The sequence below is a fragment of the Dryas octopetala genome, chromosome 2, assembly GCF_963921425.1.
Source record: "Dryas octopetala chromosome 2, drDryOcto1.1, whole genome shotgun sequence".
In the NCBI taxonomy this organism is placed as follows: domain Eukaryota; kingdom Viridiplantae; phylum Streptophyta; class Magnoliopsida; order Rosales; family Rosaceae; genus Dryas; species Dryas octopetala.
In genome coordinates this window covers 14,629,227-14,699,932 of record NC_141367.1, presented here as the reverse complement: position 1 = coordinate 14,699,932, position 70,706 = coordinate 14,629,227, and the positions used below count along the sequence as shown (strand labels likewise).

General features: G+C 36.9%; 6 protein-coding genes and 2 long non-coding RNA genes across 10 annotated transcripts in view; 6 read left to right on the top strand and 2 right to left on the bottom strand.

Moving 5' to 3' along the window:
* LOC147293340 (protein SRG1-like) overlaps window positions 1-1,102 on the top strand; it is a 3,045-nt gene extending 1,943 nt beyond the window's left edge. Inside the window, exon 4 of the mRNA XM_086232125.1 lies at window positions 730-1,102. Within this exon, the coding sequence (XP_086088251.1) occupies window positions 730-966 (237 nt within the window). The 3' untranslated portion in view covers window positions 967-1,102. The remainder of the gene's footprint in view (window positions 1-729) is intronic.
* Window positions 1,103-2,443: 1,341 nt separating this feature from the next.
* On the top strand, window positions 2,444-4,211 carry LOC147293339 (protein LATERAL BRANCHING OXIDOREDUCTASE 1-like). The gene is made up of 4 exons (XM_086232025.1): window positions 2,444-2,914; window positions 2,996-3,243; window positions 3,335-3,662; window positions 3,815-4,211. Exons 1-4 carry the CDS (start codon window positions 2,663-2,665, stop codon window positions 4,049-4,051), a joined length of 1,065 nt encoding a protein of 354 aa, XP_086088151.1. The 5' UTR covers window positions 2,444-2,662; the 3' UTR covers window positions 4,052-4,211.
* A 153-nt stretch (window positions 4,212-4,364) lies between these two features.
* Window positions 4,365-7,222, bottom strand: LOC147293338 (arogenate dehydrogenase 1, chloroplastic-like). The gene is made up of 2 exons (XM_086232024.1): window positions 6,144-7,222; window positions 4,365-5,956 (listed from the first exon to the last, which is right to left on the bottom strand). The coding sequence occupies exons 1-2, from the start codon at window positions 7,220-7,222 to the stop codon at window positions 4,987-4,989; spliced, it is 2,049 nt and encodes a 682-aa protein (XP_086088150.1). The 3' UTR covers window positions 4,365-4,986.
* A 10,872-nt stretch (window positions 7,223-18,094) lies between these two features.
* LOC147293337 (cysteine synthase-like) lies at window positions 18,095-28,782 on the bottom strand. The gene is made up of 10 exons (XM_086232453.1): window positions 28,441-28,782; window positions 22,832-22,941; window positions 22,333-22,390; window positions 21,670-21,933; window positions 20,779-20,916; window positions 20,582-20,633; window positions 20,386-20,465; window positions 20,030-20,089; window positions 18,791-18,871; window positions 18,095-18,321 (listed from the first exon to the last, which is right to left on the bottom strand). Exons 1-10 carry the CDS (start codon window positions 28,660-28,662, stop codon window positions 18,229-18,231), a joined length of 1,158 nt encoding a protein of 385 aa, XP_086088579.1. The 5' UTR covers window positions 28,663-28,782; the 3' UTR covers window positions 18,095-18,228.
* A 4,755-nt stretch (window positions 28,783-33,537) lies between these two features.
* LOC147293336 (uncharacterized) lies at window positions 33,538-35,321 on the top strand. The gene is made up of 4 exons (XR_015120815.1): window positions 33,538-33,738; window positions 33,826-33,871; window positions 34,325-34,396; window positions 35,036-35,321. It is a non-coding gene; the product is annotated as an uncharacterized LOC147293336 (long non-coding RNA).
* A 5,620-nt stretch (window positions 35,322-40,941) lies between these two features.
* Window positions 40,942-42,589, top strand: LOC147293335 (uncharacterized). Of its 3 annotated transcripts, none has more exons than XR_015120892.1 (4): window positions 40,942-41,141; window positions 41,229-41,274; window positions 41,739-41,799; window positions 42,439-42,589. It is a non-coding gene; the product is annotated as an uncharacterized LOC147293335 (long non-coding RNA). The 3 variants fall into 3 exon arrangements; XR_015120894.1 differs by having other exon boundaries at window positions 41,728-41,799; XR_015120893.1 differs by lacking the exon at window positions 42,439-42,589 and having other exon boundaries at window positions 41,728-42,016.
* A 3,181-nt stretch (window positions 42,590-45,770) lies between these two features.
* Window positions 45,771-48,398, top strand: LOC147293334 (sm-like protein LSM3A). The gene is made up of 3 exons (XM_086232330.1): window positions 45,771-46,007; window positions 46,679-46,774; window positions 47,985-48,398. Exons 1-3 carry the CDS (start codon window positions 45,882-45,884, stop codon window positions 48,063-48,065), a joined length of 303 nt encoding a protein of 100 aa, XP_086088456.1. The 5' UTR covers window positions 45,771-45,881; the 3' UTR covers window positions 48,066-48,398.
* A 2,235-nt stretch (window positions 48,399-50,633) lies between these two features.
* Window positions 50,634-63,749, top strand: LOC147293333 (cysteine synthase-like). Its single transcript, XM_086232329.1, has 10 exons — window positions 50,634-50,948; window positions 53,388-53,497; window positions 54,036-54,093; window positions 54,848-55,111; window positions 55,805-55,942; window positions 56,226-56,277; window positions 56,394-56,473; window positions 56,851-56,910; window positions 61,714-61,794; window positions 63,245-63,749. The coding sequence occupies exons 1-10, from the start codon at window positions 50,700-50,702 to the stop codon at window positions 63,335-63,337; spliced, it is 1,185 nt and encodes a 394-aa protein (XP_086088455.1). The 5' UTR covers window positions 50,634-50,699; the 3' UTR covers window positions 63,338-63,749.
* Window positions 63,750-70,706: the final 6,957 nt, after the last annotated feature.

The window sequence follows — 70,706 nt, the reverse complement described above, 5'->3', positions numbered from 1 at the left end:
AACAATACCTTTCTCGTGAACACTTGCTACCCAAAAGACCTCTCGGTCTTAGAGAAAAATAAAATTCCCTATAAAATAAATTCTAGAAAAATTCTATAATTTCTGTAAAGTCTCGAAATAATTCTCTAAAACAGGCTTTTGGTAATTTTTCAAAATATTTTTGAGAATTTGTCCAAGAGTTTATGAAAATTCTAGAATTTTTTCTAGAATTTATTTAATAGAGGAAAATTTATTTTAATTTGTTTAGAAATGAATTTGGACTTTCTAATTTTTTTGGAAATTTTTAGAGGGAAAATTGGTAATTTAACCTTATAGTAAATTAGTGCTAGTCAAGACGAGTCCGTAGGAATTTTTCGTGTATTTTTCTGAGTTCAGAGCTATTTTTAATTAATTTTCAAAGTTTATAAAAATAAAAAAAAAATAAAAAAATGCGAAAAAAAAGGATGTGACACGTGGCGCACATCTAGCGCGCCACGTCAGTATTAACGGCCAGATCGTCAGCATTAACGGAATTGTTAACGGAATAAGGTAAAATGGGACACGGATGTAAGTTACAGGTGGTAATCTGGGACAAAAAAACTTTCAGGTGGTAAAGTGGGAATGAGTTACAGTTTTGGGTGGTAAATCGATAATTAAGCCTAATTTTAATGGTCCATTAATTTTGCATGTTACAAGATTTTAACAATCAACAGTTGGCTTACAAAACCTGTTCTCTGTGATGCAACACAGATATTGACTAATGGAATGTTCAAGAGCCCAGTACACAAGGTAGTGACTAATCCAGAAAGGGAGAGGATTTCTTTGGCTGCATTCTGCATCCCAGAATCAGATAAAGAGATTGGACCCTTTGAAAGCCTGATCAGTGAGTCAAGGCCAAGATTTTACAAAAAGGTGAAAAATTATGTTGCCATCTATTTCGAGTACTACCAGCAGGGGAAGAGACCAATTGAAGCAGTAAAAATATAAACTTGATATTTATGGAGAGAAGAAAGAAGGATTTAGGTGTGTTATTTCTATATCATACAAATTTTCTCTCTTTAATATATCCTCATAGAAGCTGAACTGTTGAAGTTTTTCAAGTGCGCATATTTGCTTGTTTATGTACATTAATCTCTTTTTCTAAGTAATTGGGAACAACTCAAGATTTGAGTGGTCAGTAATCAGTATGAAGCATGATTCAAGAGAAAATTACATTTGTTACAATTTCGTCCTGGTCGTTTCAATTATTTCAATCAAGTCTTCGTAGTTTAGATTTTATTACAATCAAATCCAAATTTTAGACATAATCTTCAAATGAAAACCACGTCATCGATCAAGAACAAATTAAAAAGATGATGATGAGGTAACTGGAAGCAACCCCATGAGCTGAGAGCTGCTCTTAGTATCTCTAGTTCATCTTCTGAGGAGAGGATCAGACTGATATCAATTATGGGAATCTGAACTAATGGAGGAGAAGCCTCCACAGAACCAAAACTAGTTTCTTTCACAATGAATTGTGGTGGTGACTGGTCTTCAATGGGCAGGAAGAACAAACCCACCCATGTTGCCCCCCTACCTGTGAAAAATGGGTATATGATAAATTGATAATCCCAAGCTACACCAATCAAATATATATGATTGTGTTCTTAAAGCTTAATAAATGATGAGGATTTGGTAGGAGCTTTAGTTGTTCTGTGACAAGATCTCATTACTTGAAAAGTTTGTTTTATTAGTTAAGGGCTTTTTTATATTTTACCGACCTGAATTTTGGGTTCAATCTCACTTTAATGCTTAAAAAAAAAAATTGTGTCAATTTATCACCTGAATTAAAAATGTGTTGCTATGTATCACCTCTGGCTAATTTGTCTAAACTTTTGTTAAAAATAATAGTATTTTGGTATTTTCAAGTTCATATTGTTAAAAAAAAATAGTTTTTTTATATTTTACATGTTTTGATATAATAAAAAATTGATTTAAAAAGATCAAAACACCCTTATTTTTAACAAAAGTTTAGATAAAATGAGTCAGAGGTGGTACATTATAATAAATTTTTAATTCATGTGGTAAATTGACATAATTTTTTTTTTTAAGTTTTAAAATAAGATTGAATTTAAAATTCAGGTTGGTAAAGTGTAATAAAGGCTTATAAGTAATTACTAGGCAATTTGGACTGTAGTTGTGAATGAGTCTTTAGACGTCAAAATCCTGATTTCAGTGTCTCATTACCTGTGTGGTGGGTTCAAGCGTGGCTTCCGCGTTACTCAAAAACCCAGGTGATGATCTCACTTTTTTGGAATCATATTAAAAAGACAAATCTTGATCTTTTTGGAATCATATTAAAAAGACAGTGTGCTTAGTTTAATATTATGCATACATTGACTATTAGCAAAAAGAAATATATGCATACATTGGACACACACCATGAAAACATATTTAAATAGTATAGATTTTTTTTTCTTTTGGCTTGGGATTTACCCCTCTTCCTCGGAATTGTAGGAAAAGTTAAATTTCCTTCCATTATGTGCTTTCCTTGTAGTTTAGCACTGAGCAAAGATCACTTGCAGCTAAAATTACAAAAACCCCTCACCAAAAAAAATTACAAAAACCATTTGGGGTACATAGTATCTACAGCAACTCAACCTACCTGAATAGTGATAAATCCACTTGGCCACAAAGAAAAGACATGGCTGAATTCTCCACCCCTGCTAAGATGGAGTTAATAGGATCCAAAACTGTCCAAGAAATTGTCACCGAAGGGGAAAAAGTGCTAGACAGATATATTCAAAAAGATGGATATGTTTGGCCCCCAAGTGCTTCTTCTGTTCAGTTGATGGATGTTCCAGTCATTGATCTTGGTCTCCTCACACCTTCCTCAATGATTGGAGAAGAACTTTACAAATTTAGATCAGCTCTTAGCACATGGGGTTGCTTTCAGGTCTGATTTCAAAGAACTTGTACATTTAGATTTATGCATATATATATTTTGGCATGTCTGAGGCTGCTTTTGGTGTTCCAGGTGATAAACCATGGCATGACATCTGAATTCCTAGACAAAGTCCGTGAGATTACAAAGCAATTTTTTGCACTTCCAGTGGAAGAGAAGCAGAAATACTTGAGGCAAGTCAACGATATTGAAGGGTATGGGAATGACATCATTTTTTCAGAGCAACAAACACTTTCTTGGTCTGACCGACTATACCTTACCATACATCCAGAAGACCATCGTAAGCTCAAATTTTGGCCAGAAAATCCCAAATCTTTTAGGTAACTTATCTTTGCTATATATATAGTAAACCATAATCTATCTAAATTTAGAATTACTTTCCATTAATTGAAGGGTTCATTCATGTTGCAGAGGAACTTTAAACCAATATACCATGGAGTTGCAAGTGATAACCAAAACTATCCTTAAGGCCATGGCAAGGTCATTGAATTTGGAGGATAATTGCTTTTTGGACAAGTATGGAGAACAAGGAAAGATGCAGACAAGATTTAACTTTTATCCTCCATGTCCAAGGCCAGATCTTGTCCTCGGTCTCAAACCACATGCAGATGGATCGATAATCACCATTCTCTTGCAAGATAAAGAAGTGGAAGGCCTTCAGTTTCTTAAAGATGATCAGTGGGTTAGAGCTCCCATTGTTCCTGAGGCGCTTCTCATTAATGTTGGTGATCAAACGGAGGTAATCAGCACTATGTTGCTCTATTTTCTCACATATAACATTCAATATTTGGTTACCAAGTTTGCTTAATTTTAATGGCCTATTGTGCATGTTACAAGATTTTAACAAGCAACAGTTGGCTTACAAAACCTGTTCTCTGTGATGCAACACAGATATTGACTAATGGAATATTCAAGAGCCCAGTACACAAGGTAGTGACTAATCCAGAAAGGGAGAGGATTTCTTTGGCTACGTTCTGCATCCCTGAATCAGATAAAGAGATTGGACCCTTTGAAAGCCTGGTCAATGAGTCAAGGCCAAGATTGTACAAAACGGTGACAAATTATGGTGGCAGCTATTTCGAGTACTTCCAGCAGGGGAGGAGACCAATTGAAGCAGCAAAATTATAAACTTGATATTTATAGCCTTTATGGTTTGGTTTGTACTTTGAACACAAAAAAATGATCAACTTGAAGATGTATCATTTGGATTGTTGCATAATTCGTTAGCAGAACTTTTTGTATCAATTTAGACATCTTTAATTCTGCTCATTGTTCTTTAGTCAAGCACCCCCAGACATGTACTAAGCATAAAAAGCAAGAGATCATATTTCAAAATCTAATAGATAATTGGCAAAACATTCTTTTTTGTGTTGATGTTCACAAGACAGGGAAAGAATACATACTCGGGAGCTCCTGTTGACCCAAAATGGAGCTCCATGTTTACTACTCCTAACAAACGATACATCTTTAACAAGTCAACACCATAGATGGAGGGACAGCAAAAAACGTCCAAAGATTTAAACTCATCCCAACAATCAAGGGGTATATCATCCCTAGCATCATATGCCATCACGTCTTCCCAAAATGCATCGACCCACACTCTCTTTGAGCTTAATGTTGTCCATGCAGACTGTAGTGCACTCAACTTTGATAACTTTCACAAATCCATTGTTGTACAAGAGCCAACCCCAAAAAGATTTCATATCTTTAACTCAATCAGTATCATCAACAAGCTCACTAAGGGAGCGCTAAAGCAGCTACAAGGAGTATAGACTTGCAGCAACTACGGAACCAACCTCCAGCAGCTCGATCCCAGACCAGAAACAATGTCTTCACTGATTCCCATTGGATGCAGTACGTGATCAAGTTACAACACCACCACAAAGCCCCAAGTGGAACCATTCAAACAAAATAGATAAACAGACAGACAGGTCCGGAATTTTGGATTTTGCTAATTTCCAGTAAACAAACAGAACAGAAATTTACTCCAAATTCATAACTTTGAAGAACAAAATATTAATCATGTGGATAAATTTTACTTATCGATAAGGTAGGAAGATGATTTAGTTCTTCTGAATGTTAAGGGCCTCCAAAGAAGGTGTCAGTGCAGAATCATTATGGGATGGTTTTGGCAACAAGGGTTTTTCCTGCACATCTTCGGACTTATCTGCATTCTCAAAAAGTTGCTTCCGAAGCACACCATGCAAACGCCCAAAAAGCTGCTTCTTTAATGATTCGAAAGCGAGGTCCAACCTCTTTAGCTGCTCCATTGCATTTATATTGTACATGAACAAGCCATAGTAAAGATCAAAGCTATCTCCTGCTGTATTCTCCACTAAATTCAACAAAGTCTTGTAACCCTTTGTGTTGATTGGTGTCGATTCCAAACCTAACTTCTCCAAAACCCTTCCCATAGTGTGTGTAATGAATTGTGACCCTGCTGCATGCCTATCATGTTCTGCACAAGACATTTCCACCATTCGGCACCCTTCTCGGGCAAAGATATTAAGAAATTGGTCACACCGTGATACTCTTGATTCATCACTTCCAACCCTGACCTTATCATAAACAAAAGAAAGACCGTTCCATCCATTTTTACCACTCTCTGGTCCAAACATAGGATGTGTACAGAGAATATCAAAATCCAGCGGCAAATCCTGAAGAAACAGATTTCTGGGAAATTCTTTTACTGATAGAACATCAACAAATAAAGTGTTTCTCTTCAACCTCTGAACGGGCAGTGACCTCAGAACTTTCTCAGTTGAAAGAATGGATGTACAAAGAAGAATCACTTCTGGATGCTCTTCGCAGAGATCATCTGCATCTGAGAAGTAAGAAATCCCTAATTTTTGAGCCACATCAGAGTAGTCTGATCGAGAATATGCCAGGACTTTATGGCCTTGGCGTACTATGGTTTTAGCAAGGAACTGACCGAAGTTGCCAAAACCAACAATTGCAATCTTGAGCCTTGAGTTGTTATCAAAGCGATCCAAAATCTGTGTTTTGTGGTCACGTGGCTGAGCAATATTCAACCTGAAGGTTTCCATTAAAGCTATTTGTTAACAAATCACTAACACGCAGTGAATACCCAACAAATTTCACAATGTGTATATCAAACAGGCAAGCAAAAGATAAAATGTCCATCAAACTACGAAAACCAACAAATTCATTTCTTCAAGAAAAATAGAAAAGAAAAAAATTCAATGCACTGAAAGTTTACCTCATATCTTTTGAAGAAGATACCAATGCAGCTCCATTCTGAGCCTGGTTAGAGTAATCCTCCTGCAAAGTTCTCACCTTTTCGGCATTGCCAAACAGTTGCTTTCTCACAACATCATGCAAATGCCCAAAAAGCTGTTTCTTCAAATCCTCAAAAGCCAAGTCCAACCTCTCCAACATCTCCAACGCATTCTTATTATACATAAACAACCCGTAATATAAATCAAAGCTATCCCCAGCTGTGTTCTCCACCAAATCCAACAGTGTCTCATACCCTTTGGTGTTTATGGGCGTCGACTCCAATTTCAACATCTCCAACACTCTCCCAACTGTGTGGGTAATAAACTGTGAACCCGCGGCGTACTTATCGTGCTCGGCGCAGCTCATCTCCACCATTCTACACCCTTCCTTCTCAAAAATGTTCAAGAACTTTTCGCACCGCGAAACCCTCGATCCCTCGGACCCAATTCGGACCTTTTCGTACACGAAGAAAAGCCCATTCCAGCCATGCTTGGCGCTCTCGGGTCCGAACATGGGGTGGGTGCAAACGACATCGAAATAGTCCGGCAACGACTTGAGCAACAATGCCTTGGAGAACTCCTTGACGGAGAGCACGTCGACGAACAAGGTGTTGCGGCGGAGGCGCTGGAGAGGCAGCGATTTGAGGACGGGTTCGGTGGAGATTATGGAGGTGCAGAGCAGAATGAGTTGTGGGTGTTGCTCGCAGAGGTCGTGGGGGTCGGAGAAGAATGAAACGCCGAGATTCTGCGCCGTTTTGGAGTGGTCAGATCGGGAGTGGGCGAGGATGGTGTGGCCTTGGCTGACGAGGGTCTTGGCGAGGAATTGGCCGAAGTTGCCGAAGCCGACGATGGCGATCTTCAGAGAGTGGGACTCGTAGTGGTAGACTCGGGCGGCGTCGAGGGATTGGATTTTCAGGGACTTGTGGCGGAGACAGCAGCGAGTTGTTGAGGTTGGTATTGGTAATGAATTTGAGAAACAGCTCAGGCTTTGGGGGTTGCCGAGTGAAGACAGAGGAGGGAGAGAGGGTCTGAGAGATTGGAGAGGAGAGAGAGACAGCATTTTGAGGCAAACGGCGGCGTTTTAACTTAAGTTCCTTCATAACGCATATATATTTGTTTTGTTTGAAAATTTCAATTATCAGAACTTCATTATATTGTAATTCAGAGCTTGCTCTTTCCAATGTAGAAGACTCCTTGTCGTTGAATGTCTCAGTACTTTCTAGTTGTCTCCATTCTTCACGTTGCACTAAGGAATAAAATTTTGGGTTTCGAGGAAATTGCCATGAAAATTTCGACGGAAATTTTGAAGATTTTAAAATTTCGACAAAAATTCGACGAAAACGACGGAAATTACTATTAAAATACGAAAATTTTGAATGAAACTTTACTATATGTTTATTTAACATATTATCTACTACATTGATAAAAAATATTGAAAAAACTAAATTATATGGTATATTTCATGTGATATATGATGAATATAATGCACGCTGGAGGCAAATACTGTTAAAAAAATGCTTCACTAATTAATAATTACTTCAATAATACCTCAATTTTATTTTTACTACAATATTGTCACGTGAATTACAAAAGTAATCAATACCATATAAAGTTTCTAGGAGTGTTGATGCTCAAAAATGGTAAAGCAGTCAACGTCGAGCCGAATCACGTAGGCCCGTTGACCCACCACTGAGTGGACGACACGTCGAAGTGGGGCAGGAACGGGTAGCTGGGTCCGACTAGTGAGTAATGAGAGAGAATGATATCCAAAGCACCCTGCGCAAGTACACAAAAGTGAGCGGGAAGGGCACCGGTGTGGTACCGGCCAAAGCTCCTCCGACGCTCAAGTCAGTGTTCAGAAAGATCTGAGAGCAGAGTGAGTGAATAGTATAATATTGATTGAATTGTTCTTTTGTGACAAGAAGGTACCTCTTTTATAGTATCTTTGGAAGAGTGTCAACCAATCTGGTGATGACACGTGTCCATTGTGATGACTTGCACTGTAGGAGCGCCACGTGTCACCGGTCTCGAGGATCCGAGTGAGTTGACACGGGTCGGGGCTTAGGAGGCCGGAGCCTATGGGGCCGGAGACTAGGAGGCCGGAGCCTAGGGGGCCGGAGCCTATGAGGCCGGAGCCTAAGAGGTCAGGGGCTAGGAGCTCAGGAAGGGTCGAAGCCCAGGAACTTTAGGAGGGGCTTATCCTTTGTGCCCAGGCCCAAACGACATGACGTTAAGCCTTATGTGACTTGTCGTTATGCGCAGATGATTAGTCATATGAACAGAAGTCCCCCAAGTTTCCGAGCAAAAGATACTTCTTGGTTGGGAACTTTGTACACAAAGAAGTCCGAGCAGAACGACAAGTGTCCACATACTTGTTCCTGCTTAAGATACTGTCCAGAAGTCCCCCAAGTTCCTCCACCGGACCGGACAGCTTTTCTTGCTAAGGAACTTGGGGGACTTCTGGACAGTATCTTAAGCAGGAACAAGTATGTGGACACTTGTCGTTCTGCTCGGACTTCTTTGTGTACAAAGTTCCCAACCAAGAAGTATCTTTTGCTCGGAAACTTGGGGGACTTCTGTTCATATAACTAATCATCTGCGCATAATGACCAGTCACATAAGGCTTAACGTCATGTCATTTGGGCCTGGGCACAAAGGATAAGCCCCTCCTAAAGTTCCTGGGCTTCGACCCTTCCTGGGCTCCTAGCCCCTGACCTCTTAGGCTCCGGCCTCCTAGGCTCCGGCCTCATAGGCTCCGGCCCCCTAGGCTCCGGCCTCCTAGTCTCCGGCCCCATAGGCTCCGGCCTCCTAAGCCCCGACCCGTGTCAACTCACTCGGATCCTCGAGACCGGTGACACGTGGCGCTCCTACAGTGCAAGTCATCACAAGGGACACGTGTCATCACCGGATTGGTTGACACTCTTCCAAAGGTACTATAAAAGAGGTACCTTCTTGTCACAAAAGGACGACTCAATCAATATTATATTATTCACTCACTCTGCTCACAGATTCTCTGAACACTGACTTGAGCGTCGGAGGAGCTTCGGCCGGTACCACACCGGTGCCCTTCTCGCTCACTTTTGTGTACTTGCGCAGGGTGCATTGGATATCATTCTCTCTCATTACTCACTAGTCGGACCCAGCTACCCGTTCCTACCCCACTTCGACGTGTCATCCACTCAGTGGTGGGTCAACGGGCCCACGTGGTTCGACTCGACGTTGACTGCTTTACCATTTTTCAGCATCAACAAGGAGGTTCAAAATTTCCGCTGTCTTCAGTATCATCGTGTCCAGAGTAGATGTAATGCGAAGAATAATCATCCCAAGATACTTCTCCAGCATAATTTTGCATGTAATTGCCAACATGCCAACCATATGGATCAGGAATATGTTGTGGTTGAATTTGCCCATAAGCATACTCATTTGAAGAATTTGTCTCTTGTTGTGCCAATGAGTTACTATCAGACTCAACCAAGTAAGGCAGATGTGGTAGGTAGAATATTGGAGGGTTTTGCCCATAATTGTAATTGTCACTTCATATCATATTCATATTACCAATTGGCAATTCCATATTACTAATTTGTAATTTCATTTCCATATTACTAATTTCATATTAATTATTAATTTATTACCAACTCCATATTAATTTCACTAATTCTAAATTACCAATTCGGCAATTTCATACATGATACATATTAGATACTATTAAGTATTAACAAATCATACAAATTTCATATTAATTATTAACAAATCATACCAATTCAAATTTTATATCATATCATCACTTTCAACTTCCATATCAATATTTATATATCATACAAATTACACAAATTATACAAATCAAAATCAACCTAAAATTATACAATCAATTCCAAAATTATACAATTAAAGATTCAAAATTAACCCAACATCATACAAATTATACAAATCAAAATCAACCCAAAATCATACAATTAATTCCAAATCTATATAAATCAACCCAAGATCAATATAATTTATCTTATATAAATCAAGTAATCAACCCAAGATCAATCAGCCAAACTTTATTGTAAATTGTAATAAGTTAATAACACATTAACACATTAACACAAAAAAAAAACTCAACAATCAGCCACAGTCCGAGACTTCGAGGTGAAATCACTGTTGTGTTTGGCACTTTGGCTGTATACTCACAGTGAGAGAGAAAGGCCGGAAACTTCGAGGTGGCCAGAGGCTTCGAGGTGGCCGGATGCTTCGAGGTGGCCAGAGTTGCTGCGAAGATGGCCGGAGTCCGAGAACGGAAACAGAGATCGGCGTTGCTGCAAGCCGAGAAGACGGAGGAGAGAGGTGAGAGAGAGAGAAGAGAGAGAGGCGACTAGCAAGCCGAGAGAGGCGGCGCTGCAGATCGGGTTTCAGTCTTTCAGATCGAGAGAGGTGTGCGATGCTTCAGGTGAGGCGTGAGTGACTGCGTGAGGGTTAGGCTGTTAGCTGGGTAGCCTGGGTGCGTGGGTATTTGAGCGAAATTTTGCTCAAATTCAAAAAAATTTGAGTTTACCCTATTCGAAATTTCGGTCGAAATTTTCGGCGAAATTTCAAATATTTCGCCGAAATTTTCTGAAATTTTGTCGAATTCATGTTAAAATTTCGAACCCCCTGAAAATCGAAATTTTCGGCGAAATTTCGCCGAAAACTTCGAAATTTAAACCCTTGCTTGCACCTCATTAAATAGAGAGAGAGAGAGAGAGAGAGAGAGAGAGAGAGAGAGAGAGAGAGAGAGAGAGAGAGAGAGAGAGAGAGAGTTAAGTAAGATTGTCTATACCAAATTTAAAATTTGCTATCATAGATGTCGTTCTACAAAATTACAATTATTTCGAATGCTTAATTTTTTATAGGACATTCTTCTATATGAGACTGCACACACTTTCGAAAATCTTCTTCTGATATTATAGATATACATTCTTTAAGAACGAGACCAATACATTTAGGATTTATGGAGTGCTTAAGGAAATGCTTATATATATATGTATAACGTCCATCAAATGATGAGTATGGAAGATCATGAGAAGGAAATGAATGAAAAAGAGAGGAATATGGAGAATATTTTTCTTGCATTACAATTTGTATAAGGACCAGCCATCCCAATATTAACACTATAAGGAATCTCAAATGATTTTCCTCCATAACTTTTACAGTTCGTTTATAAAATGTTTTTCGTTTTAAAGGCTAATATATACTATAAGGTTATTAAAGTATGTACCCTCTGACATACTTTATTCATCAAAGAATTCCAATTTTTTTTTTTTAATGTAGTGTATAAAATTTTGCTTAAAATTTGAATAGATTTAAACAAAGAGTTTGGATATCGATTTGAATTAAATTTAAAATTAATTAATCTGAGCTACACTTTACTTATTGTTTGTAACATGTAATACATATATTTATAATATTTAACAGTTATGTCACTTTATTGTAACATCCAAGTCAGCTGGCTTCGCTCCACTCTCTCCCACTCTCCAAAGTTGAAGAACACGCCAAATTCCTCACTATAACAACGTCCAAAGAATTATCGGGGAAGTCAACTCCACCCCCATGCCTTCATTATCACTAGCAGGTTTTTGATTTTTTTTGTTTAGCTCAGTTTCTAAAATTGCAAGTGAGCTGAAAATGCAGTTTCAGTTGTGTAGAACACTTGATATGGTATTTTCTGAAACTCTAATTCCAGTTGCAGTTTCACCTAACCCAACCCAAACCCAAACCCAAATCCAAAATCCCCTTCCTCCTCCGTCGACCACTTCCTCCGCTCTCTCCAGTTGCGACTACCACGTAAGCTTCATTCAACACTTTTCTTGGATCAACGACGGTGATCTGGTTTTGGTAAAGTTGAAGATGGTGATCTAGAGAGGTGTTTTACGAGTGCGTGGGATGTAGCGGATTTGTAGGTTGTGGTCCATTAAGGTAGATTCCGCTGAGGTTTCTGTAGAAGGTGGCCCACAAAGGAATTATAAGGCTTTGGGTGTGTGCATAATAAAAAAATTTGTCAGTACCTAATAATTAACGGACTCTTAAATTTATATATGTTTTGATTAAGTTCATTTTTAAATAAAGTGCACCGTTCAAATTGTATTTTACTAAATATTCAATTTAGTTCATATTTGTTTTTATTTTCTGGTGCTATATTTTTTACTTTGAACAATATCAACTCTTTAATAAAAAAGAAAAGAACAATATCAACTCTTTAATGTTAAATTGTATTAATCTAAATGGAAGCCCTTGCCCCTTGATGAGCTATAATAGTTCACATAAAAAAAAAAATGAATCATAATGGTGAAAACATACTTTACATTTTCTTTTGGTATGAGTGGCCTTAATGTGAAGTAACTTTTGGCCGGTTAGAACAAAATCACATAAAATGAATACAAACTAATATAGTTATATTGTGTCTTTTGATTAAGTATAATAGTTTATTTTGATTAATTTATCTTTTTTTGAAGATAAAAAAAGAAGAGAAAAGGCTGGAGTAATAATGTTATTTTTAAGTCATTACTTTTTAATTGGGTCATTACTTTTTATTTGGTGTTTTTTTTTTTTTTGAGATCTCTTAGTGTTTGCAGAAATTTAAGTGCTTTTATTATTATTATTATTATTATTAGGCTTTTTAACACTTTACCCACTTGAGAGCTTTGACTCTTTCACTTTCCCGCCTAAACTTTTTTTTTTTTTTTGACTCGATGTGGTACTTGAATTTTAAAAAAATTTCAAAGTTAGACCTCAGTTACATTCCTTCAATATTTCCGTAAAAAAATAGTCATGTGCATTACACATGACTTCTTTGCAAGGAACATTTTGGTCTTTTTAATCTCCATTAAATCTGTTGATGAGTTACTTCATTCTTACCCTAAAATATTCTCTCCAAACCCAAAAATTACTAACTTTACCCACAAATCAAATTTTTTTCAAAAATAAAAAATAACACCAATCAACCCCACCGCCCCATGGCAACCATGGCTGGAAGTAAGCCTCTCGATGAAATTTCAAAGACAGTTTCCTATAAGCCTTTTGAACATGTTCAATAGTGCAAATATTTTATAGGGAAATTGAACTAAATGACCCACTTATATCCCACCATTACTTTTAGAGTGCTTCACTGCTTCTATTTGCACACTTTTTTTTTTCTTTTTGCATACCTCCAAAACTTAATTTGTGAATTTACCTAATTAACACAAAGGGAAAATACCTTAAAAGACAACCTTACAAAACCAATCAACTCAGACAAAAAAAAAAAAAAAAAAACACACACACACCTCCCTCCCTCCCTGCACCACCTACCTACCTCTCTCTCTCTCTCTTTCTCTCTCTCTCTCTCTCTCTCTCTCTCTCTCTCTCTCTCCTTCGCTCTCTCCTCTATTCCTTTCTTTGTCTCTTCCAGCTCCGGCAACCACCCCCTCTCTCGCGGCAACCCCTCTCTCTATTTCCCTCTTTCCTCTCTCCCTTTCTCTGTCTCTGTCTCTGTTCTTCAGGTATTTTCTCTCCTTAACAGCGAGAAATTTGTCTCATCGAAATGACAATCCACAAAACATGTGGTAGTCCCATATTGAGCTGCAATTAAGGAAGACTGCAAAGAGGAGAAGACTAGTTGTGCTTATCGATGGCTTCTTGTATGTATTTTCTATTTGTATTGGTTTAGCATTTTCTTGACTGTAGGTTGATTCCTTGATGCTTGTGGTTTATTTCTAACATGCCACATAAAAGCGCTTCATCCAGGGCAACTTCTAGCTACTATGGGGATTGATGGAAATAATGGGATGTATCCTATTGCATGGGCTATTGTTGAGATTGAGAATGTTAACTCATGGAGATGGTTCTTGCAACTTTTAATGGATGACTTAAAGATTGAAACTGGTAGGGGCTGGGTGTTTATTAGTGACAAGCAAAAAAGGTTAATTAATGTTGTGGGAGGGTTAATGCATGGTACAAAATAAAGACACTGTGTTAAACACCTCTACAATAACTTTAAGGGGCAACATCAAGGTTTGGAGTTGAAGAATATATTTTGAGCAGCTGCAAGAGCAACAACAGTGCCTTGGTTTGAGGCTGAGATGAAGAAGATGATGATTTTATATGAGGATGCACACAATTGGTTGAGAAATACATATGTTAAGCACTGGAGTAGAGCATATTTCAATGAGCGTGCACATTAAGTGTGACATGTTGTTGAATAACTTGTGCGAGGCATTCAATTCGGCCATTATAGATGCTAGAGACAAACCAATACTTAGTATGTATATGATGTTGAGAATGGCACAACAAATGGCAGCTGTTGACAAATGGGTTGGTGAGGTTGGGCCAAGAATTAGAAAAATCCTTGATAAGAATAGGGTCGATTGCAGCCTATGTATTTCCCACTTGGCAGGTGACAAACAGTTCCAAGTAGATCATATAAGTGGGATAATATTTGGAGTGGATTTGGGGCATCATTCTTGCTCTTGTAGGAGGTGGAACCTCACTGCAATACCTTGTGGGCATGCCATTGCCTCAATTGGTTGGCGAAATGAAGATCCTGTAAAGTATGTGCACCCATGCTACCAAAAACCAGCTTGGAGATAGGCATATGGACCCTTCATTCACCCTATTCCCAATGAAGATTTTTGGGAAAAATAGATGAACCTAGAAATAATACCCCCAATTTACCATAGACAACCTGGTAGGCCCAAGAGAACAAGGGCAAGAGAGCAAGGAGAACCCCTAACAGCACCAACTGGGACCAAGTTGCTAAAGAGCTTCTATATAAGATCACATGCAAAAAATGTGGACAAGAAGGACACAATATCAGAACTTGTCTTAGAAGGAGAAGGACTGGAAATGAGGTATATCAGATGTTAAGTTTTCATTAATAAAGTGCCTTGTACAATTTGAATGACATGCCTCTTATTTCTTTTAATAATTTTGATTATCACTAAATGGCAGGGACATGAAAATGGGCAATCAAATACATCTTCAAATGGAGCTGAGGCAAGAATAGAGGTTGATACCATTGTGCAACAAGCCACCCCTCATAATCAAGAGCAGCCAAGATATGTAACTGGTCCTAACATAAGGAGTAGCACTCATGTAGAATTATTAAGAGAATGATTGTTTTCATAATAGCAAAATGGTCTTAAAATTTACAATTATTTCGGGCAGATGAAAGCAACTTCAACTAGAGCAACACCAAGAACATCTGCTAGTACTCAGTGCCAGCCTTGAAGGGGTGCACCGAGTGCGATCGCCTAGGATCCACCTTCAAGGGGGCCCACAAATTTTTATATTATATATATTAAAAAAATAGTTGTTGGGTTTATTTATAATGTCTTCGCTGCAATTAGGCCCTTCAACTTATTGTATCAGAGCTGTAGTTATCTAGTTTCTTTCTTTGGACTTAGGCCCCCCCTTGTATAAAAAAAAAAAAAAAAAAAACTAGGCCCTTCTAAGATATAAAGTTTGGGTTCTGCAACCTATTTTTCCTTTGTTATTAGTTGAAAGCCACCTTTTTATTTCTTTTTATTTCCTTAATTTGTGTTTGGCCAACTTGCTTCATTTTTTCTTTGGCTTTTCACGTGAATCACAAGAAAAGCAAGCCAACATTCTCATCTGCGTGGTAGTGGGTCCTTTTTGCCCTTAGGTTTACACCTTTTTTTTTTTTCATCAAAAGTACATGTCTGCTTTCTGGAAAGTTGGATTTAAAGAGCATGCTTGCTTTGAATTGGCAAAGATGGATCTTTGCCTCTCCATATAGTTTTGTGGAAAACTGGTTTTTTTTTTTTTTTTGGTTCTCCACAGGCTCTTTCAATCTGAAAGAAATTAAAGAGGTCTCATTGAGGCAAGAAGGTAATTAATGTTTGAGTGTGTGTTTTTCCCTTTTAATTTTTCTCTTCTATTCCGATAAATTTTTTTTTTTTCAATTATTTTCTTGACTTTTAACTAAAAATTTTCTAATTGATTTCTTGATGTGATCGAAAATTTCTTAATTGATTTCTTGTCAATTGTAAATTGTTTTGCAAAAGATTTTATTAGGAGCTCAATTTAGATTTCGCCCCTGGGCCTTCCAAAAGTCAGGGTCGGCCCTGCTGGTACTAGCTAATAGGGAACAACAGTTATAAGAGACTTTGTCACTCAATGGATGTCCTTTGTTATTTCAATTATATGAACTTGATTTCATTTTTATGGACAAAGAGTTGGGTAGACTAGACCAACTAATAAAGTTCCTGTATGCAGCTTGGTATTTAACATTTTTCATGTTATCAGGATCAAGTGAATGGGTAGTCAAATGTTAGAGCAACATAAGTTGGTATCACTAGCACTTCAAATACAACAGTTCTTGCAATTCCAAGTGTGCAAAGCCAACTTTTATGCATGACAACAAATACACCAAATGAAATGAAGCTTAAGAAAATGAAATGAAGCTTAAGAAAAGGAAAATATGAAAACCATGGGCAGGGTTAGATTTGAACTAGTGGCACCATTTTGGTATATTTTGAAACTTTGATGTAATGGCAGAGAGCATAATTCTCTTTTGAAACTTTGATGTAATGGTAGTGTTAGTTTAGGCATGTCATCTCTTTTGAAACTTTGATGTAATGGTTCTGTTAGTTTAGGCATGCCTCTCTCTTTTCAAACTTCATAATTTGAATTATTTTTTTTTTATTTACATATGATTTTGTGGCCAAAACCTTTGAAATGGGCAAGTTCATTTTATTTTCTTTTAAGTTGCAAAGCAGTCACAAAATAAGTGGATTCTCACACCAATAGTGCTTGAAGACTCTTCTTGGCTGTATCATAGCATCCTTCTTTGGTTTGTGCAGCTTAAGTTTTGGGTGTTCTTGGTATGTAGGATTCTTGGAGGGAATGGGCACCAGAAATAGCTTTTTGGTCAAATGAACAATTTTTTTTGTCAAACTTGATTAAATAAATGGAGGGAAGAACGAGTTTTGGAGGGAAAGAACTAAAACAACCCAATTTGGCGCCAATATACATGAGGTGGCTGATATTAGCGAGGGAAAATAGGGTTGCACTTAAAAAGACGGAAATACCCTTCATTTTAACACTCATTTCACAGAAACTGACAGCAGGTGGTTAATTGTCACATTAGTGAAAATTTGGGTGGTTAATTGTCAAAAAAAAATTTATAAGTAGTATTTGCGCACACCCCTAATAGTATGAGTGGTATTTGCGCACACCTCTAATAGTATAGGTGGTATTAGTGCAAAAAAGCCTTATGGATGATATGAAAAGATTGTTTAGTCACTTAGAGAGTGTGCGGAGCTTGTGAAATAGGAGTGTCAGTGTCAAGTTAATTTCAATTTTTTGACTTTTTGAAAGAAAATAGGTTTGCAATGGAGTGTTATTGTCAATAATTAAATTGACATGAGTGTCGAAAGTCAAGAAGTATGTTAAGAAATTGCATATTGGCCTCACAAATTCCAAGAAACAGCATGCCCCACTTGATCAATCAAACGCATGTAATGAGAGAGAATGGACATGTGGCGGAAACTTATTCGCCCGCTAGATTTAAAATTGGGTGTTAATTTAAAATTATTAAATATAATCAATACTATGGTTTTATGGGTCACATTTTGTAAATATAATCAATATTATGGTTTGTTATAATCACTTAAAATTTTATGGTTTTTATTAGTATATATGTTATTTTATATTTTATAATCTAAAATTAGGAAATTTAAAATTCGGTGTTAATTTAAAATTATTAAATATTAGGCTCATTTGATAGATTTAATTTAGACATTTTCAATGGTATAATTTATAAAATAATTAAATTTTTAATTTTTAATTTGTAAGAGAATATACGAAGATATTAAAAAACGTATATGTATTGACTTATATAATTGACTTGAGTCATTACAAGCAAAACAATTTTATGTTTAGTCAATAATTGACCCAGTTGGAAAATAGTAGTCAATATAATTGGATTGAATTGTCAATTGACACCCATCATTGCACATGCTCTTACATAATGGCCCTTGATTTTGATTTCCAAAACAAATATTGCAGACAATTTGCATCGCAGTCAATAAATTGCTTGAACGAAGGATTTCATGGTTCCGGTTGCATTTTCTCACATTCTTCTCTGATTGACTGGAAAAGAACGGTGGAGAGATACCGTTCACCAAAGCTTGGAAACATTACCTGTAAGCAATCAAATTCTCAATATACACACAAATATGCATGCTCAATAGTCAATACCCAATGACTTAATAGTCTTTTGGATCAAATGGTTTCAACCATGTAACCAACTCAGGACCTAAATCACTTCTTCTTTTTTCTCCCAGTCAAATCAAGCCATCTCACAAGTTCAAAATTTTAACATAAGAGTCTAGATTTCCATAGTCCCACTCCAACCCTCAACCACAAAGTTCATCATATAAAAGGATTTTCCAAATATTTGAACCTCTTCCTCAGATGGTCCATTTAAATTTTAGGGCCCATGCCATCTTCTGTAATCAGTATAATGTTTTCTACTATCAAATGTCCTTCTCCTTCTGACCCCCCCCCACAGAAAACCAAATAATGCTTCAGCTGAACTCACAGTGTGTAAATTCCATCAGTTTTATACAGAAAAATAATCTTGAAGGAAACAAATAGAGAGATGACATACCGTGATAAGCTTCCCTGCATTTTCAGGCCTCTTAGCAACCTTTAACGCAGCAGCAGCTGCTGCTCCAGAAGAAATGCCAACCTGATATAAAATGAAGGTAACCATTAAAAGTTAAAACTAAGAAAAACAAATGATTATATTAATTTTTGAAAAATAAAAGAGCAATACAGCAACAGCCTAGTAGACATATTAGAGAGAGAGAGAGAGAGAGAGAGAGAGAGAGAGAGAGAGTTCCTGTTGGTAGTTTGTTTGGCAGGAGGGAATAGGGGAAAAGTTTTAGCTCTGTCATTTTCTCATCTGTTGGACCTACCCACCCTGTTTGTTCAATGATCAATGCGTCTACTAGAGCAACCCACTTTGATCAATTAGCCAAACTTATTACTAGATATGAAATCGAGAAAATTTTAGCTAAAGGATTCAAACTATACCCTATGTCTCTATTCAAGATATGAATTTCACTTTGTGTCAACTGAGAGCTGAAACTTTTATTTGTGTCAATTAAGGATCCTAGTTTTTTTTTAGTTTTTATCTCAACTTTGGTCCGACATTGGACACATCAAACCTTCACCAAATTTAGAAAAATTATATTGAGTTTAAAATTATGCATCTCTTCTTTACAACCATATAAAGATCACCCAAATCGGACCTCTACAACTTTCTCAGAGGTCCGATTGGACAATTTCGGGTACCTTACTTTGAGGCGGATTATATGGCATTTTAGAGGTCCGATATGAGTGATCTTTATATGGTTGTAAATAGGAGATACATAGTTTTAAACCCAATATAAGTTTGCTGAATTTGGTGAAGGTTTGATGGGTCCAACGTCGGGTCAAAGTTAAGATAACATATTTTATAGCTTTATTGATGTGAACAGTATTTTATATAACATATTTTTTTATTATAATAATTTATGTCCCAAAAGGCTTGCGCCTCAAGTCTTACGCCTCGCCTTGCCGGACATAAAATGCCTCACCTCTACACGTTGCCTTTATGAACATTGAGATTTACCATAACTAAAATGTTTTCAAACTCACATGTCAAGGAAAGGTGTATTAGTTCAAACATTTTATCATGTTCCCAATTCTTCTATAGTTGTAATATAAAACTATGTTTCGCTGTTTTAGTGCTTTCATGTGTATGCGCTGAAGACATGGATATACTCGAGAGAATATAAAGGACTAAGTTTTAATTTTGCCTTCATCTCAATATAAATTTGATTGGAAAGTACAAAGCACAAACCAACAAGCCTTCCTGGAGTGCTAATTGCTTTGCTGTTTCAACAGCTTCATCACTTGAGATCTGCCACATTGACACCCTGTGAGAAATGAACTAGAAACCAACTTCACAAGGACCTGATGTGATTAACTGTAGATAGATGCATGACTAGCAAAATAACATTTTGACAGGATCATTCGAAAGGAACCAAGATTTCTATTGCAAAAGTCAACATAATTGCAATTACTTGTACCTTAATAACTTGGCTAGTTAGCTTTGATATAAGGAGATTTCAAAACTTATTTCAAGAATAAAGAGAGAAAGAAACAGACACATTAATTAAGAAAATAAATAGAATAAATTGGAATAAGATTTCAGACCTCTATAATTTCATCAACAACATCCAGGTTCAAATTTCTGGGTATAAATCCGGCTCCAATCCCTTGAATCTTGTGGAGACCTGTGTTTTCAAAAGTGAAAAGTAAACAAACATGTAAATAACTAAAATATTATAGAAAAATTTGAAAAAATGCAGACACTGAAATGATTAGAAGGATGATCCTTTATCTTAATTACCAGGCTTTCCACCTGAAAGGATGTTGCTTTCTGAGGGTTCTACACCAATAATCTGTTACTTTGCAGGTCAGATGGTGGGATGCAAATGGCAACAAAGAGAAAAGAAAGGAACAAAAAGAAAGTCTATCACATCCTGGCTGATCAGCATCTTTACATAAATTTGTTTGGCAATTATGAATCAGAAAAAAAGAAAATACCTTTATTTTAGGATTATTCTCTTTAAGGAACCGTCCTACCCCAGAAATGGTTCCACCAGTTCCAATTCCTCCAATAAATATATCCACCTTGCCTCTTGTATCTTCCCAGATCTCTGGACCAGTTGTCTCATAGTGTATCTGCATATAGAACATATAATAGATTTATACACATTTGGAAGCCAGAATGTTATTACACTATAACAAGATTGATCTCTATGCCAATTGCTCATGCATGTGACAAAGGTCAAACCCCACATGCTCTAATATAGACTCCTTGTAAAAGCAATCTAATCATTTACAGCTAACTTGTTGCAAGCACATCATCAAAACCATCCCAAGAAGTGAACATATCTATCAACCAAGAAGAAAAACCAATCTACCAAGAGACATATTTTCTTTTCTTTTTTCCAAAAAACAAAAGGGTAAAAATATCGCTTGTAGTTGATTTAACTATACCAGCTAATTTGTACAATTCATTTGCTTTCCAAGATCAAGCTCATGCACAATGTACTCTGATTTTCTAGAATGCATTGATCAATGACTGTACTTTGGGCTGCAGGCTTTTCAGTATACTATAAAGATTTCAGAAAAAGTACAGTAACATAAAATGTAAAGCAGGCATAGCAGAAATATTATTTTGGACCAGATACAAGCACCATTTCTACCATCACTGTGGACACTTGTACAATCTTCCCAGCAAACATGAATTTTCTTGTCTTTTTGGGTGGGCATATGAGATAAAAAAAAATTAAAAAATAAATAAAAGAAAGAAAGAAAGAACATGGAAACACGGTTGTTAAAAAAAAAAAAAAAAAAAAAAAAGCAACTAGTGGCTGCTAGATCCTAAAGAAGCCCCATGTTCAACAAAGTGGGAATAGGAAGCCAAGACACCTTAGGATTAGCAGGATTGTCAGACTGTTGAAGCATATATGCATTAGGTGTACTTTTTAATATTTCTTCAGCTTTCTGAATTGCTCCTTTCATGTCCTTAGCTGAATCTGTCAAAACAAGCTCAGCTCCAAATGCCTTTAAAATAACCCTTCTTTCCAAACTCATTGAAGCTGGCATTATCAAGATGAGTTTATATCCTTTAGTGGCAGCTATAAATGCAAGACCAATGCCTGTGTTTCCACTAGTGGGTTCCACCAGAACAGTCTAAAAAATAAATGACAAAGAACCTGTCAGTATGTTAAGAAAGCATTGAAAAAGAAACAATATGAAGCTTCAAAGGTATGGCTAGTTTTACAAGAACCAAAACCACCCCTCCGCAACATTAACCCTAATTTGAATTGATTCCTGAACCAAAAAGCCAATTCTTAATCATATAGTGAATTGCTTTAGGCATCACATTTGACCAGGTATTCATGCCCATTATAATTGCATACTTCTGTAGAGGATTCATTGAGTTACCCTGTTTTAGAAAAGTGTCAAAATGGAAGGGGGAAAAAACCCAGCAATGCTGCCTAATTCAAGAGCATATTACTCATTTCGCACACATGCTATATTCCTTTTTCCCTTTAGTGCAACATAAGAGTTATATCTACAGTCAGTTACCTGTCCAGGCTTTATAAGTCCTCTTTGCTCAGCATCAGTTATCATACTGTACCCTATCCTGAAGATGAAATCAGAAACATGAACAGGGATATTAACCATAAATATTGACATGCAGTATCTCTCTATAGTGTTGAGGAAAGAAATGAAGATATTAGATTTCATTAAAATGAGTACATTATTATCCTGAACCTAGAACAACCCTATTCCATACAGTTGTCTATGACAGACAACTATAGCGAACAACCCTAGTGAGATAGCCTTTTGAAAAAACCACTAATTAAGGATAATGAAAGATGAGAACTTATTCTCCATATTTTCCATTAGATTAAAAGAATCAAAAGCAGAGCCCACTTTCATGTAATAATATTTCAATTCTCATATCAATCTTGGGTTTTTTTTCCCCCTTATATCAGTCTGATCATAATGTTTCAGACCAAGTAGAAGGATACAAGATGCTCATTGTGTTTAATACCCAGAATGGCAGTCATTGATTCCTCACCTGTCCTTGACACTGCAACATGGCTCCATAATCTCAAGCTTTGCAGCAATGTTTGCAACAGACCCTTTTACAATATTATTCAGGTACACCATTGGTGTTTTCCCAATGAGCTGCATACAAAAGTAACCAGCATATAACATATGAATTAACAAAAAAACCTAGGAACTTCAAGTTTAGAAAAAATCATAATTATTTTAGTCACATGGTTTCTGGTGACTCAATACTGCTATATTTAGGCCCACTTTGGTATAGTTTGGTATTGATGTACTGTCAAAATAATCAACTGAAAAATAAAATAGTTGATCGTTTGGTAAAATGTATTTTTAAAAACGCTGTGAAAGTAAAAAACAATTTCTGAGTGCTTGGTAGATTTTAACGTTAGAGTTCTGTAGTTATATAGAATGACAAAAATAAACACGATGCTCAAAAGTGATTTTTACTCATTTATTTGATTAAAAAAAAAACTTTTACTTGTATTTGTGCAATTTTTTCTAAATATGTTTTTACCTTTAATTAAACCTAAAAAAATAACCTTTAATATTCTTAACAAAATTTTTTTTTTACAAAAAAAATAGTTTAACAACTAATAAGAAGGGATTTGGCTATGCAGATGCCTAGTGGCAGATAGGATATACCAATAACAACAATTTAATGCCCTAGTGAAAAAAGACTCCTCCGGTAAAAGAAAAAAAAATTATATCTAAATTCTCTCTCCCCTCCTCTACTTCTACTTCTTCGATCTTCTTTCTTTCACGCCTCCTTTCTCTCTCCACTCTCATTTTTCTCTCTTCTTTCTTTATGAGCCGTTCATGTATTCTTCCTCTATTCTTCTTCTACTTCTTCACCTATATATTTCACTGTAAAGAGGTTTTCTTTATTTCTTATTATTTATTTATAGCTTTACATAATTTTTAAATTGTGGAAGTCTGGAAGAACTTCAATAAAGAACATAGAAGATGAGAATAATAGTAGATGAGAGAAGATGCAGATAGAAGAGGATATGTTGGGTTGAAAGAGATCGTAACATAAAGAATATATTATGTCAATTGTGAAAAATAAAAGGGATATTTTAGATATTCCATAAAATTCATTGATAGCAATCACCAATTCCTTATAGCTTCTCTTGGTAGTGAATTTTAATGTGAATAAGATCTGATATTTCTCTTTTTACCAAAAGGGTTTTGGACACAAAATTATTTAAAAAGTGATTTTAAATCTAAAAAAGCAATACTAAACGGGGTCTTAAATGTTAAGAAGGGTTTCAACAAGCAGTTGTTAGATAATCTAGTTAGAAGCGTCGTAGAATTACCCACAATGCATCCAAGTTCGGTTCTCCGTTCCTAACTCAAAAAAAAACAAAAAAAAGGGTTTCAACCAAAATTTTTTAAAAAATAAATGTTAAGAAGGGAAGGGGGTAAGTATGTCCAACAAAATTCGAAGAATATCATCACTAATATCAAAATTTCCATTCATTCTTATCTATCTATCCATTATCTTAGATGACATAAGGCAAAAGAATTGACAGGCTTTACTTTAAATCCTGATAAGATACCATAGAAGAAAGAGACGTGTTGTTTTCTACAACATAGAAAACTAAAAGCCAAAGAAAATCTCCGCTTGGTTTGTAGTGTAGATTTGGAATAGGCCCCATCAAAGGTGAAAAAATAATCTTTTTTGGTATATGCTATGCATCTTGAAATTGGTTTTAGCAGACGTAGAATTCTCAGTATGAAAAAAAAACTTGAAGCTTCCATAAAGTGATCTAAAATATTCTTTTCCTTCACCAAAGTAATGCAAAACCACATGAAGAAACACAGTTAAAATTTCTCAGCATCTATAATTCAATGAACTCCAGTTTTTCTATATAACCACAATATAAGTCAACCAGTTTTTCTATTAAATGGTTAGGTTTCATGTGTACTCAAGGAAATATATAGGAGGTGTTTTCAATCTTGAAGGAAGAAGATGAATTAGCCATAAAGGTAACTCATCCCCACCATTTTTGTAGGAATTGAAAGGGATAAGTTTCCCTAATGACTAATTCATCTTCTTCTTTCAATTATAAGCTGTTTTCTTAATTAAATATGAATTTAGCCATTTGACATATCCAGTCATATTTTATGCATTAACCAAGACCTAAGCATCACTAACAAATGAGGCAAATGAGTATGACAAAATTGTACTTTACTAACCTATGTGGCAATTTGACATACCATTTTGCTACTTCAAAAAGTTGTTACTCCAATGATGGAAATTATAGGGTATAACTGATATATTGACATGTGGTATAACCAGTGTAAGTGTTATAATATGAGTGAATGTTATTAATATTATACCCTACTAATATAAACAAATTGTTTAATAATACTCTTACACGTTAGATTGGTTATACTACACGGCGATATATCGGTTATACCCTATAATTTTTCGGAGGGATGAGGCAAATGATTTGAACTAAATATTATTTCATTGTTTATCTTTTTTTTTTCCTCATCTTTCTTTTGTTATTTTTAAAAATTAAAAAAATACAAATAATAACTTTTAATAAAAATAAGGTTTTTTTGTACAAATACCACCTGAATATAGAGGGTGGTGCCGGAAAATTATTTTTTTACTAAATGTCACTCAATGTTACCTATATATGACAATATGCCACGTGCTGCCTAATTTTCTGTTAAATTATAAAAAAAAAATTCGAACTTCCCATTTTGCCCATGATTAAATTAAGAAGAGTGCTGCTATTTGCACACACTTTTCTTCTACACACCTCTTTCACTTTTTTAAAATTTAAAATTTAAAATTTCTTTTTAACACACCCCTCTCATTACCAAAATACCCAAAATTAATCATCTCACCAAATTCCTCATTGCATACCCGCCTAATCCATCAAACACATCCCAGCCATCCAACATCCCAGCAAACACACCCCACCTCCCACTCCAACCACCCCGCACCACCGCGCACAGCATCGCCACCGCCACCACCACCACCACATCTCTTTCTTTCCTTCTCTCTCCTCCCTCCCTTTCTCTCTCTAGCTTATCAACCCAGCCACCCCGCCAAGACTAGCCGCAAACACAAACGAGCTCCGACACCCAACCACAACGCCGATGTTGTGGGTTAGGTTGAGGTTGTTGTCGCCGGAGAAAAAAGCCAGGGCTGTGCTGGGAAAGTCGGCGCGGGGCTGGGTTAGGCACGCGACAGGGCTAGGCTGGGAGGGTCGAGGTTGTCGTCGCCGAGAAAGAAGCTAGAGAGAGGCGCGCAGCACCACCTTCCTCGCACCACCACTACGGCAGTCATCCGCCGAAATCAGCGGGTTCGTTCGGCAGCTATCCTTCGAAACCGGTGGGTTCGTTCGGCAGTCATCTGCCGAAGCCGTTAGTTTCGTTCAGTGGCTGTCAACCGAACCAACCGCAGCGACAGAGAAAGGGAAGGAAGAGAGAAGGGAGAGAGGAGAGAGGGAAAGAGAGAGAGAGAGAGAGAGAGAGAGAGAGAGAGAGAGAGGAGCCGAGGAGGGGCTGCCGGGCTGGTTGTGGTGGCTGTTTTGGGTGGTGCTGCGCGCGGTGGTGGTGCTGCGAGGAAGTTGGTGCTGCGCGCGGTGGTGATGCGAGGAAGGTGGTGATTGGGCGAGTGGAAAGGAGGGAAAAAAAACAAAGGAAGGGGTGTGCCAAAAGGAAGGGCTGTATAGTTTTTTTTTTCTTTTTTTTTTTTAAATAAGGGTGTGCAAAAAAAAAAAATGTGCAAATAGCGACCGTCATTAAGAAATATATATATATATTTTAAAATAGTTTTAAATTATTTTTTCAAGTATAAATTTATTTTACACTCAATTTAATTAAAAAAACTTAAAAATGAAAAAGGAAATATTAAAACATAAAAAGCCCTACCCCAGCCGCCGGTCCCACCACCGGCGGCTCCTCTTCTGCCAACCACCCCCAGCCGCCACCAGTCCTCCCTCCCTCCCTCTGTCTCTCTCCCTCACCATATCCACCACAACCACCTCCACTTTCTTCATCTTCATCTTCCTTTCCTTCAACCCATTTTCACTCTCTGCCTTGTTCTTCTTGTTTTGCACATACCTAATTAACAATGAAGCCAAAACCACAGTTCCAGTCATCAAACCAATAGCAATACCAACAATTGCTCCAGGGCTCAACCCAGAGCTGCCACTGCAACTTTTCAAAGGTAACCCACAAAGACCAAGGTTGTTTCCCTCAAAAGCCTCCACACCAAACTTTGATCCACCAAAAACATGGATGTGGGCAGAGACGAGAGAAAGAAAGAGAAGGAGAAAGGGGGAAGAGAGAGAGAGAGAGAGAGAGAGAGAGAGAGAGAGAGAGAGAGAGAGAGAGAGAGAGAGAGAGAGAGAGAGACATAGAGAGCTGGGAGGACGGGCGGTGGCTGGTGGTGGGTGGGCGGGAAGAGGAGCCGCCGATGACGGGGCCGTGGCTGGGGGGAAATCTGTGGTATTTTCATCTGTAATTTTTTATTTGATTAAATATTATTTTATATATTTATTAAATAAATATTGGGTCAAGTGAGCAAAGTAAGTGGTGTATATAGAAATATAGAATCACTTTGCTTTTCAGCTTTTTAAATGTTCTATGACATGAATTGAAACAAAGAGTCCTCGGAATTAATAGAAAATTTAACCGAAATAAACCGTAGGTGGTACGTTATTACATGTGTATAATATTGGATGGTATATAGTTAAAAAAAATATATAAATTGTGTGAGAGCACACTCTCTATAATTTGGATGATATTTGTATAAAAGAACCTAAAAATAATTAAAATTCAAACCCACTATCTAGCCCCTCCCCTTTTCTCTTCGGCGTTTCCTTGACAACGACAAATTTGCAATATACCTCTCCCTTCTTTTCTCTCTCTTTCTTCCTCTTTCCTTCTTTTTATTCTCCTTGTACGACACTGTTTTTGCTGCTGCATTCGACCCTCTGAGCATCTAAAGTAAGCTCATGAAATTGCCAGTAATGATGTTGACAATGATAAGAATGGTGACAAAGACTGATGAGAGGTTTGATTTGCACAAAAAAGAGATAAAGAACTCGAAAAAGAGGAAGGAGAAGAAAAAAAATAAAACAAAAGAAGAAAGGGTGACGGTGACCGTGGTGATTGGATGGGAGGTAACACTTTAACATAAAAAGTAATATATTTTGAATAAAATATTTGTGGGATCCATTTTTTGCCTTCTGATATACCTCATCCATAGAGAGGTGAAAAGCTGATGTGGAGCATCTATAGTTTCAAGTTTCACCAAATCAAATTGACCCACTTCATAATTTTGATAATTTACATAGGGAAAAAACAAAAAAAACTAACGACTTAATCTCTCACCTCTGTCACATCTTCACTATTCACAGTTGTTGAAAATGAATTTCCGGATGATTAAAAGAAGAACCAATTACAATTCCATAAACTATTCCATCAACAACATCAATATGAATGAAAGGAGTCTACCAATACCAATACCCATGTACAAAGAACTAAGCAGCTCAATTTGATCAAACTTCTATAACTTAAAGTCATATTTCAAATAAAAAAACCAACCCAGTTCTTATTTCCCGCAAAAAAAGTCAGAAATGGTATTACCTGAGTAACATCTTCAGCAATGTTGAGACCCTCAACTGCTGAGCCAGCTGAAGAAGTCTTCCCTTTGTGACACATGCTCTTGCTCTTGTTCTTGTTGTTGGACCTTAGAGTCCAAGACGTGGTGGTCGGGCCCACCGGCCATAACTGTTTGGGAGTGGTGAGCTCTGATTTGGGGCTGCAGGGAGAGGATGTCAACAGATTCATCAGAGAAGCAGAACCCATCTCTACTCTGCTTCTGCTCTCGCTCTCTCTCTCTCTTTCTATGAGCAAAGTGACTGGGGACTTTGGTTCTTTACTTCTGATTAATTGTTTCGTGGTTTTATGTGTGGTGGTGTCGATTCTGTACGGTTCGAATTATATGGATGCATATCTAAATAATTGACATTGCTACATGATGGTATAATTTGTACGGATGCATGTTAGGATGTTGTCTTTATCGTTTTCGATCGACTCTTTTAATGATTTTGGTAAACATCTTTTACCATTCGAAAATCACAAAACTTGAAACTAGAAAATATAGAAAAAATATATTTTTTGGTTTTGCTAAGTAATGAAATAAACTGAAATTAATCGATTACTAATTGGTTATTACCAAATAATGATTCCAGGAAAGAAAAAAAAACGAAGTATTTACCAAAATAAGTATATATAAGCATTAAGACCAAATGACATTTTTGTCCCTTTGTAGTTTCAGTCATTTTTTACTTTTGTTTGTGGGTAAACCCACACCGATCCAACAGCCAATCCTGGCTGGACACGTGGCTGGTCAGACTTTGACCTCCACATCATCACTGCCCAGCACTTCCTCCGCCAGCTCGGACCGGATCTCCATGTCGGGTCCACCATGTTTGGCCCGGGCCGAACCGATGATCTTCCAGGGGATTGAGTGCCACGGTCATTCCAGTTCGGCTCGGCTCGGCACCGAAGTGACCTCCTTTCGAGTTCTAACGTCGGCCAGTTAGGGCTCGGAGGGACCCCTATCTCTCGGGTCGGCTCGACTTGGAATCTCATGTCCGATCCGATCACACATAGACTTCATGCATACGCATAAGGATATATGTTTGGTTCGGCTCGGCTCTCCGCCGCCATTCCCAGGAAGATCACATTGGGATGAACCGCCACACTTAAATGCACTTGACACAAATCTTCTGACAGATAGAATATCCAGTCTGCATTCATGACTGCTGGGGCAGTTTGCCTGAACCTAGAGGTGTCAAACGGGTCGGGCCGGCCCGAGTACGACACGGCACGGCACGATTAAAATAGGCACGGCACGGCACGGCACGATTAAATGGGCCGGGCTGGGCCGAAGTTTTTAGCCCATCGGGCACGGCACGGCACGAGCACGACACGGGCCAAGCACGGCACGAGCACGGGCACGAAATGGGCCCGAATTAGGCACGACTATTTTAACATTGTTTTTTCTATTTTTAAAGAACTTTTCAACAAAAATATTCAATTTTCATGAAAAATAATGTTAATATTTAATTATAAATAAGAAAAAATATCATAAGATTAGTTTTATCACCATAAAAAATAAAAATAAAAATAGGTCCGTGGGCCGGCCCGTTTAAGGCACGGCACGAGCACGAATGGCCCGCGGGCCATGGGCCGTGCTGGGCTTAGGTCTTAACTATATGGGCCGGCCCGAGCACGGCACGAAAGCACGATGGACTCAACTTAAACGGGTCGGGCCGGCCCGTTTGACACCTCTACCTGAACCTTCCAACCTTGCATTTAATGGAGCATTCATTGCAGCCTTGAATGCTGAGGAGGTGAGCAGCTGTACATGCAACTAGTTCTGACCAGGCGCGTGGGTCACTGGCAACCATGCATTCACATGCAGGTATCTTACTCATCAAGACTTCCTTTGCTTATATATATCAACTCATATGTGCAAAAACCAACATGATGAATCTACTCACAAAACACTTACACAAAAATTCCCACTCACCTAAGAGCTTACCCAACTTGCTGAGAATAACCCAGAACATTTGCCTTGTTCTTCCTATTCTCCCAAGTTCATCCTCTGTTCTTCCTCATCCACCATCAAACACCATCACTGATTTCATCATCGGAGCGTGTTTGGCTGGTACCACACCGGTCCATCTCCCTTGATCTTGTTTCTTTTGCAGGAAGATCTCAATCAACATCCACTTCATCATCCAGCAAAGCATCTGATCAGCCAGATCAGCGTTTCTAAGTTGTTGCATCTACCTCACGAGAATTTGCATCAACAACTTTCATCCCATAGTTTCAATTTTGATTATTTTGGTCATGTAATTTCATAATAGTTGCAATCAAGTTCAAAACTTTAAACTCGTGTATTTTGATGACAGAAATTTGCCATCGCACACACGTATTGGGCTCACGTATTGGGCTCATGTATAGGCATGCGACATCAATGTATTGTTGATGTGTAACTTGGAGTTATGATGTTTGCTGTTTTGAATAAATTATGTAGAATAATATAGTGTATCTATGATATTTATAACATAGATACTCCGTTTTTTATTAGGGAATTTAATAATATATATATTTTTTTAGTAGTTTAAAGATAAATAAATTAATAATTACATTATCTCAAGAGATTAATACCACTAAATCAAATATTAATCTCACAAGATACTAAATGTGGGTTAAATATTTTGATTAAATAGATCAGGTTGGATCAGAGATAATAAATAGCGGAAACACGTGAAGTGAAAATAAAACTTCTTTATAAAACCAACCCTCAAGGTTACGGTAGTTCCATTGCAACTTTGAAGAATTAAATAAATTTGAAATACATAGTAAGCATAAGATAAAGGTTCCAAAGCTACACAAACATAAAATCAAAGTAAATAGCTCAAAAACCATCTACAAACAATGGAGGAAAATTATTTAAAACCCACATGACATGATAAAATAATTAAATGACATCACTAAAAAAATCTAAGAAGTTGACAAGTCTCAAGATGTTGCTCTGCTCGACCCAATTTCGTTTCTTTAACATACTCGTACTTATAAAACATCCAATAAACAAGGAACAACAAAACAAATATAGGGGGTAAGCATATCATACGATCATAGCTTTCCCTCAAGGGACTCTGGCTAGTTTGAAAATCACAAAATATTTCTCAGTATAAATCATAATAGAAATCATTTTCTTACGGATCCGTAAATCATTAAAAAAAGTTCTTCAAACCTTTCCTTTGAAATCATTTTCAAAACATTTATAACTCGGCTATACATGTACATAATTATAATCATACAATTTCATAACAAATCATTCAAATTTGATGGTCGATACACATTCGGTACAACTATGGCCAGCCATTAAAATAAATAGCATCTACATTGAGAGTGTCATGGTAAACAGAAATAGGTACTTGCAATTGAGAATCCATACCACTGCCACTGTGATCAATCATGGGTCTCCGCTTCACACAAGCACACGTAGACACATGTTGGCTTGGCTAAACTCCTTATAATGTACTGATCAATTCTTATAGAAGGTTTAAGGATTCGAACCCAAAGTCACGTTCCACGCTACCCAAACTCTCAGACCAATAAACATAGCATGTTATAATAATTTAAAAACACAAACACACACAAAGTCTATAGTTAGGAATATAGGATAAATCCCCTTACTTGAAATCCAATGCTCTTCAAATCTATATATCTCTATCCGTCTTGAATTCATCTCTTTCTTGTCACGTCACAAAGAAATCATTCTGTAACTGGTGTTTTTAGTATCCGACAATACGATAACTTAGTCAAAAGTTAAGTTCAACACAATTTCGTTATGATCCTTCCTTCTAGGTCACACGTCCCTAAAGATTCTAGTGTTAAATGGACTAAACTCTACTCTTTAGGGTTTCTAAGTTTCAAGTTTTATCTTAAAGTCAAAGCACTTGACTAATTACTTTAATTTAAAACAATTCCACAAATTAATTTAGGTAAAAATAAATCAAACATAAGTACTATCTAAGTATCCTAATTAATTAGTATTTCTTCAAAATATTCCACTAATTAATTAATCTTGAATAATAACTTAAATCCAACTTAATTAATCTCTACTATAGAACATGTTAAGCCTAGCATACTGTTAGATTTTAATTAAATCTCCAAATTAAAGCTACAACTTAAGCATGCTTAATTATCCTAATAAATTAAGCAAATAAATCTCCAAAATAAACTAGACATGCTTAATTAATAAATAAAATTATACTTAATTAACCTAAATAAGCAAATCTAAAATTAAAGCCTAAGACAAATAAATAGAGTAGAAATATTAAAATACTTACCCGGTTGTAAACTTGCAAAGCTAGACTTCACTCCTAAGGACTCCTCCTCCTTAGCTTATCTCCAAAAGAAAAAACTTTTGAACTATGAGAATTTTCTTTCCTTTTGATTTGTCTCTTCTTAAAGAGACTCTGTGAGACCCAAAATTTTCCAAATTTATTTTGGAATTTTTCTTTAATTTCTAGAATTTTTCTAGAAATTTGTTTGGCGGAAAATCGTATTTTTCACCTTAAGCTTTAATTGTTTGACCAACTTTGACTAGAGTTTTGACCCAAGTTAGACCTTTAAAAGGTGGTACTTTTACTCCCGAACCCAACGGAGCAAGTCTCATATTATTCCGAGTCCGGGAGATTATTTTATGAATTTCCCAAAATTTCATTTTTAAAAGCATTTTATCTTAGTTGTGGAGCTTGAAATTTTCGAAATTTTTCTAAAGGAAAAATTGGTAATTTGACCTCATAGTTAATTAGTACTAGTCGATACGAGTCCGTAGTATTTTTCGGAGTATTTTTCTGAGTCCCGAGCTATTTTTAATTAATTTTTGAAGTTGAGAAATATAGGAAAAAGAAAATAAAATAGGAAATCAACAGATCGCGCCACGTGGCACGATCTGGAGCGTCCATCGCTGCATGGCAGCAAGATCTGATGGCTGCATGTGCAGCCAAGTGTCAATTTCTCATTGGTCAAAGTTATGACGGTTGACTTGAGTCAACCCGGTCAACTCGGATGAGTCAACCGAGTTGACTCACTCACCCTCCCTATAAATAGCAGCGCACCCTCAGCTGATTTTCATCCCATTTCAGCCGCACGCTTCCCAAGAGAGAGCTTCTCTCTCCTCTCTCCTCCTTTCTCTCTCTTCTTCAATCTTGTTTTGAGTTTATCTTGAGTTCTGGAGCTCCGATCGACGATCCGATTTCGCCTACGCGATCGTGGCGACGAGCTCTTCAATTCTAGTAGTGTGAAGGCTATGTTTTGGTGAAGTTTTAAAAAAATCATTTCTGAGCTCCATAGGTAATTTCTTGATCTCTGTCGAATTTCTGCTAAAATTTTGTTAAAGAAATCTCTTGTTAATTAGGCTATTTTAATCTTATTATTTAGCAAGTCTAGTAGTACCGAGACTCTGCTCGTGGGAAGTCTTCAACAGGTATACCCTTAACCCAGCTTATTTAATTTGCTGTTGTTTAAGTGGTGGTTATAGACGAAACACCGTTTAACTGTTGTTATTAAATGAACTTAATAAATATTGAGGCCATATCAGTGGTAACCAAATAACGTGATGACTAAGGTCAGTCCGTGAGCATACAAGCGTTGGGTACTGAGCCAGAGCTCCCTCAGTTTCCCCATGCACTGACCTGGTCACGTTGTAAGGTTCATATCTGATCAACCTCCTCGACAATAAATTAAAATAAACTTAGAAACCACACGGTCTGACATGACTGTCTGCCTCGGGGAGCAGGGTCATGCCGGATCAAGAATTTAGAGAAGCCTAGCAAGTTACGCTAGTGCCAAACCTCTAAATTTTACCTGGTCTTAACAGACAAGGTCGAGAGTACGTTCAGTACGTTCCTAATAGCTGTCGTCGGATTCGGATCTCCAGTTTCCCAACAGGTACAAGTGGGACCCAGACACAGGAAAGGGATCAGGCAAGGGACACACTTTGGTAAAACAGGTAGGGGGAAGGTACCATATCCCGGTTATTGGATTTCCTGCCTATTTTCGTACTATATGTATATGAAAATGTCTTTCACAGAGAATGTGCATGATTTTTGTATGGCATATTTGTGTGATTTTCTGTGTGATACCTTGGACGACCTGAGAGTAACGGGCACGTGTTGTGACCTTGGGTTTCGATCCCCTAAACCTCCGGAGGGGTAAGTACGGACTGGTTAGTCGAATGTCCTTCTGGGGAGGCTAACCAATGTGGTATTACCAGGTAAATGGATACTCTCACCACAGTATCAAGGTGGTGGTTGAATTTCCGATACTGGCGGTTGGCCTGTATGTGATCGGTCGCAGGTATGTTTCTGAACTATGTCACGTGACAGGAAGAATTTTCACTGAAAAAGATGTATGAGCATGCAAAGGCTTTACTCACAGATTATTGGCATAATTATCTTTATCATTATTGGCTTTGGTTACAATATTATTGATATTGATACCCTGTTTTTGGGTGTGCATTGCTTTTAAACTGTTTTCCTTGAAATCCTATATTTTCGAGTATTGTTTCAAACCTAACCAGGATTTTCCCTCGAGGGGAAGCGATGAACGTATGTGACGCTTACCCCCTACTGTACTCTTGTGAGTGCAGATAATCCAGTTGTTGGAGACCAAGATTGAGGTCGTGGGTGTGGCACTTGCAGCTTGTCAGTTTCAGTCTTGCTATCTGGTTTAGATCCTTTCTTTGGATCTGTGGTGGTGTTTCTCTTTCATCCTCGTAGGTGGCATATCCCAATGGCTATCCATGAGTCCAATTTGTTGCACCACTTTGTTGAAGACTGAATCACTCTGGCGTGGGTTGGACTATCCTGACATATCTGTTTATCTACTGTTTACTATGTAGCATTAGGGTTAGTGTATTTGAAACATATAACACTCACGGGTTGGTACTCTTTACTATTATTTATAATGTGAGGTATTTTCAGTAATTTCTTTCGCTGTATTTTTACTACTCTGATCCAACCCGGGTTCTTCAATAAAAAGGGCTTAACTCGTTTTAGAGAGCTTGAGAATATAATACTCGGGGTAAGGGGTATTATAGTCTCAGGATCTTTAAGACGGGTGCCGCTGTGGTGTTCCCAATTTCGGGGCGTCACAGAAAAAGTGGTATCAGAGCGGTACGACCTAAAAAAAAAAAATATAATAATAATAATAATAAATAAATAAATAAATAACTTTGTAAGATTGTTAGTAGATTATTTTTACTAATATGCAGGATATGCCAACCCAGAGCCGATTCAGCAGATTCCTTCGAAGTTTCCACCCAAACACATTCTTCGATAAGTCTTTCCCTTGATACACTTTTGTTCCTTCTATTATTTGTGTCAATCATTCCCTTATTTGTTTTCAGTCTTGCTGACAAGATGCCACCCCGTTTCAATCGAACTAACAGTAATACCAATAATCAGTTCGACCCACAACAAATGGTTGAATTTATGCAGGCTTTCTTTGCTCAACAAGCCGGTAACCGTCTCACTCCCGCTGAACGTGAAGATAAGCGACGAGGCGAGTACTTAGATCGTTTCCTTAGGACTAAGCCGATGAAGTTTCACGGAAGTTCCGAACCCGATTTAGCTGAGAATTGGGTTACGCACATCGAGAAGAAGCTCGAGTCGATTAACGCACCAGATGAGTACAAGATCTGGCTAGCTACACATGTGTTTGAAGGCGAAGCTGACGGATGGTGGAGATCCATTAGGCACCGAGAAAATATTAACACTATGACTTGGGAAGGATTTAGGGAATTGTTCTACGACAGATATTTTCCCGAGCCACTGCAGATGACAAAGATGAAGGAATTCATGGATCTAGAGCAGGGAAACATGACTGTTTCTGAATACGTGGGAAAGTTTACTGAACTTGGACGTTTCGTCCCATCTACCATGAATGATGAGAAGGCAAAGACTGTCAGATTTCTGCAAGGTCTGAAGAACGGGATTCGCCAATACTTGGCAAGTCAAAGGTTTACAGTTTTCAAAGATGTGGTCAATGCTGCTTATGCTCAGGAGCAGGATTTCCTTGCAACTAGACAGAAAGGGGAAATTGCGAGGTCTGAGGGAACAAGACTAGGAAAAAGAAGAAATTTTCAGAGGGGAGGACCCTCCCGAAACCAAAGAAACTGGAAGAAGACTAGACTTCAAATTTGTTTCCAATGTGGAGGTGAAGGTCACTACATAAATGATTGTCCTACTAGAACACAGCAGAATGCCCCTAGGCCACAACCACAGATACAGGCTGTACCACAACCATTTAGAGCTCAACCATTGCAACATGCACCACCACAACCCAACAATCGTGGAGGACAAGGAAGAGGTGGCGGAGAAAGACCACAACCAGCTAGAGGAGGACGAGTTTTTGCAGTAAGAGCTAACCAGGAAGAAGCCCCACTTGACGGTACTATACTGCTCTTTAATACTGAAGTTAGAATTTTGTTTGATACGGGTGCTTCACATTCATTTGTCTCTGTTAGCTTTACTGAGAAATTAGGATTGCATGCTGAACCTTTAGCTGAAACCATCCACATGAGTACACCCATTGGAACAACAACCGAGGTAGATAGAATTTACCAATCTTGCCAACTAGTAGTCCAAGGCCGAGTCTTGACAGCAAACCTATACCCTTTGAACATGGATTACTACGACCTTATTCTAGGAATGGATTGGTTACAAGAAAATCAGGCACAGATCGATTGTGAGAAAAGAAAAGTGAAGGTAGTCACGAGTAACAGAGAAGAGGTGATCATCCGATTGCACAAACCGCTACAACCCATCAACCCATTGCTGAGAGTTTGTTTCAAAAGCAAGAGAGTTATGCTATGCTATTCACTCATCATTTCCACACAAGCCAAGCAGAAGGAAGATAAACCAATACCAGTGGTAGACGAATACCCAGACGTTTTTCCAGAAGATCTGCCCGGAATCCCACCAACAAGAGAAGTAGAATTCAAGATTGAGCTTGTACCAGGCACTCAACCTATTTCAATCCCGCCCTACCGCATGGCACCAGCCGAGATGGTGGAGCTGAAGAAGCAATTAGACGACTTGAAGGAGAAGGGCTTTATCAGAGAAAGTATATCACCATGGGGAGCCCCTGTTCTATTTACCAAAAAGCATGATGGAACATTACGACTCTGCATAGACTACCGGAAGCTGAACCAAGTCACAATAAAGAACAAGTATCCATTGCCTAGAATTGACGAGCTATTTGATCAACTTAGTGGAGCGCAGTACTTCTCAAAGATTGATCTCAGATCTGGCTACCATCAACTCAGAGTTCGAGACGAAGACGTCCCAAAGACTGCTTTTCGTACCAGATACGGACATTATGAGTTCGTTGTGATGCCGTTTGGATTGACAAATGCACCTGCCGCATTCATGGACCTGATGAACCGAGCATTCCGTCCATACTTGGACAAATTTGTTATTGTCTTCATCGACGACATCCTGATTTACTCCAAGAGTAAGGAAGAGCATGAAGAGCATCTGAGAATTGTTCTACAGACATTACTTCAAAAGCAACTTTACGCCAAGAAGTCAAAATGTGAATTTTGGCTGAAAGAGGTACAGTTCCTTGGCCACATCATCTCAGAAAAAGGATTATCTCCTGATCCCAAGAAGATCGAAGCAGTTCTGAATTGGGAACAACCGAAGAGCATGACAGAAGTCCGTAGTTTTCTTGGATTAGCAGGTTATTACAGAAGGTTCGTAGAAGGTTTTTCCAAGATTGCTACCCCGATGACTCGATTACTCAGAAAAGGATTCAAGTTTGAATGGAACGAGAAGTGTGAAGAAGCATTCCAAGAGCTCAAGAAACGACTGACAACTGCCCCAGTGTTAGTCTTACCCAACAATGAAGATCCTTATGAAGTCTACACCGACGCGTCCATAATAGGAGTCGGATGTGTACTGATGCAGAATGGGCGAGTGATAGCCTATGCTTCAAGACAGTTGAAGGAATATGAAAAGAATTATCCAGCTCACGATTTGGAGTTAGCCGCTGTTGTACACGCTCTAAAAATCTGGAGATGCTACTTGTATGGAGGTCGATTCACTGTTTTCTCAGATCACAAGAGCCTCAAGCATATATTCACTCAGAGAGATCTGAATTTGCGACAACGACGCTGGATGGAGTATCTTAAAGATTATGATTTTGAATTACAATATCATCCAGGAAAAGCCAACAAAGTAGCTGATGCACTGAGCAGAAAGAAAAACACTCTAGCCAGTTTAATGATGGCTGAACGGGAGATCCTACAGACTTTGGATCAGTACAAAGTCAACGTACTCCATGATGGAAGGATTGCAAGTATGCAGATTGAGCCCCAATTGGAGCAAGAATTAGTTCAAGAACAAGAAGGGGATCTAGAGATACAACAGAAAAAGAAGAAGGTATACTCAGGAGATGCACCTGGGGAATGGAAGGTACATTCTGATGGAAGTTTGAGATACAGAGGCCGAATAGTTGTGCCAAACAGGAAAGAAACAAGACAACGGATTCTGAACGAAGTTCATTCTACCAGTTTTGCTATGCACCCTGGAGGAACGAAAATGTACCAAGATTTGAAACGAAGATACTGGTGGAAAGGTATGAAAAGAGACGTGGCTGATTTTGTTAATCACTGTGTGACCTGTCAACAAGTGAAAGCCGAACACCAGAAGCCGTCTGGATTGTTACAACCGTTACCTACTCCAGAGTGGAAGTGGGATTGTGTTACTATGGATTTCATCACCGATCTGCCGAGAAATACAAAAGGGCACAATGGTATTTGGGTTATCGTGGACAGACTCACGAAGTCAGCTCATTTCTTGCCGGTCAAGATGAACTCACCCGTTGATTATTTTGCTGATCTCTATATCGAATGGATTGTTCGATTGCATGGTATTCCGAAGACGATTGTTTCCGATCGAGATCCCCGATTTACGTCTCGATTGTGGCGGAAGTTACAATCTGAATTAGGTACTCAGTTGAATCTTAGCAGTGCCTATCATCCGTAAACGGATGGGCAATCTGAAAGAGTTATTCAGATACTGGAAGATATGTTGCGAGCTTGTGTTCTAGATTTCAGAGGTAAGTGGAGTGAGTACTTACCGCTCGCCGAGTTCGTATATAACAATAGTTATCAAAGCAGTATCAAGATGGCACCGTACGAAGCACTTTACGGAAGGCCGTGTCGTTCGCCACTCTGTTGGGCCAATGTTGAGGACCGAGTTGTTCTGGGTCCTGAAGTGATCAAAGAAACGACCGAAAAGGTCAAGATAGTCAAGAAACGACTAGAAACCGCCCAGAGTAGGCAGAAATCGTACGCTGATCGAAGGAGGAAGCCTTTGGAATTTCAAGTTGAGGACTTGGTGTTTCTGAAAGTTAGCCCTTTGAAGGGTACATTTCGGTTTGGTATGCGAGGCAAGTTGGCACCCAGGTATATTGGACCGTTCAAAGTTTTGGAACGTGTCGGGAAAGTTGCTTACAGGTTGGAGTTGCCGCCTCAGTTAGCATACATACATAACGTATTCCATGTGTCCCAGTTGAAAAAGAGTGTGCCTGACATCCCTCAAGTGATGCCTTGGATTGGTTTACCGCTCGAACCAAACGTGTCTTATGTGGAAGGACCTGTTTCTATTTTAGCTTACGAGACGAAACAACTCAGGAATAGGAAGGTACCACTTGTAAAAGTTCAGTGGCAGCACCATGGAGTCGAGGAAGCGACATGGGAACTGGAATCCGACATGAGGAAGAGATACCCGCATCTCTTCAGTGAACTCAGGTAATCTCGAGGACGAGATTTTTTCTAAGTAGGGGAGGATGTGAGACCCAAAATTTTCCAAATTTATTTTGGAATTTTTCTTTAATTTCTAGAATTTTTCTAGAAATTTGTTTGGCGGAAAATCGTATTTTTCACCTTAAGCTTTAATTGTTTGACCAACTTTGACTAGAGTTTTGACCCAAGTTAGACCTTTAAAAGGTGGTACTTTTACTCCCGAACCCAACGGAGCAAGTCTCATATTATTCCGAGTCCGGGAGATTATTTTATGAATTTCCCAAAATTTCATTTTTAAAAGCATTTTATCTTAGTTGTGGAGCTTGAAATTTTCAAAATTTTTCTAAAGGGCAAATTGGTAATTTGACCTCATAGTTAATTAGTACTAGTCGATACGAGTCCGTAGTATTTTTCGGAGTATTTTTCTGAGTCCCGAGCTATTTTTAATTAATTTTTGAAGTTGAGAAATATAGAAAAAAGAAAATAAAATAGGAAATCACCAGATCGCGCCACGTGGCACGATCTGGAGCGTCCATCACTGCATGGCAGCAAGATCTGATGGCTGCATGTGCAGCCAAGTGTCAAAGCCTTCGCCACATGTCAATTTCTCATTGGTCAAAGTTATGACGGTTGACTTGAGTCAACCCGGTCAACTCGGATGAGTCAACCGAGTTGACTCACTCACCCTCCCTATAAATAGCAGCGCACCCTCAGCTGATTTTCATCCCATTTCAGCCGCACGCTTCCCAAGAGAGAGCTCCTCTCTCCTCTCTCCTCCTTTCTCTCTCTTCTTCAATCTTGTTTTGAGTTTATCTTGAGTTCTGGAGCTCCGATCGACGATCTGATTTCGCCTACGCGATCGTGGCGACGAGCTCTTCAATTCTAGTAGTGTGAAGGCTATGTTTTGGTGAAGTTTTAAAAAAATCATTTCTGAGCTCCATAGGTAATTTCTTGATCTATGTCGAATTTCTGCTAAAATTTTGTTAAATAAATCTCTTGTTAATTAGGCTATTTTAATCTTATTATTTAGCAAGTCTAGTAGTACCGAGACTCTGCTCGTGGGAAGTCTTCAACAGGTATACCCTTAACCCAGCTTATTTAATTTGCTGTTGTTTAAGTGGTGGTTATAGACGAAACACCGTTTAACTGTTGTTATTAAATGAACTTAATAAATATTGAGGCCATATCAGTGGTAACCAAATAACGTGATGACTAAGGTCAGTCCGTGAGCATACAAGCGTTGGGTACTGAGCCAGAGCTCCCTCAGTTTCCCCATGCACTGACCTGGTCACGTTGTAAGGTTCATATCTGATCAACCTCCTCGACAATAAATTAAAATAAACTTAGAAACCACACGGTCTGACATGACTGTCTGCCTCGGGGAGCAGGGTCATGCCGGATCAAGAATTTAGAGAAGCCTAGCAAGTTACGCTAGTGCCAAACCTCTAAATTTTACCTGGTCTTAACAGACAAGGTCGAGAGTACGTTCAGTACGTTCCTAATAGCTGTCGTCGGATTCGGATCTCCAGTTTCCCAACAGGTACAAGTGGGACCCAGACACAGGAAAGGGATCAGGCAAGGGACACACTTTGGTAAAACAGGTAGGGGGAAGGTACCATATCCCGGTTATTGGATTTCCTGCCTATTTTCGTACTATATGTATATGAAAATGTCTTTCACAGAGAATGTGCATGATTTTTGTATGGCATATTTGTGTGATTTTCTGTGTGATACCTTGGACGACCTGAGAGTAACGGGCACGTGTTGTGACCTTGGGTTTCGATCCCCTAAACCTCCGGAGGGGTAAGTACGGACTGGTTAGTCGAATGTCCTTCTGGGGAGGCTAACCAATGTGGTATTACCAGATAAATGGATACTCTCACCACAGTATCGAGGTGGTGGTTGAATTTCCGATACTGGCGGTTGGCCTGTATGTGATCGGTCGCAGGTATGTTTCTGAACTATGTCACGTGACAGGAAGAATTTTCACTGAAAAAGATGTATGAGCATGCAAAGGCTTTACTCACTGATTATTGGCATAATTATCTTTATCATTACTGGCTTTGGTTACAATATTATTGATATTGATACCCTGTTTTTGGGTGTGCATTGCTTTTAAACTGTTTTCCTTGAAATCCTATATTTTCGAGTATTGTTTCAAACCTAACCAGGATTTTCCCTCGAGGGGAAGCGATGAACGTATGTGACGCTTACCCCCTACTGTACTCTTGTGAGTGCAGATAATCCAGTTGTTGGAGACCAAGATTGAGGTCGTGGGTGTGGCACTTGCAGCTTGTCAGTTTCAGTCTTGCTATCTGGTTTAGATCCTTTCTTTGGATCTGTGGTGGTGTTTCTCTTTCATCCTCGTAGGTGGCATATCCCAATGGCTATCCATGAGTTCAATTTGTTGCACCACTTTGTTGAAGACTGAATCACTCTGGCGTGGGTTGGACTATCCTGACATATCTGTTTATCTACTGTTTACTATGTAGCATTAGGGTTAGTGTATTTGAAACATATAACACTCACGGGTTGGTACTCTTTACTATTATTTATAATGTGAGGTATTTTCAGTAATTTCTTTCGCTGTATTTTTACTACTCTGATCCAACCCGGGTTCTTCAATAAAAAGGGCTTAACTCGTTTTAGAGAGCTTGGGAATATAATACTCGGGGTAAGGGGTATTATAGTCTCAGGATCTTTAAGACGGGTGCCGCTGTGGTGTTCCCAATTTCGGGGCGTCACAGACTCCTAAAGAACCAAAGAGTAAGTATCTCAAACTTTACTTGGTGGTGTAAGTGAAAATGAGGAATAAGGGTTTCTATTATAAGCACTTGAGGGTGAGTAGTTTTTCTAATTTTTCAATGTGAAATATGATGCACAAAAGTGTCAAAAACACAAGAAAAAGTCGAACTAGGTCAACACAAACCGGCGGGTCATCCAAATTGTGAGAGGAAATGAATTTGGGTCACCCAAATTGGAGACACGCGGGTCAAAGGGGTTCAAATGGTTGACCGATTCTTCATGCAGAATGGATGGCTGAGATTAAATCCCTTTCAATGATCTCCAACGACTATGATTAAACTAGGAGAAGGAGATTCAGTGTGAAGCAACACACGACACATTCCATGTGCGTGCTGGGTTAGCGTCCATTGGGCATCACGTCAGTTGGTTTGGGTGAATGGCAGCGCGCTACGTCGCATGCTGTCAGTTCTAGTTAGCGTCCACGTCAGCAAATCCTTTTTTTTTTTTTTTTTTTTCTAATTCTCCAAACTTCGAGATTTCACAAAAAATAGCTCGGAACTTCAAATAATTCTCCGAAAAATCTTACGGACTCATATCGATGAGTACTAATTTCCTATAGCCTCAAAATAGTTAAATCACTTCCAAAAAAATTATGAAAAATATTCAACTCATAATTTAATTTTGAAAAATAAAAATTAATATAATAATCACTAAACTCTTGAATTTTTCTTTCTAAAATTCACTTCCAAGCAACGAAACTCTAGAACCACAACCAAAAGTCTAAATTAGTTAAAACAAAGTTAAGAAAATTGTTACTTTCTTTAAACAAATCTTAAAGAACAAGTTTGAAAAACTTAAGTAACAAAATTACTATAAGTCAAAATGCAGGATGTTACACAGTGATTTGTAAACTACATAAAAAAAATCAGAATAATTGAAACTATATGAAGCAAAGTGAAACTTAATTCAAACTGCAAGGACTAAACATAAAATTTAAGTGGTTTTAACTATTTAAGCAAGAGTTCATTAACTTTAAGGTACTTACAGCCCAAAAAGTTAACCAAAAGCACTAAATTTCACAAATTAAATTTTAAGATAACATCAACCCACCCAGAACCATAAATTTAATTTTCAGGTAACATCAACCTACCAACAACCATAAATTTAATTTTCAAGTAATATAAACTCACCCACAATCCAAAACAGCTTCAGCACTATGCAAACAAATTTAATCTTAAAAAGTTTCAGTTTTCACATGCAGTTTCTATTTTCACCACAGTTTCAATTATGAAGAACACTCTTATAAAGTCGCAGTTTTAGTTGTTTGACACAGTTAACAAACGCTAAAAGTCGCAATTTCAGTTTGCATTTTTATTTTGCAATTTCAGTTTATAATTTTAAATTTTTATAGATCTAAGTTCTAGATCTTTTGATAAAAAAAAAAAAAAAAAAAGAGTTCCAGTGAAGAAGAATAACAAGAAGATGATGAAGAGGAAAGAGAAGAGAGACACAGCGGGGAAAGGGAGAGAGAGAAAAGAGGAAAGAGTAAGACAAAAAAATAAGAAATATAATGACAGTTGACCATACTTCAAAATAAGTCAGCTGACACTTACTAATACAATAAATTAAGAGAGCAGTTTTGCTCACCTCCTTTAACTCAGGTGTATGCTCACCTCCCATCTAAAATACTGCCACGTGTTTAAAAAACTAACCATGAGTTAATCTATTGTATTTAATTATTTATGATGTTATAATGGTGAGAGAGAAAAATAATTTGACAACTCTTTTCTTATTTTATCCTTATCTTTTATTACTCAACTTTTTTTTATCACCTGTTAATTTCTCTTTTCTCTTTTATTTAATTATTTCTAATAATTTTTACTTTTTTGTTTTTTTGCTCTTCTCCAGTACGCCTCTAGTACTCAAAAAATCACATCCATTTTTTTGGGTCTTCTCTTATATACACATTTATCTATTTTTTTAATTAATTAAAAAATAAAATATTCTAACAACACATTTGCAATTCGAACAAAAAACTCATTTGCAAAGTTTAATCTAAAATGTTGGCCAAACAAAAATCTAAAACAACTCATTTACATACATAGAAAATCCAATAAAAAAGTTACATGAGTTAAAAAAAAAAAAAATTATGTCGTTGCAACTATTCTTCTCTCTTCAAATGCTGCAACACCTTAAATTGACCTAAGAATTTGTTTGATATGAAAAGGTCATGTATGAGACAAGAAAGAAGAATTCTTAGGCAAAAAAAAAAAAAGGTGTTGTTGGATTATTTTTTTTAATTAATTAAAAAAATAGATAAAAGGTGTATACATGAGAAATTGACCCAAAAAAATTGGATGTGGTTTTTTGGGTACTGGAGGCTTATTAGAAAAGAGCAAAAAAAAAAAAGCAAAAATTATTAAATGCATGTAGTTTTTTAGATACTAGAGGCGTACTGTAGAAGAGCAAAAAAACAAAAGAAGCAAAAATTATTAGAAATAATTAAATAAAAGAGAAAATAAAAATTAATAGGTAATAAAAAAGTGAAAAAAGTTGAGTAATAAAAGATAAGGATAAAAGTTAAAAAGAGTTGTCAAATTATTTTTCTTTCTCATCATTATAATATCACAAATAATTAAATACAATATATTAACTCATGGTTAATTTTTTAAACACATGGCAGAATTTTAGATGAGAGGTGAGCATACACCTGAGTTAAAGGAGGTGAACAAAACTGCTCTTATAAATTAAATAAAATTAATTAGTTGGTACACTAGAGATTAAATAGGATGCATAACACACCCAATAGTAATTAATTCTATAAGCAATTATAAAATTATTCAGGGCCGCGCTCGCCGGTCCAATTCAACAAAACCACTGCGAGTAGCCTACCATTTGTCCCAATACTCATTTGGAGAAAGAGCTGAGTGATACAAAGATGGCGACAATGGCGAGTGAGGAGGAGAGCGCGGTGAAGGAGCCGTTGGATCTGATAAGGCTCAGCCTCGACGAGCGCATCTACGTCAAGCTCCGCTCCGACCGTGAGCTCCGCGGTAAACTCCATGTACGTCTCTCCACCCTATGATTTCTCGCCCTCTCTCTCTCTCTCTGACTGTGCTCTAAATTAGGGTTTTTCTACTTTCTTGGATGTTGGAATTAGGGTTTTAAATTCGGATTAAGAAAAAGGAAGAAAACTAGGGTTTAAGGTCTACCAATCCAGTGTAAAGCGGTGAATGGGGGAAATTAGGGTTCTTTTGCTACGGGGGAAATTAGGGTGTGAGTTTTACATTATCTGTTATCTTTCCATACTTTTTTTTTTTTTGAAAAAAAACCATAAAATGTTTTTATGTATTTTCGATAATTGTCTATTTTGGCATTTGGGAATTGCATTTTATTTGCCATTCCAAGTTTCTATTTATTTTCTTTTGAATGTTTGAGCTAGTGGGTGCAACAAATGTACTTAACTCTGAATGTTGCAAAAAATGAATGATGTGCATAAGAAAGAGGAGAAAAGAACCGAGTCAATAACTTGTTTGCCTCACATGATTGTCATTTGAAGTTGATGCAATGATATAAGAAGGGGGGGAGGGGGAGGGTTGGAGGATGAGGAAGTTTCTTTTATATTTTCAATTTTGTAAACTTAGTCTATTAATTGGTACTTGCAAGCATAATATGTGTGGTGTTCTAGAGCTTATGTCTGATTCTCACTTTGTGGTTGGAAATCTGGCTTTGCAGGCTTATGATCAACATCTAAATATGATTCTTGGCGATGTTGAAGAAGTTGTTACATCTGTAGAAATTGATGATGAAACTTATGAAGAGATTGTCCGGGTATGTTTAAAACTCACATTCTATTGTCTCAATCATTCAGTATATAGGCATTTAATTTGGTAAGTTACTTTAGCATTCAATTTAAGTTTGTAATAATTTTTTTCCTGGGAGACCAAATTGCAGAAATAACTAAACTAATGTGTAACTTTAAATCAATTGATAGAGCAGCTGTAGTGACTGTACCTTGGATAGTTCCCGAGGCAATACCCTTGTTACTAAATTCTGTCTATTGAACCCTTCATAGTTCACCTCTGCTCCTGAGTGAGTTGAGTTTTATGCTGGCATTCCCTTATCTCATTTAATTGAAAGATGACTGCATTGAAGCATAAGAGAAGTTAAGTGAACATTTTTTCTGTGCCTCTAATCATTGTGTAATGAAGATTCAGTTTTTTCTTTTTCCAATTGATGAATAAGAAATTTTTGAAATAAATGTTGCTTCTAGCTTTAGGCACCATCATTGAATACAATTCTAGTAGAGCTATTAGAGTAAACCATGCTGATTCATGCAATAAATTGTTGGGGATTACACCATATGGCGGCAAGGGTATCAGTAGTGCTTTATAGTTTACTGATATGGTAGAAGCTACTGCAGGAAAAGCAACCTTTAAAGGATCTACTCTTGAATTTGATGAGTGGAGTGACATTTAGTGTTTTGGGATTGCAAGATTGCATATTTACCAAAGTTGTAGAAACTGAGCTGGACTAATTGATCAGACTAGAGTGATTGGGAACAAGCCATTGAGCTGGTCCATTAAGCTTGAGAAAACCTGTGAAAATCTGTCTAGTGGTTGGTTGAACATGAATTGAATGAACCAGTTTGTGAACAAAAACTGGCTTTTTTATTTTTTTCAAAACAGATTTGTGGTTTAAAATCATGTCTACAAAATACATTTGTGTATGTATTAGGTTATGCTGGCATCACATATTCTACTTCAGTTGGACCTTTGAACCTTGCGGCTCTCCCTTTTCTGGTTCGAGGATTGGTCCAGTTCTGAAACATTGATATTTGTAATCATAACCATTAAAACACAACTAACAAAGAAGAGGCAAAGAAGACAATAAATATTTTATTGGAATTCATCTATATTGGGCTGCATTTGGTTAGAAATACAGATTGCTATGTGTTTGGTCTTGCAGTTTTGAGTGTTGTTACTCACTTGGTCCTGTATTAATTTATGAGTGTTGTTATTTTCTTTTTCTTCCATTTCAGACTACAAAGCGGACAGTTCCATTTCTCTTTGTCAGAGGAGACGGTGTCATCCTCGTTTCACCTCCACTAAGGACAGCTTGAGTTTTAGTTACATCTATTTAGAAATCAGTTGTCGTCACATTTAACAAATCTATTTCTATGTTATTCTACTTTTAGATTTCTGAATGAAAAAGATTTCTTGAATTAGATATCTAGGATCAGGGCTTCAACTGTGCTTTGAGGCAGCCAAAAGACTGGAATTTCTTGAATGTCAGACTGTAATTGTTTTTTTGTTTCCTGTCTACTTTACCTATGTAACAGACAAACGGTAACCCTACTTTACTAATATGTGCCAAATTGTAAAGGAATTAGGGGCCGGCGCAGTTCAAGCTTAGGTCGCTATGGTTAATTATATGTACCGAGGTTATTTTATAATTTTCTTTTGGGGAAGCCATTTTTCAATTCTATAATGTCATCGGTACCCTTATTAATAATAGTTTTAAAAAATCAATGATAAATTTCTAATTACGTCACCTAAGTTCAACTAATATACTTTCATCTTACGTACCCCACTTTCTCTCTTTCAACTGTAATTTTATCGCATTCTTGCGATAATCTCTCTATTTTAACCTCACACGCATCAAGTGTGTACGATTTTAACATTGAGAGGATGAGAAATTCTCTTTATAAGCTTGAAATAGTGAGCATAATATAAAGAGAAAGGTGAGCCATTGTTGACTCCTACGAAATCCTCGCCTTTCCATCACCACCTTCCTGTATTAATTGATCTCTTTGCTTTTCTTCAATTTTAATTAATTGGGTTTTCTCATTTCTATCATCATGTTGTTCCTTCTTATAATCACTTGTTTCTATCCTTCCATCTAGGTAGCATCACGGATCTATCGGCACTCACATTCTGCATTCATCCCTTTTTTATATATCTCGCATCATTTATTCTACAATAGAGTCTATAGAGAAAATTCTGATGTTGGTCATCATTTTTTTCTAAAACATCTCAACATATCATAAAACTTTCATTCTACAAATCTTTTTTTTTTTAATATAAAATGTATTCTTTAGAAAGAATTTGTTGAATTTTACAAAATAATCTCATTGGTAAATTATCAAATTATATAAAAAACATGAACTAATGAGGTTGTCGCACATTTTCATTATCCTTATGCATGTAACATACTTCACATTTTGACTTTGACCTTATGATAATATGTATATACCTTAAAGGTCCTCAAATATACCTTATTATGATGCAACATTAATCACTTTTTCACATCAATAGATGAATTATTCACATTTGTTTTTCATACATAATTTATTTCATCATGAGTCTTGTTTGAATTGGTTAATCTACATCTTTAAACTCCTAATTAGTTAACTACGAGGCTGAGGAAGGAGTTGTGCTCTTGGTTGAGGTTCTAACGACTTTGGGTGAAGTAGGTGACTGATAAATTGGGTCTAAAAAAATCAGCTAACTTTAAAGAGGAAATTATAAGAGAAATTTTAATCAATAATCATTTTTAATACCTCATAAACTATTTTGACCCTTAGCTCCAAATTTTACTTTTATAACCTTTTTGCCTATGAAATATCCATAATATCCTCCATATAAAACTTTTTTTTTTTCTTTTTTTCTCTCTCTTCCCCTCCCTTCCTTTCTTCCTCCCCAACCAACCACTGCCCCATCGTCTCAGCGCCACTCTCAGTCCCAGCCGTCGGCGCTCCTACCCTTGCCGCTGTAGTAAACCCAACAGATGCGACAGCAAACCCAGCAAAATCTAATGAAGAAAAACTTACAAAAAAACCCAGCAATACCCTCTAAATGAGTTTTTTTCTAAAAAACCTAGATCTGGTTGAATTTTCAGTCGCCAAATGGTCGAATTTTTGGTCGCTACATGGTATGACTATAGCATATTCTACTATGTGGCGACCAAAAATTCGACCATGTAGCGACTAAAAATTCAACCAGATCTGGCCATAGCACATTCTAACAGATCTAGGTTTTCAAATATTATTTTTATTTTTTTTAGATTTGGGTTGAAAGAGAAGATGATGGGTTGCTAGTCGGTGCCCACCACCATCCTCCACCACCCCCACCAACATCTCATCTTTGTCTATCTTTCTCTGTCTTTGTCTCTGTCTCTCTACCTTCCTTCTCAACCCATTTAGAGAAAACCCAAATCTGGATTTTCAAATTTTGTTTTTTTGTTTTTGTTTTTTAAATTTATTTATTTATTTTTTTCAGATTTGGTTTGAGAGAAAATGAGAGATAGATAGAGAGAGGAGATGATGGGCGTTGGCCGGTGATGAATGTCGCTCTCCATGGTTGCTGCAGGAAGAAGATGGAGGCAGGTTTGGCTATTACAGTAACTTGACTCACTACATGGTCGCCACATGGTATTTGTATAAGAGTATTTTTGTCTGAAAAAATGCAAAAGGGTTATAATAGTAAGATTTGGGGTAGGGGGTCAAAATAGTTTATAGGATGTTAAAAAATTAAAATTTCTCAAATTATAATCGGTATTATACAATTAGAACCGTACAGAAAAAAAGAAAAAGAAAAAAGGACCCACCGGTATTATATAATTAGAACCGTACAGAATCCACACCCACTGACCCACACCACACTTATAACCACGAAACAATAAGAAGTAGAGAACCAAAGTACCCAGTCACTTTGCTCAGAGAAAGAGAGAGAGCGAGAGCAAAAGCAGAGAAAAGATGGGTTCTGCTTCTCTGACCAATCCGTTGACATCCTGTCTCTGCAGCCCCAAATCAGAACTCCCCACTCCCAAATGGCTGGTGGGCCCCACCACCACGTCTCTGACTCTAAGGTCAAACAACAACAAGAGCAAGAACATGTGTCACAAAGGGAAGACTTCTTCAGCTGGCTCTGTGGTGTGCAAGGCTGTGTCTGTGAAGTCACAGACAGCGGTTGAGGGTCTCAACATTGCTGAAGATGTTACTCAGGTAATACCATATCTGACTTTGTTTGCGGGAAAGATGAACTGGGTTGGTTTTTGATTTGAATATGACTTTAAATTATAGAAGTTTGATCAAATTAAGCTGCTTAGTTCTTAGTACATGGGTATTGGTATTGGTAGACCTCGTTTCATTCATATTGATGTTACTGATGGAGTAGTTTGTGGACTTGTAATTGGTTCTTCTTTTAATTATCCGGAAATTCATTTTCAACTACTGTGAATAGTGAAGATGTGACAGAGGTGAGAAATTAAGTCGTTATTTTTATTTTCCTTTGTAAATTATCAAAATTATAAAGTGGGTCAATTTGATTTGTTGAAACTATAGATGGCTTAGGCCTCTTTTGATGCATAGAATTGGATTGGATTAGATAGGTCAAATGGCTAGATTCATGTGTATTTAATGAAGAAGCTTCTAACTGAAGGAATAAGATGGATTAGTCATAAGGGAAACTTTTCCAATCCCCACAAAAATGGTGGGATTAGTGGGGATAAGTTACCCCTTATGGCTAATCAATCTTCTTCTCATCTTCTTCGTTCAAGTTAGAAAACACCCTCTATCTTCTTCCTTGAATACACATGAACTTAGCCATTTAACCCATCCAATCCAATCCTATGCATCAAACGAGGCCTATATATTTGTACTGGTTTTATTTTTTTATTTTTGGGGTTTTTGTATGATGCTTGTTAGGTCAACTCTTACTGTGCGTAAGCTTGGGGTTAGATTTTCTGGTGATGAAAAGACAGGAAAACAATGTATTTGATTACTTCAGGTTATTACTATGTTATTTTATATTATCATTTGTTTTTTTGAAAAGTATATATTTTTATATGTCAATTAACAAGAAAAAACTACCATTTCTGGGATTGTATAACTTGTGAGAACAAGAGATAGGTAGTTTTCGCCCTTTTTCTTTTGATTTTTTATTTCCGTGTACTTGATATGGTCAACTCTTGCTCTTATTTAGGGATCTCAGTTCAATAACAGATGGCCAAAGATTTTATTTTATTTTTTAATTCTTTTGAATTTTGATCCACTATTTAGGTGACACATTTGAGTACTCTTTAAATATTCATAGGGTCGATGGTGTAGGTCACCTTCATTGCTCTTTTTTAAGTTAATCCAAGTTATTGATTTTGTGAGCTTAAAAGATTCTCTATATCAAAGTATTTCTGGGAGACTGGGACTTGTGTGGTTGCTCACACAATATAAAAAGGATGGATTTTGGGTATTTTTGAATCAGTTTTGTGCTATTTTATTTTGTTATATATATTTGATAAGTAAATAAAATTTTACCAAGGGGGTGCCAACTCATGTACACTTTTTTTTTATATATTTTTTATTTCAATAACATCAACTGTTTCTTGATGAGCAAATAAATTGTTTTCTCAAACTATACACCGGCACTATTAAGTTGCTTATTTTATAAAAAAATATATTGAAAATTGTAAAATTCAATTTAAAAGGAAATAAAAAGATTCAGTTCTACACTGAGGGTGGAAGTTTGAGAATTCGAGTTACTTAAACTTTTGACAATTTTCGTGATTAGGGCAACATTCATTTGTTTTTTGATTGAATAAATGAATAGACATCGGCTTTGAAAAATTTGGGACATGTTTAAATAACTATGTTCTAGTTATAAGGAAGGTTTGGAATAGTCCATGAAAGTCGGTGTATATTAGTTAAGCTGCATGGAAATTTAGAAATCATATGATTCATTTCTCTTTCTATTCAAATGCTACATTGTATAACTTTCATCATGATTGACTTATGTTGTTTTTATATTAGCAAAACTGGAGTTCATTGAATTGTAGATGCTGAGAAATTTAAACTGTGTTTTGTCATGTGGTTTCGCCTTACTTTGGTTAAGGAAAAAAATATTTTAGATCACTTTATGGGAAGCTTCTAGTTTTTTTTCATACTGAGAAGTCTATGTCTGCAAAAGCCAATTTCAATATGCATAGCATACTGTATACTATTAAAGATTATTTTTTCACCTTTCATGCGGCCTATTCCAAATCTACACTACAAACCAATCGGAGATTTTCTTTTAGTTTTCTATGTTGTAGAAAACAACACATGTCTCTTTCTTCTGTGGTATCTATCAGGATTCAAAATAAATCCTATCAATTCTTTTGCCTTATGTCATCTAAGATAATAGATAGATAAGAATGAATGGTAAATTTTTATGCTGAGTTGAGATTTTGATATTAGTGATGATATTCTTTGAATTTTGTTGGACATACTTCCCCCCTTCTTAACATTTATTTAATTTTTTTCTTTTGTTTGAAACCCTTCTTAACATTTAGTGTAGCAGTATTGAGTCACTAGAAACCATGTGTTTAAAATAATTATGATTTTTTCTAAACTTGAAGTTCCTAGGTTTTTTGTTTATTCATATGTTATGCTGGTTAATTTTGTGTGCAGCTCATTGGGAAAACACCAATGGTGTACCTGAATAATATTGTAAAAGGGTCTGTTGCAAACATTGCTGCAAAGCTTGAGATTATGGAGCCATGTTGCAGTGTCAAGGACAGGTGAGGAAGCAATGACTGCCATTCTGGGCACTAAACACAATGAGCATCTTGTATCCTTCTACTTGGTCTGAAAACATTATGATCAGACTAATATAAGAAAAGAAAAAAAGCCCAAGATTGATATGAGAATTGAAATATTATTACATGACAGTGGGCTCTGCTTTTAATTTTTTTTTTAATTTTTGAATAATGAAAAATAGGGTTGGCCAAAAAAGAATAATGGAAAATATGGAGAATAAGTTCTCATCTTTCATTATCTTTAATTAAAGGTTTTTTCAAAAGGTTATCTCACTAGGGTTGTTCGCTATAGTTGTCTGTCATTGACAATTGTATGGAATATGGTTATCAGTTCACAACCAACCAAGGATCCCATACCTTGTGTTCTAGGTTCAGGATAATAATGTTGCGGCTTATATAATTGTGCATGTCTTATTTTAATGAAATCTAATATCTTCATTTCTATCCTCAATACTATAGAGATATACCGTCAATAATTTATGGTTAATATCCCTGTTATTGTTTCTGATTTCATCTTCAGGATAGGGTACAGTATGATAACTGATGCTGAGCAAAGAGGCCTTATAAAGCCTGGACAGGTAACTGACTGTAGATATAACTCTTATGTTGCACTTGGGAAAAAGGAATATAGCATGCGTGCGAAATGAGTAATATGCTCTTGAACTAGGCAGCATTGCTGGAGATTTTTTTTTCTTTCATTTTGACACTTTTCTAAAACAAGGTAGCTCTGACCTGGATTCACCACCTCAACAATAATAAACTTGACGAAAACCCTACAGAAGTATGCAATTTAATGGGCATGAATTCCTGGTCAAATGTGATGCCTAAAGCGATTCACTATATGATTAGGAATTGGCTTTTTGGTTCATGAATCAATTCAAATTAGGGTTAATGTTGCGGAGGGGTAGTTCTAAGAAATGCCTATATCATAACCGTGATGCTGGCCTCTCCTAGCTGCATGCACCTTGCTATATTTCTTCCTGTAATTAATTAAATATTGGCTACATGTTTCATGAGTGTATCCCTCTAGACTTTCGTTGGACAATTCTTGTAACAAAGTATGGATATATGCAATGACCATTCCTGTGATAATTGTTTTAAACAAATAAATTGGGCTTGCTGTTTAAAACTTGTACCTTGCCCTAGTTTTAATTATCAATTGATGATATGGCTGTCTGGTATTGTCATTTGAAAAAGGGTGGATGATTCACATGTTTGGATTATTTTGTGGTTTTGGTTCTTGTAAAACCAGCCAAACTATGAAGCTTCATATGGTTTCTTTTTCATTGCTTTCTTAACATACTGACAGGTTCTTTCTCATTTATTTTTTAGAGTGTTCTGGTGGAACCCACTAGTGGAAACACAGGCATTGGTCTTGCATTTATAGCTGCCACTAAAGGATATAAACTCATCCTGACAATGCCAGCTTCAATGAGTTTGGAAAGAAGGGTTCTTTTCAAGGCATTTGGAGCTGAGCTTGTTTTGACAGATTCAGCAAAGGGCATGAAAGGAGCAGTTCAGAAAGCTGAAGAAATATTCAAAAGTACACCTAATGCATATATGCTTCAACAGTTTGACAATCCTGCTAATCCTAAGGTGTCTTGGCTTCCTATTCCCACTTTGTTAAACATGGGGATTTTTTAAATCTAGCAGCCACAAGTTACATTTTTTTTAACTACCATGTTTCCATGTTTCTTTGTTTATTTTTGTTTATTGTCATATGCCCACCCAAAAAGACAAGAAAAGTCATATTTGCTGGGGAGATTGTACAAGTGTTCACAGTGATGGTAGAAATGGTGCTTGTATCTGGTCCAAAGGAATATTTCTGCTATGCTGAGCTTTACATTTTATGTCACTGTACTTTTTCTGAAATCTATATAGTATTCTGAAATGCCTGCAGCCCAAAGTACAGTCATTATTGTGCATGAGCTTGATCTTGGAAAGCAAATAAATTGTACAAATTAGCTGGTATAGGCAAATCAACTCCAAGCGATATTTTACCTTTTTTTTTTTTTTTTCTTTTATGAAAAAAAGTATGTCTCTTGGTAGATTGGTTTTTCTTCTTTGATGATAGATATGTTCACTTTTTGGGATGGTTTTGATGATGTGCTTGCAACAAGTTAGCTGTAAATGATTAGATTGCTTTTACAAGGAGTCTATATTAGAGCATGTGGGGTTTGACCTTTGTCACCTTACCATGAGAAATTGGCATAGTGATCAATCTAGTTATAGTGTAATAACATTCTGGCTTCCAAATGTGTATAAATCTTTTATATGTTCTGTATGCAGGTACACTATGAGACAACTGGTCCAGAGATCTGGGAAGATACAAGAGGCAAGGTGGATATATTTATTGGAGGAATTGGAACTGGTGGAACCATTTCTGGGGTAGGACGGTTCCTTAAAGAGAATAATCCTAAAATAAAGGTATTTTCTTTTTTCCTGATTCATAATTGCCAAAATATTTATGTAAAGATGCTGATCAGCCAGGATGTGATAGACTTGCCTTGAATGTGTCAATTAGAGGGAAATTCTAATTTGAAGCAGATCCTTGTATATGTGTGTACTGGCGGTGGGCAAATTATTTTCAGAGAGAGAGTTTCTCTTCTTTTGCATTTGTTTTTTTTTCATTTCTCTGTATTTATTTTTTGTCCCTTTTTGTTCTCTGTGTTGCCATTTAAGTGCCATCATCTGACCTTTAAAGTAACAGGTTATTGGTGTAGAACCCTCAGAAAGCAACATCCTTTCAGGTGGAAAGCCTGGTAAGATAAAGGATCATCCTTCTAATCATTTCAGTGTGTGTGCATTTTTTCAAATTTTTCTATAATATGTTAGTTATTTACATGTTTGTTTACTTTTCACTTTCGAAAAAAAACAGGTCCCCACAAGATTCAAGGGATTGGAGCTGGATTTATTCCCAGAAATTTGCACCAGGATGTTGTTGATGAAATTATAGAGGTCTAAAATCTTATTACAATTTATTCTATTTATTTTCTTAATGTGTCTGTTTCTTTCTCTCTTTATTCTTGATTTAAGTTTTGAAATCTTTTTATATCAAAGCTAACTTGCCAAGTTATTAAGGTACAAGTAATTGCAATTATGTTGACTTTTTCAATAGAAATCTTTTTATATCAAAGCTAACTTGCCAAGTTATTAAGGTACAAGTAATTGCAATTATGTTGACTTTTTCGATAGAAATCTTGGTTCCTTTCTAATTGATCCTGTCAAAATGTTATTTTGCTAGTCATGCATCTATCTACAGTTAATCACATCAGGTCCTTGTGAAGTTGGTTTCTAGTTCATTTCTCACAGAGTGTCAATGTGTTATGTGGCAGATCTCAAGTGATGAAGCTGTTGAAACAGCAAAGCAATTAGCACTCCAGGAAGGCTTGTTGGTTTGTGCCTTCTACTTTCCAATCAAATTTATATTGAGATGAAGGCAAAATTAAAACTTAGTCCTTTATATTCTCCAGAGTATTTGCATGTCTTCAGTGCATACACATGAAAACACTAAAACAGCACAACATAGTTTTATGTTACAACTACAGAAGAACTGGGAATAGGATAATCTTTGAACTTATACACCTTTCCTTGACCTGTGAGTTTGATAATTGGCACATACTTTTCTTTTTGAAAACATTTTTGTTATGGTTATTCTCAATGTTCAAAATGGCAAGGTGTAGAGGTGAGGCGTTGAGGCATAAGCTTTTTGGGACAAATTATTATAATAAAAGAAAACTATGTTATATAAAGTAGAGTGCACATAAATAAAGTTAGAAAACAGAGCTGGTAATAAGTTGGTTAATTGACCAAATAGAGCTGGTAATAAGTTGCTCCATTCTTAAATAAATATCCTACATTTGATAGATAAAATTCCCATAAAACTACCACTAGGTCGAACTTCAGTGATTTCATATATGGTAATAAGTTTGGCTAATTGATCAAAGTGGGTAGCTCTAGTAGACCCATTGATCATTGAACAAACAGGGTGGTGTAGTGAATTAACACCCCCTGTGATCTTGTCCTTGATGTATTCTAGAGTTAAAACAGATATAGCAAACAACACACAATATGGCAGCAAAAGTAAACACAAAGAACACCAAGATTTGTTATCGAGGTTCGGCGAACTTTGCCTACGTCCCCGTGTGATCCTTAGAGAATCACAGCTGCACTATGTATAGAATAAGAGTACAAGAACTTATTGAAACCCTAGACTACCCAACTCTGCAGCCGCTCTCTTCTCTCTTGCACAAATAGCTCTCTTGTGTTTTTTCCTCTTGAAAAACCCTTCCCTTGAAGTCACTCACCCTTGAGTCTCTAACCCGAGTCTCCCTTTGAGTTTCTTCCCTAGAAGTCTCTAGCTATATATATATATTTATGAGACTTGCAGCAGCCTATTTATAGAGCATAGACTTACCTCTTACAATATGGATTCCTAATCCTAATAGAATTAGGTAATCTACCTATTAGCTAATTCTATTCCCTTGTACACAAGGAAAACCCTTTAGAACTCCTTCCCACACTAGGAAAGTCTTGTGCAAGTCCTATTTGTCTTCCAAAATCGTACCCCACTAGGAAAACAACAAACTACCCCACTGCCCAGTCTCCCTACTGCTCTTGGCCAGAACTGTAGCTTCCTCCAGAAATTTCCGACGAGACAAAAACACAACAATCTCCACCTTGGCGAGTCGGAACCAAAGCCATGAATGTTGTACCTTCGAGATATTCTCTAGTCTTGAAGTAACCTCGAACAAACCTCCAAGAACCCCTTCACATTGGCAAAAAACCTATTGCCTCAATGCACCTTAAGTGAGAAGGTGCTCCACCTCAATCAACTAACTTTGAAGATTAAGCAAGCTCACCCCGAGCTTGTACCTTCGAATCTTAATTGCAGCCTCAAGATTCTCTTCGCCTTTTGTTCCATAAACCCATTCATAGCCAACGTTCTCCTTGGATTTAGGAACTAACTTCCAACTGAAGTTCCTTTGTAGAGACAACCTAGCACACCTCCGACGTTCCCATTCCTTACTCTCACAAGCCCCCTTGAATGTAGCCGGATTTCCCTTACTAACACCATAGTAACCTCTGTCATTTTCCCACCAAAACTTATGAGTTAGCTTGATGGTACTTTTGGGCTTGGACTGCCTTGTGCTCTTTTTCTCCACCTGTTCTTGAACCTTTGTTGATTGTTGTTGCTGCCCAAACTCTTCAACCCTTGTGTTATGCTCCACCAGCTCAGAGTTGGCCTTCTCTTGAACTGGATTTACCTTCATAACCACCTTGATTGCCTTTATGGTTGCATCTTCCTTAACAACAATCAAACCTTCCTCATCTTTATTGACTTCCCTTGCTGCATCCTTGAAGTCAATCTTTGATGAATAACTAACCAAGCAACAATCATGATTTGTTGCTTCTTCTTCCTTAGCCGTAGCACTTATTTGATGAGACTCTTCCTTTGTGAGATGATGCCCTTGCTCTCCCTTGTTACAATGCTCCATGAGCTCAACATCCAAGCTCTCTTTGGTAGACGCAGCTGCTCCACCTATCACTGTAACCCCGGAAAGCTTGTAGAGATTATTAGATTGCACAACTCCCTTCAGGATCACACTTAATCCTTTTGAGACTTGGAGCTTCCCTGCTCTAGACTTGAATGCATACCCATTCTTCTCTAGAGTTCCAAGAGAGATAAGATTTCTTTTTAATGTAGGAATATATCGCACATTCCCAAGCAACCTAACAATTCCATCTTGCATCTTCACCTTGACTGTGCCGACGCCATGAATCTTGCACACAGAGTTATCCCCCAACAAAACTTTGCCCTTACTAGATTCCTCATATGTATGAAACCACTCCTTGTTTGCACACATATGAAAACTACATCCGGAGTCCAAATACCAAGCATGTGGAGTAGAATTACCTGAAGATACCACCAAAAGCTCCCCATCGTCGACCACGACGTTACTTGAGTTTTCATCCCTTTTCTTCTTCTTCTCCAGCCATATCTGGCAATCCCTTTTCCAGTGGTCTAGTGAACCACACTCGAAGCAACCACCTTCTTCATCGGAATCATTGGACTTCCCCTTTTTGCTAGATCTGCCCCTCCTTTCCTTCCCTCGACTCTTCTCCTTGCCCTTAGCGTAAAGGCCTTGTGATGACTGAGTGCCTTCAGTTAAATCATCTAACTTTGCATATGACTGGAGCGCTTGCACCACGTCATCAAGCTTTAGAGTCTCCTTTCCAAACATCAAAGTTGTTCGGAAGTGCTTGAAAGAAGATGGCAGGGATCTCAGCAAGATGATAGCCTTATCATCATCCTTGTAAACTTCTTCGACCTTGTCGAGATTAGCTATGCAATGCTGAAATTTGCATACATGATCCGCTACATCTCCACCTTCTTCTAGTCGAAGCCCGAAGAGTTCATCCTTCAAGAAGAGTTTATTGGACACCGTCTTGCCCATATAAACACTCTCTAACTTGTCCCATGCTTCTTTTGCTGTCATCGCCTCTATGATGTGAGACCTCACGGATCTTGTGAGGTGGATCTCTATTGAACTCTTGGCCTTCTTGAGAACCTTGTTCTATGTTCCTTCTGACGTGGTTGTCGGCTTCTCACCAAGAAGTGCATCATCCAGATCCTGCTGCACCAGCACGTTCTTCATCATCCGTTGCCAATCTGTAAAATCATCCTTGCCATCATATGGCTTCAAAGCAGGCCTTAAATCCCCTAAGTCCATGCTTCGACCTCCTCTAAACATCGCGGACACCTATTACCAACCTGGCTCTGATACCAATTGTAGTGAATTAACACCCCCTGTGATCTTGTCCTTGATGTATTCTAGAGTTAAAACAGATATAGCAAACAACACACAATATGGCAGCAAAAGTAAACACAAAGAACACCAAGATTTGTTATCGAGGTTCGGCGAACTTTGCCTACGTCCCCGTGTGATCCTTAGAGAATCACAGCTGCACTATGTATAGAATAAGAGTACAAGAACTTATTGAAACCCTAGACTACCCAACTCTGCAGCCGCTCTCTTCTCTCTTGCACAAATAGCTCTCTTGTGTTTTTTCCTCTTGAAAAACCCTTCCCTTGAAGTCACTCACCCTTGAGTCTCTAACCCGAGTCTCCCTTTGAGTTTCTTCCCTAGAAGTCTCTAGCTATATATATATATTTATGAGACTTGCAGCAGCCTATTTATAGAGCATAGACTTACCTCTTACAATATGGATTCCTAATCCTAATAGAATTAGGTAATCTACCTATTAGCTAATTCTATTCCCTTGTACACAAGGAAAACCCTTTAGAACTCCTTCCCACACTAGGAAAGTCTTGTGCAAGTCCTATTTGTCTTCCAAAATCGTACCCCACTAGGAAAACAACAAACTACCCCACTGCCCAGTCTCCCTACTGCTCTTGGCCAGAACTGTAGCTTCCTCCAGAAATTTCCGACGAGACAAAAACACAACAGGTGGGTAGGTCCAACAGATAAGAAAATGATTGAAACATATCAATGAAGGAAAAGATGGGAAAGACAAAGAAAGAAGATAAAAAACAGAGGGGAAGAAGGGGTGTATGTCGGGAGCGAAGGGGAAGAAGGGGCAGCTGGTTGCATTTAAATGAAAACCTAATTTGGGCTGGGTATCAGGTGGGAGGAGAAGAAGGGGTTGGCTGGGCATGAAATGCACAGTTTCATTTAAAGAGAGACACAAAAGAGACAAAATGACATTGTTTTGTCTGAAAGTTTTCAAAAAAAAAAAGGTCATCCATGTTGCATAAGGGTTACGCCTCTTCATCAGATAGTGCCGCCTCTGCAAAAGGCGTGTACCTCTCACCACAGAGGCGTACGCCAACCTTGCTCATGTCCCTTGATAGGTTCAAGTTAGCATAGTGCGTTTTAAGAAACATAAAACTACAAAATAATTTTTCAAGTATGTAAGGCCATTGAATTCCTGTGTCTTGGCCATTAAATCCCTGGGTCTTACTTGAGTTGTCTTCTACTCTTTTCACTTTTAAGCTCAACTTTTCCCCTATTCCCTCCTGCCAAACAAACTACCAACAGGAGCTCTCTCTCTCTCTCTCTCTCTCTCTCTCCTTCCTCTTGCTATAATATGTCTACTAGGCTGGTGCTGTATTGCTCAAATTAATATAATTTTTTTTTTTTTTAGTTTTAATGGTTACCTTCATTTTATATCAGGTTGGCATTTCTTCTGGAGCAGCAGCTGCTGCCGCGTTAAAGGTTGGTAAGAGGCCTGAAAATGCAGGGAAGCTTATCACGGTATATCATCTCTCTATTTGTTCCCTTAAAGATTACTTTTCTGTTTGAAACTGATGGAATGTACACACTGTGAGTTGAGCTTAAGCATTATTTGGTTTTCCAGAGAAAGAGGAGGGGGGGAGGGGGGAGGGGAGAGGACAGAAGGAGAAACAAATGTTTACATTTGATAGTAGAAAACATTATACTGACTACAGAAGATGGCATAGGCCCTAAAATTTAAATGGACCATCTGAGGAAGATGCTCAAATATTGGGATAATCCTTTTATATTAACTTTGTGGTCGAAGGTTGGAGCGGGACTATGGAAATCTAGACTCTTATGTTAGAATTTTTTTAGTTGTGAGATGGCTTGATTTGACTGGGAGAACAAAAAAAAAAAAAGAAAGAAGAAAGAGATGGATTCATTGGATACAAATATCCAACCATTGGGGTGGGACTATGAAAATCTAGACTTTTGTGTTTGAATGTTTCACTCGTGTGATGGTTTCATTTGACTGGAAAAAGAGAATAGATGGTTTCATTGGATACATATTTCCTACAATTGATTGTTGGCTCTGATCTTGATTAGAAGTGTTGGCTTCTCAATTGCAAGTGATTTAGGTCCTGAGTTGGTTACATGATTGAAACCATTCGATCCAAAAGACTATAAGTCATTGGGTCTTGGGCTGATTCTTGTTTATCAACCAATCTATTTATTTTTCTTGTGGGACTTTTTACTCATTCATGAATTCTAGTGTTCGGCGCATGTCTAAGCTGGTCATTTTTGGGCCTATACATTATGTATGTAGAGTAATTTTCTCTTGTCATGCAATTTGGTATGTTATGTTGCCACACTGTCAGTAAGAGCTGTTCAGTAGGTGAATATCATGTATGAGTTTGTTGTCTTGATGGACAGCCAAACATGTCAAACTGTGTGACAAGAGATCATTCCTTCACACATGTGTGCACACTCACATGAACGCAGGACCATAGGATGTGCTAAAAGTCAGCCCATCCAGCTAACTTTCAGCAGTCCATACGAACTTAGACATTGTATCACATCCAGGACAGTATGCAGAAGAAAATCCTTCCACCATGGTTTGGCATGTGCTTGATTGGTGTGATATTGTTATTGCAAGTATTGTAAAAGGAATAAAGTCACTCCATGGTTTGGCATGTGCTTGATTGGTTGGATTTTGTGCAGTCCGGCAATAGAAGCATCCTAAATTTCCTGATTGTTCATGAATCAGTACTTTCGAGGAAATTTTGATGTCTGATTGGGAGAGTTTATTAGCTCAGATCAGCACCAGATAATAATATATGCATTGTTGAATTTTTTATGTGGACTCTTAAATTGTGTTTGCTTGCAACCATATATGCACTGTAGAGCATGCAATTTATATAATTACCTCAATACTCTATTGCCTTCAATCCTGTGTGTATAATGCATTTGAGAATTTGATTGCTTACAGGTAGTGTTTCCAAGCTTTGGTGAACGGTATCTCTCCACCGTTCTTTTCCAGTCAATCAGAGAAGAATGTGAGAACATGCAACCAGAACCATGAAATTCCTTTGTTCAAGCAATTTATTGACAGCGATGCAAATTTCCTTTATAAATCCCCATCCTTTCCGTACCATTTTCTTTCTTTAGCATCTCCTCGGGATTTCTTAGATAGGATCATGGTATAAGATCCTCCACAGGTGACTCTTCAAGAAAATTTGTAAAAGGAATTGTGATGCGAGTGGATTTACTGTCGTTTCTTACTTGTCCAAACAGTCAACTTAGCTACTAATTCAAGAATGATGGATTCTATTAAGTTGCAATAAAATGTAGATCCTATGGCGATTCCACAACTTTGGTACCTAGAATGTTTAGTATCGGAAATCAAAATCAAGGGCTATTATGTAAATTTATGAAGTGTGGTCACAGGAAACAGAAGCATATTTCTTCTTTTTATGTTAGATTATTTTAGCTCATGTTCAAACTGTAGATGGCATGCTGGAACAACTTTGAGAGGGACTTACATGTCGCCGTGATACCAGCTGTGGTATCCCTTTCTCTCGATCTCTCTCCCTTTGGGATGGGATACTGGGCCACTAAGATATATAGATCACTTAATGGATGGGCTATTACTTATTGGGCTGCTGGATATAAATGGGCTGCTAGGATAGTTATATGATAGAATGGCTATTGGGATTGTTATGTTTCCATTTTCTATATATATATTTCATATAAGGGTGCGTAATGGGACATGAGAGAATTGATATTTGTTTTTAGTATTTCTTTTCTGTAGCTTTCTTTTAGTAAACCGATGGGGGAACCCATCACTCTCTCTCTCTCTCTCTCTCTCTCTCTCTCTCTCTCCTCCTTCTCTCTTTCTCTCTCAGCCGTTACAGAAGCCTGCCCATATCACAGGGGCAGGTAAGTTATTCTCAACAACTTTTGTTGCACTCAAGTACAGGTTTTTTTAATGAGCCTTACCTCACAAATAATGCTTGTTGCACAATTGCATTGGATGTGGACCTGTGAATAATTTGTGTTTATAAATTGGCAGAAGATGGGAAAGCTCAAATGCAAAGCCAGACTTGACTGCTCAATTGCTCGTTTTCACATATCTTTGTCTTCTTAATAGTTTTAGTTTTCTTACTTGGTAATTGTCACGTGTAAAATGTAGGCCGTAACCAAGTTTAAACAAAGAAACAAGACTCTACAAGCTGAAGAACCACAAGGCCTCGAAGAGAGCAATTAGTTTCAAAGTGTGAATAGGAAACTTTATTCTGCAACTTGACAATAATTAATTCACATCTGTTAAACAATATAGCTCAGGCATCTTCTAGATTATAGGTTGAATATAGCATGGAAGACTATAATATGAGAAACATACCATGCATGCTGTTACTTTTTCACACTAATTAAATTTTAATAGGAGCAACCGAACAACATTCAAATCAAACCAGTATATATTTTTGTATTATTATTCAATTGGCCTCCATGAATTTTGAAATAGGACTTATATTGACAAAAAAAAGATTGAGTGTAACCAGTGGCGGATCCAGGAATGATTTGGTATGGGGTCAAGATTAAGTTCGAAATCCAGAGTCTTATCTCACTTTGTTTTGAACAAATACAAATACATCAACCAATAAAATATAATAAAACTGATAGTATATTCCTTACATCAACTAAGAAATAAAATTTATTATAACCAAGCAGCCATTAACAAACAAAATGGAATAAAAAAATAAATTATTACAGGTGTTGTGCTCTCTTACTTAAAGTCATCTATCATACATTAAAAAAATCATAGCCAAAAAATGTGAATGGGAAAGAATATGTAAGTTTTTTACCGAGCAAGATTATAATGATGAAGCTAACAAATTCATTTGAATAACAGATCGAAAAATAAAAGGCACCTAAATATTTGCATAAAGAAAACCCACAACTATATTCAAAAATAGAGAAAGAGAAAGATGTTTAAAGGGGGTATACCATAAAAATGTGAACACATATTTGCATTAAGTTGTTTTCTACATCCCCTGTATGGATTTTTTTAAATAAACTCTTAAATAAAATAAAAATAGAAAATACATGCAACATTATTGATCAAATATCAATATCAAGGAAATAGAAAACAAAAAATTACAGAGACTTACCCAAAGGTGAAGCCCAAGCTTTGTGGGAGGAAATGTCAGAGGAAGAAGTGGGAGGGTGGAGAGTGGCTATGAGAGTGGTGGGAACAGACCACCGTTTTGGCCATTTAACAAGTCAAATCTTAAACCCCACATCTTTGTCATGTGATTCAGCCTTTCTTCTTCTTCTCCAGTTCTGTTTTTCTCTTTGTGGCATTTTCACAAACACCTGCAACTCGTCTTTGCCCCTCCATCTTCAAGCATCAACCATGGTTTCATGGGGTCAAGATTGTTCGCATAGGCTAAGTTTTCAGAGTTCATGGGGTCAAGATTGTTCGCATAGGCTAAGTTTTCAGAGTTCATGGGGTCAATTGACCCCATTGTAGATCCCCCCCTGAGTGTAACTAGTAGACCAAATGATCATTGGCAAACTAATATGTTTTTTAATTAGGGGAATTATCAGATATTTGGGAGCCTTCAAATATCTTCTAAACTTTTAAATCAAGGAATGGGCTCTTTAAATTTTTAGGCCGTGGAAAGTAGCTCTTTTTTTATTATCTAACAGTGAACAACAAGAAATGCTTCCACATCATGATACGTCTCTTCTCTTATAATAGAGTGAAATTTCAATGTATATGTGTATAATTTTATGAACAATGCTATATTTACCACATTTTTATACCATATTTTTATACCATCTTACGTGTCATTATTTTACTAGACAAAGTTTGTCTTTTTCTTTTTGAATTTTTGTTTTTATTTTTTAGTGTCCAATGCATGAATGCCATGTAAGTTGCCACATAATGTGGTATGAAATTATGGTATAAAAATGTGGGATGTCTAGCACTACTGTAATTTTATTGTGTCTAAATCTCTCAACATATTTTAGGTCATGTAATGAAAGAAGTACACATTAAATATATACATACATGTTATGAAAGGTTTTTTTTTTTTTTTTGGTGTCTTTCTCATATATTTATAACCATGTGGGCAATCAAAAGTTCAAAAATCTACTTCACATAATTAAGAAGCACATTAGAACTCCTATCATAATTAAGGGGTAAGTAATATTTTAAGGAGCAATAATATATTTTTTTATTTTTCCCCTTAAATTATTATATTTGTTCCTAATCAACAAACAGGCATTTTGTCCTATAAGGGCAGCAGTTATATATATTGGAATAGATTCCCACTCTTCCCAAAATAGGAAAATAAAGCGGACAAGAAAAAAAGGGGAAAAAGAAAGAAGAATAGATTCCTTGAAACCACATTATTATTCTAATCTTATTCCCAAGAGGATATTCGTATTATTCAATTATACAAATAATTTCAAGTTTCCTGGGTGGCGGCGTCTTAAAGCCTAAATCACATGCGCCCAATTCCAGCTAGCTTTTACCCAAACAATATACTACTAGAGATATTAAATTTGTGTACCACTTCTGTATATCAAATGAGGTCCAAATTAAACTAGAATAAATGAAATACTGTTACATTGTTGGGTAAATAAAGTTAGTACATAAATTTGATAAATGTAAAAACTTTTCATACAAATAAAACATCTTTTTATCGTACAAAGAAAAGAGAAAAATTTTCAAACAGGACACATACTTTAGGGTCAATCTTAGTTTAAGACATCAGTTTGGGTTTGTGTTAGTGTAGAACACATATTTAAGATTTGTGTTAGTTTGGGACAATCCGTCAACTCCGTTAACTTTTCCGTCCAAATAAGAAATAATTTGGTTATTTCATATTTTTAAAACAAATAAAAATTAAAGAAAAAAGAAAAAAACTAAAAAACAAAGGTTACTACTTAAAAAAATCAAAACTTTTTTTTTGGAGGAAAAAAAGATCATTAAAAAGTTTAAAACTAATAACAAAAGAAGCAAAAAAAAAAAAAAAGATGCAGCAGATCTAGGATTACACCTAACCCACACCGCCCCAACCTACGGCCTATTGTCGACGGCAGCCTACCCGTCGGCAGAGGCCTTACTTGCCGACTCGACCCCAAGCTCCTCTCTCTCTCTCTCTCTCTCTCTCTCTCTCTCTCTCTCTCTCTCTCTCTCTCTCTCTCTCTCTCTCTCAACCTGCCCGACCACCTCCCCAACTCAACAACATCGCACCCCATTCAACCCAGCCCCAACCCGGTTCGCACCCCCTCCCCCCAGTCCTAGCCCCCGTCGCACCCCCCACCTAGCACCAGCCCCCCCGCCCGCTTTCTTCTTCCCCACCCAGAACCACCCCTGCCTCTCTCCCCCCAACCCAACCTAGCCCCTCCCCGACCACCCCCCTTCACCCCAAACCAGCCTGCCCCGCCCCTTCGCAAGCCCCCCCACCCAGCCCCGACGACTTCCAGTGAGTTGGCGTCGCCGCCGTTTGAGTCACCATCCATGAGAGAGAGAGAGAAAGAAAGTTTAATTCTTTTTGTTTTTTTTTTCAATTTTAATCTTTTTTGATTTTTTTTAATTTCAATTTTAATATTTTCAGTTTTAATGTTGTTTAGTTTTAATCTTTTGTAATTCTAAAAAAATTAGTTTTAAATATTTTTAGTATTAGTCTTTTTAGTAGTAACTTTTTTGCTTTTTTTTTTTTTAGTTTTTAGTTTTTATTTATTTTAAAAATATAAAATGACCAAATTATCCCTTATTTGGACGGAAAAGTTAACGGAGTTGACGGATTGTCCCAAACTAACACAAATCCTAAATATGTGTCATACACTAATATAAACTCAAACTAGTGTCTTAAACTAAGATTGACCCCAAAGTAGGTGTCCTGTTTGAAAAATTTTTCCCAAAGAAAACTAGTATATTGCCATGTGCGAGCTTAATTTTAGCTAACTATTACTTAAATAAAACAATTTTTTTTTGTTGTACGTGCAAAGAAAAATTTAGTTTATTGACACTCTCTCCCGTGTGTGCTAATAAACTCTGTACAATGGCTAATTTAACATGAAAGTTATCCGGACAAAAGTGCACTTATTTTTTTAATTATTTGATTTTTTTAGTTTACTATTTTATCATTTTTTATTTGAATGATGATTTTTTAACAAAGGGTATATTTATGTTTTGATGAGAAGGAAGACGGATGACATGTGAGTCTAACTCCCAATGCATTATATTTATTCCATTTACAAAGTTTCCATTCAAATATTATCCTTACAAAAACTAACCAAATCAAAGATTTGAGGGCGTTTGGTATGCTATTCAAAAACAATTTTCAAAAATTTTCTTTCTTATTTCATCCATGATTATCAAAGATGAAAACAAAAAAAAGTTAATGAAAAGAATATCAAACACACAGTATCTAACATGAACATAGTATTTCAAATAAACACTGAAATAATTTAAGTTTTGTTTTTGTTTTTCTCATTTTTTTAGAGAATTTTTAAATACGGATCTAAAAATTAGACAGTTTGAATCATTGAACCATATTACGAGATGACCCCTGATCTCCTTTACATTTTATAAAAAATAATCCTTCTTGAGAAGGGCTCCCTAGCTAAGCATAAGTCTTAAAGCCTAAATCACATGCGCCTTATTCTAGCTAGCTATCTTTTACCGAAATAAAACATTTTTATTTTTGTTTAATCTAATACATTCCTAAAAGAAGCTAGAGAGGTCCCCCATCCTATACACAGCTAGTGATATAAAGAAGGGTTGGAAGCAAAAAGCAGATGGTTATATCGTGGTCTTGACTCTTGACATCTATTTAACTAATTTGTAAGGTTTCTCCATTGACGCAGACGGCAGTCCAAGAGCTTTTTAAAGCATTGCATGGCCACCATACCTTTGTGGATTCCAAGCATGCAAAGCATTAACAGTAGTATTCTACATTAATATATAGCTGCATATGGGTAATAATATGCATTAATGCTAGTATTATAATGTATTAGTAATAAGTGGATGATAATATTCTCCATTGCTTGAGGTTAATTATCAAATTAAGAGCATGCGCATACAAAAAGGTAAAACCATCAACTTGACAGCATTAATCACTACAAGAACTGTCATTTTTATAACATTGTATTACAGCATTAATTTATTAATTATGCTGAGAATTGAATTCGAAATTAATCTTTGACATTTTGAAGTTGTTGGCTTGGAGTTATACGTGGAAAATTAAGGATCAAGGCGAATTTTAGTCATTTTTTAATTGTGTGCGGGCGTGGTACATACGGCTTTTGGATAGGCCTACATAGAGAAGTATATGAATGTAAATTTTCTTTTTGAATGCCATATGAATGTGGATTTGTGCAGATCTGATTTCTAATTGTTGGACCAAGTAAGGAACAATGTCTTTGCACGCTAAAGTTTTTTTTTATTTTTTTTTATGCTTTAATAATTAAAGGACTTTTAATAATAGACCCAAAAAATAAATAGAGAAAGAGAGAAGATGTGCATGAAAAATAAATTAACAAACTTGAATGGAGGAAACAATTAAGCTGATCCACGAACAAAGAGAATCTAAAACAATGGTAGTTGGATGTTGTGAGACACCCCAATTCCACAAATATATAAGAAGTTAAGAACCCTACCAATTGCTATGAATGATTTTAAAGAAGATAGATGGTGATGATGATTGAAAAAACTGATGATTGTGATAGAACTTGAAAATCTTTGAACCTTGTTAAGAGAAGATAGTTTGAAAGGAAAAATTATTGTCTATGCAAATTACGTTTCATGCATGCCAACTAAATATTACAAATCTATCCAAATAATACATATGTATAATTATTAATATAATATGATGTGTTCGAATTTATCATTTAGGGTATTGATATTAATGATTATATATACACGTGTTATAATTTGAATAGATCGTAACACTATACTAGTATGTCATATACTGATACTGTTACACTAAAAATCTTCTAATTAAAGACAAAGTAGAATTCTCTATTTGATATCTTCAATAATTATGCTACGTTGTTTTGAGTTTAAAACTTATATTAAAAGGATCTCAACAATGAGGCATATATACAATACTAATTATAACTTAAAAACTTATTTATTAAAAATTTGTTGACCTTTGCTTGCTTTTGGGCCTTTGGCTAGGGTATATACTTAAAAGCCGCACCATAATGTGCATAATGCACAGCTGGCCATGCATAGAGAATCTTGGGTTTTTACAACTATACCATTTAAATTTTCGTTTTATCATCATATCAGATAAACGACACCAAATCAAAATTCTAGAAACAAATGTAAAGTATGCATGAAAGAACGATCTGCCATTTGAGCTAATTCCATACTTAAACAAGAAACGGATCTGACACCAAATCGAAGATTTTCTACAAAGCAACCTCCA

What these genes read in the sequence shown, in the direction of transcription:
- LOC147293339 (XM_086232025.1), top strand. Translation starts at nt 2,663, where the DNA reads ATGGCTGAATTCTCCACCCCTGCTAAGATGGAGTTAATAGGATCCAAA. An exon ending in GCACATGGGGTTGCTTTCAG is followed by an intron (nt 2,915 to 2,995) that starts GTCTGATTTCAA and finishes TTGGTGTTCCAG; the next exon opens with GTGATAAACCATGGCATGAC. An exon ending in ATGTTGGTGATCAAACGGAG is followed by an intron (nt 3,663 to 3,814) that starts GTAATCAGCACT and finishes GATGCAACACAG; the next exon opens with ATATTGACTAATGGAATATT.
- LOC147293338 (XM_086232024.1), bottom strand. Translation starts at nt 7,222, where the DNA reads ATGCTGTCTCTCTCTCCTCTCCAATCTCTCAGACCCTCTCTCCCTCCT. An exon ending in TCTTCTTCAAAAGATATGAG is followed by an intron (nt 5,957 to 6,143) that starts GTAAACTTTCAG and finishes GGAAACCTTCAG; the next exon opens with GTTGAATATTGCTCAGCCAC.
- LOC147293337 (XM_086232453.1), bottom strand. Translation starts at nt 28,662, where the DNA reads ATGGGTTCTGCTTCTCTGATGAATCTGTTGACATCCTCTCCCTGCAGC. An exon ending in CCTTTCAGGTGGAAAGCCTG is followed by an intron (nt 20,466 to 20,581) that starts GTAATTAAGATA and finishes TTGAAAACACAG; the next exon opens with GTCTCCACAAGATTCAAGGG. An exon ending in CACTCCAGGAAGGCTTGTTG is followed by an intron (nt 18,872 to 20,029) that starts GTTTGTGCTTTG and finishes ATTTTATATCAG; the next exon opens with GTTGGCATTTCTTCTGGAGC.
- LOC147293334 (XM_086232330.1), top strand. Translation starts at nt 45,882, where the DNA reads ATGGCGACAATGGCGAGTGAGGAGGAGAGCGCGGTGAAGGAGCCGTTG. An exon ending in AGCTCCGCGGTAAACTCCAT is followed by an intron (nt 46,008 to 46,678) that starts GTACGTCTCTCC and finishes CTGGCTTTGCAG; the next exon opens with GCTTATGATCAACATCTAAA. An exon ending in CTTATGAAGAGATTGTCCGG is followed by an intron (nt 46,775 to 47,984) that starts GTATGTTTAAAA and finishes CTTCCATTTCAG; the next exon opens with ACTACAAAGCGGACAGTTCC.
- LOC147293333 (XM_086232329.1), top strand. Translation starts at nt 50,700, where the DNA reads ATGGGTTCTGCTTCTCTGACCAATCCGTTGACATCCTGTCTCTGCAGC. An exon ending in TGTTGCAGTGTCAAGGACAG is followed by an intron (nt 53,498 to 54,035) that starts GTGAGGAAGCAA and finishes TTTCATCTTCAG; the next exon opens with GATAGGGTACAGTATGATAA. An exon ending in CCTTTCAGGTGGAAAGCCTG is followed by an intron (nt 56,278 to 56,393) that starts GTAAGATAAAGG and finishes GAAAAAAAACAG; the next exon opens with GTCCCCACAAGATTCAAGGG.